This window comes from Notamacropus eugenii, chromosome 3 (assembly GCF_028372415.1).
Source record: "Notamacropus eugenii isolate mMacEug1 chromosome 3, mMacEug1.pri_v2, whole genome shotgun sequence".
Taxonomy (NCBI): domain Eukaryota; kingdom Metazoa; phylum Chordata; class Mammalia; order Diprotodontia; family Macropodidae; genus Notamacropus; species Notamacropus eugenii.
This window is the reverse complement of record NC_092874.1, coordinates 230,863,352-230,935,440: the sequence shown is the minus strand read 5'-3', so window position 1 is coordinate 230,935,440 and position 72,089 is coordinate 230,863,352. Positions and strand designations below refer to the sequence as shown.

Below are 72,089 nucleotides of genomic sequence, written 5' to 3'. Positions count from 1 at the left end.
ACAATGAAAGAAGAGATTTTTTTTCCTGTTTTGAGAATGACAAATATTTCCCCATCATAGTGAAGTTTAAGTACATTTTCCATGTATGAAATAGGGGCAAGGAGTTGAAAGCAGAGGAATCTGATTCTACCCAAGGAGTTAGGAGCTAAAAGTGGATTTCTCTCCAAATGAATTAGTTGTTTCCTCTCGTTGCTTACTGCCATTTCTTGTATGGTATCTATCTATCTATCTATCTATCTATCTATCTATCTATCTATCTATCTATCTATCTATCTACCTATCTCTCTCTCTTTCTATCTTTCTTTCTTTCTTTCTATCCATCCATCCATCCATCCATCCATGCATCTATCTACATGTATGTCCTGGTGGTCGCTAATCCTTGTTGTGTGATCATTGATGGGATTGATAGAGATTTTGGGGAAAGCTTGGATTTTTAGGCTCACTTCAACTCAGAATTCCTGAGCTCAAGTGATGCATCAGCTGGAGCTTCTCTGGTATTACAGGTATTCACTACTATAAAAGTTCTGCCATGGCAGTATTTGAGAGACTGAAAGTTAATGGAGATAGCTAAAAGAAGATGAGAACTTTCTTTCCCCCCAAAACTGTTGTAACCTTTAGCTTGTGAAGAGAATGAGGAGATTTCTTAAGAGAAGACTTTGGCATCTTGAGTTAATTAAACTGATGATCCATATTTTCAGAAGAAAGGAGAATCACCAGAAGTTTCAGTGATGATTTTAGGTGACTCTGTGATATTGCTTACAACTAAAATATTTTAAACAATTATTTGGTCTTTGAAGTATCATTTGTTACCTTGTTAATGTGTTATATAGTTAGCAATTTTAACATTGATTTAATGCTAGGAGAGCAGATATTTTGATATCTATTTTTTTCACTTGGAGGCAATGGAGGTTAAGTGACTTGCCTAACGTCACACAGCTAGTAAGCATCCGAGGTGGGATTTGAACACAGGTTGTCCTAGTTCCAGGGCCAGTGCTCTATACACTGCACCACTTGGCTGTCCCTGAGATTTTGGTATCTAGATATGAGGAACTACTTATGGTCAAAGAGGTTTCTCTAGTTTATGAAATAATATTTGATAAATTGGAGTGGGGTTACTGAGCTTAACTGATTAATTAATACCTAATAAGGAAATACTCAAATATACCTTTGGATTACCCTAGAACTCAAAATGATGGGAATGAATATAATAGTTAAATAGAAAGTGAGGTTTGGTTGACTCTCTGTTTAATTATTTACATAAATAACACATAAATAGAAAACAACACATACAGAACAGGAGCTAGCACACTTGTTTAGTAGGAAGAGGGAAAAGAGGCTTTAGAAGGGATTAAATGAGGCTTCTGGATTACTGAGGTCCCTTGGAATGGCTGTCATTGCCTCAGATCTAGGGATCTCTGTTGAGGTTGCCCTGGCTAGCATAGGATCAGATCATATCTTCTGATAGGTGTTGCACATTGTATCCCTCAACATGTGCTGCTTGCTCTTATACAGATTAACAAATCCTTCTCTGCTTACTTGGTTTGAATCTCCGCTTCCTGCTTGGGAATCAAGGTCAGTCCCTCCCCTAAATGTGCTTCAAGCAAGGCTAGCTACAAATACACATCATTTGATACCTGTAAAAGTTTTTTTTGGTCTTAATATCTTCAGGCTTTCAATGTACCTTCTTGTATTCATTATTTAATATTAAAGAAAATAAAATCAAGGATTTATTTTAGAATAAATGCTAGAATTTATTTTTAGAGTCTAGAAATTCTAGAATTTCCCATGCATATGCACATATTAAGTAAAATGAGAGTAATTACAATAGAATGATAGAGTTTGCCAAATATTCCCATTGACAAGCTTCTCTTAACTTGGGGTATGTGTGCTCTAAATTGGGAACCCCTGGACTAGAAAGGGAAGGGGAACAAGCATTTACAGGATGAGTAACCAAGTTCTTCAGTCTATCCCTAGTGCAAGGTCCCCATCTCCTTTCACAGACCACCTCTCTTTACTCACAGAAGCATTCATTCCTTTCCAAAGCAAGGCTCCCCCCACCCCTTTCCAATCTTTCCACCCTCCTCCTCACCCACTCCCCTACAAAATCCTCTCTTTCTGACTCTACAAGGGTCACCTTCTCCTTATTGCTAGCCTTCAGTTTGACATGGGCACATCACATATTCTTCTCTATCTTCCTGCTTCTCTCCCCATGTATTTCAAAGTTAGATTTACAGGGTATGTCATCCTAGACATCATCTTGAGCTCCAGTGCTCTTCAGAACACATTATTTTATTTCCCCATTTGTTTTCTATTGGGTGCAAAATAGACTGGCTTGATTTGAATTTCTTTTCAACTGTATTTGATGATCTTTTCTCCTGATCACTTTTAGAACTTGTTTCTGAATTGAATTGTCAAATGTAACTGCTATATATGTCTTGGAGTTTGTACCCTTGGGTTTTTTTTTCTTCTGGAGGTGATCTGTGAGTTCTTTCAGTGGATATTTGATTTCTGTGTTAAGAAGTTTTGCACAATTCTATTCTTTCCTGCATTATGTGGTTTTTTTTTTGCATATTCTTCTAGGAGACCTATGATATTTAGATTGTTTCTATGTATGCTGTCTTCAAGATCCGTATGTTTTGTTTGCACAGTGAGCACATTTTTAGTGTTTCTTCTTATAGATTGTTCTTCATTTCTGTGTATTTGTATTCCTAATCAGTTGTTCTCTTTTTTTCTTTGGTGAAACTGACTTTTCCAATTCCAGTTTTCCTATTCTGCCCATTATTTTCTGTGCAGGCCACAAATTCTGCTCTCATAATTCTAATTTCTCTTTTGAATCGCCAAGGAACAGTGTCTTGAAGTTCCTTGTACTCCTCACTTTCTACTGGGTCCTCTATTTCATGAAATGTTTGATTATTTTTCTTTGTTGCAGTATCTATTCATAGATGCCTGAACTCATTGACTAGATTTGGAGGGCATTTTTCCTTCTGTTGTTAATTTTTTTCCTATTGATTTATCTGCTTATGTTCAAGGTCGTTGAGTTTTCTTCTTCCTGAGATATTATACCACTCTTTTTTTCCCCCTTATTTCCCCCTGTTCACTTTTTGACTCCATCCATTCTGATGGTGGCTAGATCTCAAAACATCTCAGTCTCCCCTCAAATGATTTTTTGGAATCAGAACCAGCCTCAACTGGATGCTGTGCTACATAGCACCCCATCCCCTTAGGTATTCTGTCCTGCTCCTTCTGTTCTTTATTTCTCTTTCCTGGCAGCTGCACTTAAGAGCTTTGAAGTGCTAGTGCCACAGGGTTATCCTGCCTGGGAGTGGGTTCCTTTCAGGGTTGTGATCACTAGTAGGCTTTTCCTAGAGGGCTAAGATCAGCACAAACCAGGGCAAACTTCTATAGCTTGGAACCAGGGTCTCCACAGCTCTGGAAAGAGGAAGGGAGATGGGTGTGGGATGTGTTTTGTTATAAGCCTGTGTCCAATGCTAGAGTCTGTTAGTGCAGTCTTGTTGTGGTGGGGGAGGGAAGGGTGCTGAGAGAGCTTTTAGGGTCAGTGAACCTTAGTTCATCAATGTGAGTATGTGTATATGTGCTTTAACCCTTTTTTGGATTCTGGGTGTTCTAAACCATGGAAATAACTGAAGTTGCTTTATCATTGGTGCCTAATTTATTTTTTGGAAGAGATTTGAGAGGTCAGGGAGATCAGAGGAAATGTCTACTCTTCCAACTCATTGATCATAGGACCCAGAAGTCCTTGGAACAAGCATTTATTAAGTGCCGTGGGACCATCTCCAGCCATCCTGATCTATAACTTACTACTGGACCCAGGTGACTCCAGAGGACAGAGTGAGGCTGATGACTTTGCACAGCCTCCCTCACTTAGATCCAATTCACTTGCATGTCACGGCATCACCTTTCTTATGTCATGATCCTCTTTGAGAATGAAGTACAAATAACAACAAACAATATTAGTGCCCACTCTGTGCTAAACTCTTTTGGTTCTATAACAACCCTGCGAGGTAGGTGCTATTATGATACCCATTTTTCTTTTTTCTTTTTTTTTAATTAATTTTTAACATTTATTTTCACACAATTTTGGGTTACAAATTTTCTCCCCTTTTATCCCCCCCCCCAAACCCGAGCTTTCTAATTGCCCCTGTGACCTATCTGCTCTCTCCTCCATCCTCCCTCCCTGCCCTTGTCTCCGTCTTCTCTTTTGTCCTGTAGGACCAGATAGCTTTCTTGACCCCTTAACCTGTATTTCTTGTTACCCAGTGGTAAGAACATTACATTTGGTCCTAACACTTTGAGTTCCAACCTCCTTAGCTCCCTCCCTCTCCACCCCTTCCCCTTGAAAGACAGGCAATTCAATATAGGCCATATCTGTTTAGTTTTGCAAATGATTTCCATACTAGTTGTGTTGTATAGGACTAATTACATTTCCCTCCATCCTATCCTGTCCCCCTTTACTTCTATTTTCTTATGGTCCTTTCCCTCCCCATGAGTGTCGACCTCGTATTGCATTCTCCTCCCCATACCCTCCCCTCCATCCTTCCCCCCACCCTGCTTGTGCCCCTGTCCCCCACTCTCCTGTATTATGAGATAGGTTTTCCTATCAAAATGAGTGTACATTATATTCTTTCCTTTAGTGGAATGTGATGAGAGTAGACCTCATGTTTTTCTCTTGCCTCCCCTCTTTATCCCACCACTAATAAGTCTTTTGCTTGCCTCTTTTATGAGAGATAATTTGCCCCATATAACTTCTCCCTTTCTCCTCCCAATATTTCTCTCTCACTGCTTGATTTCATTTTTTTTTAATATATGATCCCATCCTCTTCAATTCACTCTGTGCACTCTGTCTCTATGTATGTGTGCGTGTGTGCATGTGTGTGTGTGTGTGTACTCCCACCCAGTGCCCAGATACTGAAATGTTTCAAGAGTTATAAATATTGTCTTTCCATGTAGGAATGTAAACAGTTCAACTTTAGTAAGTCCCTTATGATTTCTCTTTGCTGTTCGCCTTTTCATGGTTCTCTTCATTCTTGTGTTAGAAAGTCAAATTTTCTTTCCAGCTCTGGTCTTTTCATCAGGAAAATTTGAAAGTCTTCTATTTCATTGAAAGACCATTTTTTCTCCTGAAGTATTATACTCAGTTTTGCTGGGTAGGTGATTCTTGGCTTCAGTCCTAGTTCCTTTGACTTCTGGAATATCCTATTCCATTCCCCTCTATCCCTCAATGTAGAGGGTGCCAGATCTTGTGCTATCCTGATTGTATTTCCACAATACTTGAATTGTTTCTTTCTAGCTGCTTGCAATATTTTCTCTTTCACCTGGGAATTCTGGAATTTGGCCACAATGCTCCTAGGAGTTTCTCTTTTTGGATCTCTTTCATGCGGTGTTCTGCGGATTCCTTGAATATTTATTTTGCCTTCTGGTTGTAGAATCTCAGGGCAGTTTTCCTTGATAATTTCATGGAAGCTGATGTCTAGGCTCTTCTTTTGATCATGGTTTTCAGGTAGTCCCAGAATTTTTACATTGTCTCTCCTGATTCTATTTTCCAGGTCAGTTGTTTTTCCAATAAGATATTTCACATTATCTTCCATTTTTCGAATCTGCGTGGTATGTTCTGAGATATCTGTCTTTCTCGAAAAGTCCTTAGCGTCCATCCGTACCATTCCAGTTTTGAAAGATCTATTTTCTTCAGTGAGCTTTTGAATCTCCTTTTCCATTTGGTTAATTCTGCTTTTGAAAGCATTCTTCTCCTCACTGGCCCCTTGCACCTCCCTTGCCAGCTGAGTTAGGCTAGTTCTCAAGGTGCCAATTTCTTCAAGATTTTTTTGGTTCTCCTTTAGCAGGGAGCTGATCTGCTTTTCATGCTTCTCCCTCATCCCTCTCATTTCCCTTCCCAGTCTTTCCTCCACCTCTCTAACTTGATTTTCAAAATTCCTCTTGAGCTCTTCCATGGCCCGAGCCCATTGGGTGGGCTGGGACACAGAATCCTCGATTTCTGTGTCTTTGCCTGATGGCAAGCATTGTTCCTCCCCATCAGAAAGGAAGGGAGGAAGTGTCTTTTCTCCGATAAAGTACCCTTCAATAGTTTTATTTCTTTTCCCTTTTCTTGGCATTTTCTCCAACCAGTGGCCTGATCTCTGAATGTTCTCCTCACACCCGATCCCCATTTTTCAGTTAGGTAAATGTTGGGTGTGTAAGCTCAGTTTTCACGTGAAAACTGAGCTTACACCCTCAACAGGTCAACTGAGCCAAACAGTTTAAGTGGCTTGTTCAGGGTCACGCACCTAGTAGGTGTCTGAGATCAAGTTTGAACTCAGGTCTTCCTGGTTCCAGACTCAGTGCTTTGTGCCACCTAGCTGTCTACTAGAGATATAAACAGGTGGGGAAACAGCCTCAGAGAAATTATGATTTATGGGACCGGTAGAGGCTTCCATTGTTTGCTTGGGTCTTGGCCCAGAGACTTCTTGTTTCTATATGGGAGTCAATGGATAAACCTTTAGAACAAAGAGCAGAACTGTCCCAGTAAGCTACTGCCCTCACGCTTAACACGTCCTCTCACCCCCTTCCCCCTCCTGATTCAGGGGTCAGTGCCTTCATCAGAGATCTCACATTACATAAGAGTGACTATTAATATGCTTGCTAAATTTATGTAGTAGTGGTGGTGGTGGGGAGTTGATTTTTTGCCCCACTCCATTGATATAATCACAGAAGTAATGGATAAGTAACAGAAATAGCTGGGTATTAATATGTCAGCAAAGTACAAAGTGTGCAATTCTCAGATAGAATTGGAAGGGAAGTTTGGATTGGGTAGCTGAAAAATGGCCATACCCTTGGAGTGCAGGAAAGGTAAATATTGACACTTTAGGTCTAAAAAAGGTAAAATTTGAAAGGAACTTTGGCCTCCACCCTTATGTGTAGAATAGTTTTCATAAAGTTCCTAGAGGTCAGGGGGGGAATCACATTTCGATCTGCCTATTCTAGAGACTGACCACTGCTAAAACCATAGTAAGTAGCAATAATATATTTAAGAGTGATAATACTTCATTGTGGCAAAGAAATATCTCCAGATAAGATCCTGGGCCATGAGTGTAGGGAGGTGGGCTAGACTGGCTGTTTTGGGTAGGAATCCCCCTCTTTGTCCACAAGATGACGCTGTGGCATAGGGAAAGGGGCAGGGTCTTTTGTGTCTTAAGGTGGAGTAATCTTTTTGAGGTAAAATGGAGTCCAAGTCTAATGGTGTGGTTTTGGTGGTCAGTAAGGTCTGCAACAGACCCTTCCAGTCAAGTCTGGGCATTCTATTGAGGAAGAAACCTCAGTAGACCCAACTTCCTCGTTGGAGGTTGTGTTAGGCACAAATCTGTAAAATGAAGGTGTTAGACCAGATGATCTCTGAGATCTCTTTGAGTTCTCGATTAAGGATCATCATTGCCCTTTTGGAACCTGTTGGTGAATTGACTCAACACATTTCACTGGTGTTTTGCAATAATTTATCTAGAGATTGGTGTTGGAATGGGACAATATGGTGATCTACCTAGAATTTGTTGTGAGAATTTCCTATGATAAATAAGGCCATCCATTCCATTTATAATGTGTCTAATGTACATGAGAAGAATAGGTCATTAGGGTCATTTCAGGTGAATTTAGCACAACCTTTTGGTTGTGTGATTTATTTCAGAATTCTTGCATTCAATAGCTTTGTTGGACTTTGGATAGTGACTACAGAGTAAATGTTGTATGTTAAGGGCTTAACAAATATCTTTAATATCTGATTTGTGAAATGTAGGGTGAAATGTAGTGCACAACACTGTCCTGGCCTTATAACCTGGAAGTTTAAGTCCTGCCTTGGAGGAATACTAACCATGTGACCCTGGTGTAGTGCTCTAGGCAACTCTCTAAGACTATAAATTGCAAATAACATAACAATCTGCATTAGAAAGAGAAGTTCTCTCATCTGGAAATTTCCTATTCCTGTGGACTCACAGGGCTTAGTCCCTATCCCCTATATTGAATATAAGGAATGGCAATGCAAAGATGAGAATGAATTTCTTATGGAGTTTCTTGGTAGCAGTGGGGAAGTCTGTAAGGACAGGCTTCCACTATCCAAAATACATAACAATAATTAGAGCATATTCATAGGAACAACACTTATGCAAATGGATGAAATTTATCTACAAGTATATAAATGGGCCCTATGATGAGGGGGATGGAGAAAATGAAGTTTTTACTTGTTGGCCAGTTTTGTGATTGAGAAAGATGGTTGTCGCAAGGAAGGGAAATTTGTTAGTTTTTTTACAGTATAACAACCCATTTGTTTATGTGAACTAGTGAGCAGATTTGCTGAGCGATGAGATGAAAGAGTTCTCTTTTTGTTGTTGTTCAGTCATTTTTCAATGCTGTCCAACTCTTCGTGACCTCATGTAGTATTTTCTTGGCAGAGCTACTGGAGCAGTTTGCCATTTCTTTCTCCATGTCATTTTACAGATGAAGCAAACAGAGGTTAAATGACTTGTCCAGAGTGACACAGCTAGTAAGTTTCTGAGATCAGATTTGAATTCAGGTCTCCCTGACTCTAGGCCCAGTGCTCTATCTACTGTACCACTTAGCTGTGCCTTACAGTTGAGGAAACTGAGGTAAACAACGATTAAGTGACTTGTCCAGCATCTCACAGCTACTAAGTGTCTGAGACCAGAGTTGAATTCAGGTCTTCCTGAATCCAGGCCCTGTACTCTATCCACTGTACCACCTGGTTACAAATGTGAAGACTCAGGTGCAGCTGGTTTTTGTAGAGAGTTGGATTGAGAGATATGCAGCCTTATTGAAACCCTTAAAGGACCTCAATCATGACATCAGTCCTGAATATTTTTATATTAATAATAATTAGTCCTAGTAAATTAAGGCAGCACTTACCACTTGGAAACAAGCTCTGCTCCTGACCTCAATCTTCCTGACTAAAGAAAACCTTTCATCTTGTTTTGTCATGAAAAGGATGGTGTTGCCCAAGAAGTTCTAACCCAAAGTCCTATTCATCAACTCATTGCCCATCATGGCTGTGTCTTAGAACTTGTGGCAGTCAGTTTCCTTCCCTGTTTCAGATCTGTTGAAGCTACTTCCCTGTTAGTACTTCCTTGATTAAGAAGGACTGAGTTCAAGTTCTGATTAACAGTTGTATGACCCTGGTCAAGTCACTAAAATGCTATCTGCCTCAGTTTCCTCATCTGTAAATGTAGCACCATTGCAATACCCACAGCAGCTGCTATGGATATGCAGGAGTATTTCCAGGGCAAATTTGCAAAATATAAACTCTCTTCCTCAAAGATGAAACCAAAATATTTATTCAGATACCAGAAAGCCAATTCCACCATGGTAACAAGCAAGTTTGTACACATTACCAATAGAGAGAGAACCATCATCCCCAAGTCTTCGCTCCTTCACACCTTCCCACAAACAAGCTCTCTTAGGCAAAATCACTCTCTCTCTCACTCATGTTAGCTGCTCTGCTCTGTTTTGCCTCAGCTCTGCCCCTTCTCTCACTCAGCTCTACCTCACTCTCTCTTCTTGCTCCACTTGTTCAGCAAGCTCTTCCCACCATGGGCTTCATGAGACTCAAGCTGTGGGCTGGACCAAGGCTCCAATCAAGTCACATGGGCCTATTAAGGGTCAGGGAAGATCTTCAAATTCCCTTAACATTATAGTAAAATGAAGGTAAGAGTACCTACCTATCAGGGTTGTTGTGAGGATAAAATGAGATAATATATGTAGAGCGTTTTGTAAAATTCAGTGTTTATTATAAATGCTAGTTATTATTATTATGATTATTGTGATAGAGGGACAGGGAACTTTAAAGACAGACTGAATTCTATTAGAGGGGTGCCTTTCTCCAGTAGACTCTTCATGGTTAAGTAAGTGTTATCGCAGTTCCAAAGCTTTTTGGTATGGGACTCTCTACTTATTTGTGGAGATCAGTGTCTTATGACAGCAGGGAGGAATTGGAGGGAGGAGAGTTAGGAGAGCTCTGCTCCCTCTAGACCTTCTTTGAGCTTGCTTTGAGTCTCTTCTGGTTCTACAGGCACTTCAGGTGTTTGTGGCTTCCAACTTCAAGAGAAAATATGTAAAATGCCAACTCTATTTGAGATTTTTCAGGAAAAGACTTTGGGAAGAAGTCAACATGAGAGGAGACAGCTGTTTCTATTATGTCCGCATTCCAGCTCACTACAATAGAGACTCTGTGGAACTTCCTGTTGGGTGAGGTCTAGAGCTTGGTTGAGTGGAATTGTCTCACTCTCAGTGAGACAGTGCCTTTATTCTGTATTGCCTGGTATATATTCTCTTATGTATACTTTCTCTCATTTCTGTTTTAGTTATGAAATTAGGTAAATGGGTTTCTTTGATAATTGCCATATGTGTATTCATTGTGGAACTGGTACTTGCTGAGAAAGGGGTCAAATCTTGGATATGAAGCTTTGGGTCTCCCCAATTGATAGATGATCAAAGGATATGAACAGGCAGTTTTCAGAGGAAGAAATTAAAGATATCTATAGTCATATGAAAAAATGCTCTAAATCACTACTGATTAGAGAGATACAAATCAAAACAATTCTGAGATACCACATCACACCTATCAGATTGGCTAACATGACAAAACAGGAAGATGGTAAATGTTGGAGAAGATGTGGGAGAGTTGGAACACTAATTCATTGTTGGTGGAGCTATGAGCTGATCCAACCATTCTGGAGAGCTATTTGGAACTATGCCCAAAGAGCAACAAAAATGTGCATACCCTTTGACACAGCAATATCGCTTCTAGGACTATATCCCCAAGAGATCATAAAAATGGGAAAGGGTCCCACATGTACAAAAATATTTATAGCAGCTCTCTTTGAGGTGGCCAAAAACTGGAAATCAAGGGGATGTCCATCAATTGGGGAATCACTGAATAAATTGTTGTATATCAATGTAATGGAATACTATTATACTATTAGAAATGTTGAACAGGGAAACTTCAAAGAATCCTGGAAAGACTTACATGAACTGATGCTGAGTGAAAGGAGCAGAACCAGGAGAACTTTGTACACAGCAACAACCAGAGTGTGTGAGGAATTTTTCTGATAGACTTAGTACTTCAAGGCAATGCAATGACTCAAATAATTCCCAGTGATCTCTTAAGGCAAAATGACTTCCACATTCAGAGAAAGAACTATGGAATTTGATTGCAGAATGAAGCATATAATTTTCTTTTGTATTATATTTTGGTATGTTTTATGATTTCTCTCATTCATTTTAATTCTTCTATGCAAAATGACTAAGGAGAAAATGTATCTAATAGGAATGCATGTGTAGAACCTATATAAAACTATATGCCATCTCAGGGAGGTAGTGGGGAGGTAGGGGAGGGAGAGGGAGGGGAAAAATCTAAGATACATGTAAGTGAAAACAAATAAAATAATAAAAAAATAAAGCTTTGGGTCCTTCTTCCTCTCAGTAATGAAATAGTGATCAGAAGTTAGGTTGAACCTGGAATTCACATTCCTTAGACTAACAATATTTAAGGGAACAGATAGATAGAATTCCCCTTCTCTCTGAGAAAAGTAGAGTGACCTCTGGTCTCAACATCCTGCTTCTCCTCCTGGCTAGAATTAAAGTCTCCCTTAGAGGAGGGTAGGAGAAGAAGAAGCTAAACATTCTGCTTCCCTTTGGACCATACGACACCACCACAATGTTACATGTGAGGGACAGTCTTTCTCATGTTAGAGATATGGGGAAGGCAGAATGATAACTTGTTTTTACACACTTTCTGTCTCTTTACACTTCTTGGGAGGGTCTGAGTATTCTGCTTTTATACTCACAAGGTAGAGGATGCTATCAATGGGTCATCAATGTATTGGACAAGTATGGGCCTACCAGGGAAGGTAATGGAATGAAAGTCTATTTTGAGGACTAGGAAAATAGAATTGGAGATTCTATATAGTCCTGGAGAATCTTAGGTAACCTACATTGGAGTCCTTGGAAGGTAAATGTGAACAGAAATTAGCTCTCAGGCAAAATTGAATGGGAGAAAAAACAGAACAGAAATCAACTACTGTGAAATGAATGGCATGGGAGGAAGAAGAGAATGCTAGTAGTATCAGAGGAAAGGTTTAGGGGCCATTGGGCAAGACAGAAGCATTTATGGCTTTTAAGTCTTGAACAAACTGATAGATATCTTTTCCTGGTTTTGTGGCATTGATGATAAATGTATTGTATTAGAAACCATTGGGAACAAAACCTCTGTGTTTAACAAGGGAAGTCGTTAGACTTGCTGAACATCCCCCTTACCTTCTTTGGAAATAGTATATTTCAGAAGAGAAGGAAGTGATTTGCCTGGGTTCAGTCTGGTGTGAAGTAGGTCAATAGTGAGGATAGAGCCAACCTTGTTTGCATGTGTGATCCAAAACTGAAGAGTCACAGTATCTTCCTACAATGATGAAGGATCAATACTAGTGCCCACACAAGTCAAGGGTGTTAATATTTCCACTTCCTGTGATTTCTGGACATCCAGATAGATCCCATCAGGGCAACAATAAATTATGAATTCCACCTTACACAACAAATCCCTTCTCAGTGAGTTGGCTAGGATACATGGGCTAAATAGAAAGGCATGTTTGTGAAACTGATGTAGGAATAGAAAGAAGATGGGGAGTAGGTTGCTTTCCTATTCCCACAGCATTTATAATATCTGGGGGTGTATGAAAAAGGAAAATTCAGAAGCCTGTAGAGTTGAACGAGAGGCTCTGGTAACAATGAAGAAAAGGATATTTTCTCCTAGCAATGGAGAAAGTTACATAGAGACTAGATGGGTCTACAGTGAGTGTGGGGATGGTGACATCACAATTCTCTAGGTTCTTTAATTGGGGATTTAAGAGAAGGAGTGGCAGCCATCTCCAGTCATTCTGATCTGTATCTATCCATTGAACCCAAATGACTCTGGAGGAGAAAGTGAGGCTGGTGACTTTACACAGCCCTCCTTTACTTAAATCCAATTCACTTGCAAGTCATGGCATCCCCTTCCTGATGTCATGCTCCTCTATGACTACAAAGAACAAGAAACAAGAGTAGGAGGAGGAGGAGGGTGGACAGGGTGGAATGGTCCTAGGATGGTAAAGACACTTGACTCTCCAGTACTCTTATCTGTGATAATGACATTATTTGTTATACCTGCTGTATATAAGGGTTGGCAAGTGCCAGGGAACAGCTATGTATAATAAGGATTGCCTTGGCCTCTATTGTTAGAATGCCAGATGTGTTACATTTCACTCCTTTTTCAGGGTTCTCCAGTACTCTTAAAGGGGTGGGTGGGTTTGGGGGGGATCTAGTTTCTGACATTGGCTCTAGTCCCCGCTGATGGTATTCCCCCAATTGTTGGGGGTCCCCTAAACCCCAGTTCCATTTAACCCTAACAGTTTGATTAACTTTTAAAAAGGAATATTTACTTCAAAGTTATAGTAAGAATAAATATGCAAACATCTTCTCAATTCCTGGATACATAACCCTTCCTGTACTTTCTCATAACTCTGCGGAGGTAGAGAAGATTAGGTTCATAGTTTAGCTCAGTTCCTATATAGCTCAGTCCCAAGTTAGAAATTCAAAGCCTCCTCCTGGATTCTCAGGGCTTTCCTATTGGGCCTGGCAGGCTGCCCATCTGGCCTGGAATCATGCCTCCAAGATTGTCATAGCTTGAACTCTCAGTTTCAGAGGGGGTTCTGCTGCCAGTGCCTAGACCTGAAAAAGACAAATGAAACACACCAAACTAAACCAAAACCTGCAACTCCAAACTTGTTTTTGGGGTCCATGGGGTAATAAAGGGGGAAGAGGAGAAGGTAACTCTTTCCTCCATTCATTGAATTAATGACATCCATGCTGTGGGTGAACTGGGATCTTTCCTTCTGGAGGGAGACAGAGACAGAGAGAGAGAGAGAGAAAGAGACAGAGACAGAGAGAGAGAGAGAGAGAGAGAGAGAGAGAGAGAGAGAGAGAGAGAGAGAGAGAGAAAGAGAGAGAGAGAGAGAGAGGTGTAGAGACCCAGTTTGATAGTTTTTGAAGTCATCTTTTAAGATTCCAGCTACACAAACAATGGAAAGAGGTTACTTTCATTCATGTGGTAGGGGAATTCATAAAGTCTTCTCCCAGAAGCAAGTAGGTTGCTTCTTTGTTAGGTGGTCTGAATATGTACCAAGCCAAGTCCTGGTTGCATATGCACATGGAATGCAGTGCTTCTCCCCTGGCTGCAGAAGTTGTCACTTTTGCATTGTGGTTGCCCTGTAGCTTGGAGGGTCATCATTTTGATCAGTTTCATCAGATGTGATGGGGTACTATTATAGAACTGGACATTTTCACTAGGACCTCGATGAGATTTTTATATTCCCAAACTATTGTTGTGTTCTGGAGTTTATCTGTTATCTTTGGGTTTAATCCTTGTCCAAAGGCAGCAAGGGCTGCATGTGGAGTTTGTCCAACAGGGGGCTGAATATCTGAATGGCATTCAAAAATCTTTTTCAGTCTTTCTAAACAATCCCCAGGGTGTTGTTCATTATGTTGTTTGTAGCTACTTTAGTCCAATCTGTTTTCTTGGGCATATTGGAAGGAGAGCATTCACTAATACTTCTTATCAAAGAACCTTTTTAAAATGAACTGTTGCATTTATTACCATTGCATTAATAATAGGCCAGTCACAGGCTGTGAATACATAATATAAGGTTTCTTTGAGCACAATAAACCTTATTAACTGATTTATATCAGTGTGAGATGGAGCATAACAATTTATAGTAGTCTCTCAACTAAATCTCTAAATTTCCCTGAGCTCTCCTGAACTTAAGGAAATCTTTGGATAAATTAAAAAGGTTCTCGGGGCCCATGAGGCATGAACAGTTTAAGATCACTTCCATTGGGGTTCTAGGTGGACTCTTGGCATAAACAGAGGTTCAAAGGATCAATTGGAAGATCCTGAGAGCAAAGATGGAAAGGTTTAATGGGAGGTTCAGGATGAGGTAGAAGATTAGAAGGAAGAGGAGTAGGAGGAAAATGAGGAGGTACCTCCTGATTGCAAGTCCTGTGGCTGAAGTGGAGGGCAAGGAAGGTGGGGGGAACTGGAGAAAGGGGAAGGAGATGCTTAAGGGAGTGAGGAATATAGTTTACAAGACTCTTTAGAATGAGTAGGGGATACCATGGTTGCTTGGGTTAATAAATAGAGATGTCAGTGTAGCAGGGCTGCAAGGATGATGTGGAAGGGATGAAACATTTACAAAAGGTGAAGAGATTAGGTCTAAAGTTCACGGTAGTTAATCAATGTAGGATGTCTTCTCAGTGAATCCATATTTCTCTGTGGTGTTATAAATGAAGGTCTATTCATAATTTTGGGGATCAGTCAATTTCTCCATATCTTATGGCTGGGTTTTTTTGGGGGCCTTATAAGCATTTATGGCTCTTAGACTTGGATCCGGTTTTATGCTTAAAAGTTTCTGTATACCGATCAGAAGATATTCCATGGGTCCTGATCTACTTTGCCTCTAAAAGATTGGAGAGCTCTTGAGAAATGTATCATTTTATAAAGATCTACCTCAAGGAATTTCTTAGTGGGTTTGTCTCATGTGTGATATAGTAGCCCTTGTCCAGAAACTGGCAAGTCTGGGGAGAAAAAGGGTTATATATGGGTACTAAATCTGTTGTATTGCTTTAGGAGGAGTTAGAATTTGTTTTAACTCACTCTTTCCTATCTCATTCACAGGGGAGATAAAGAAAGGCTTATTAGAGTCTTGGTCAACTACTCAAACTCCACTTCAGACAAAATAAGTAACCTCAGTTGAGGAAGTTGCTTCAGACTTCACAGAAAAAAAAAAAGTGATGGTGTTTCTCTCCCAATGAGGCAGCTCCCGTAATACCTCTTTTTAGCAAAACCCTGAAGTTCCCACCAGACCAAATAATGATCAAGAAATCAAATGAGGAATTATGTTCCTCCCCAAATTTGTACCAGAAGTCAGGAAGAAGCCTTAAAGGTAATAGAAAAAGGGTGGGAAGTAGGGTAACCAGCAAAATCAATGACAGTACAGGCAAACAAATTGGCACAGAGGATCTGAGATTCTCCCTAGCCTGAGAGTATGTCTACAGTTTTCTTGCCAGATTTGACATTCTGTGGGTCTAGGGTCTCTCTGAGTGAATACAGTATCTGGTCCACCTTGGTCTAAGATCTTTGTCAGTGAATCCTGGATCTCTGTCAGTAGGTTAGAAATATCCGTCTGGTTTCTCAGTGAATCCAGAGTTTCTCTCCATTCAACCTCCTATTAGATTGGAGGATACTTATGACTTCCTTATGGGTCTTGGGGTGAGGGGTTGTTTTTCCAGTTAGGTTTTGAAATCTAGAGTCTTCTGGTTTCTTGTTGAAACTCCCCTTGTGTCTAAGGGGTCTCTCTCAAAGAATTTGTCTTTCCCTGTTTGTGTCAGGGGGTTCTCTGGGTATCTAGGATTTCTTCCTAACTGGAAAGGGGATCTGGGGACTCTGTCTGTGAATCTGTCTCTCTTGGTCTGGGTGTTCTGTGAGTCCTACATATCTCCCTATGTGGTCCCTGGGTTTCTGGAGGTCTCTTACCCATCTGAGCTTGAAAACCCTGGGAATCCAAGGTTTCCCTGGGTAGGTCCAGGGTTTCTGCCATCATTATCCTATGAGAGTCTCCCTGTCACATCAGAATATGTTCCATCCTGTCCCCTGAGTCCTGGCCAGGGAATTTCTTTGCTTGAAATTAAGGTCCTCCAGATCTCAGTCGTGATTCACTACAGTTCCTACTTCAGCAGAACTGGCCCAGCTGTTGCGACCAGCAGGGGATCCTTGGCTTTGCGGTCTCCTCCATAGCTTGTGCTTGAATGATGATAGAAGGCTATGGAGTTGTAAATGTTTCTCTTAACCTGTCTATTTTGGGGAGTCTAGGTGCTCTTGATAGAGGCGGGGGAAAGAGAGGCTGGGGAATCAACTGTCATACAATAGGACACTGAATAGTGCAGGGTTGATGCGCAATTTCTTAGCTGAAAAATCAATCAATTAATCAAATTTATTAAGTGACCATGATGTACCAGACACTGTGCTAAATGCTCGGGATACAAAAAGAGGCAAAAGACAGTCCATCATCTCAAGGAGCTTGCAATCTAATGGGGCAACACCATATAAATAAATATATACAAAGCGAGCTATGTGTAGGACAAATAGGAAGCCATTAATGGAGGGAAAGCACTGGAATTCAGAGGTGTTGAAGAAGGCTTCCTGTAGAAGGTGGGATTTAAGTTGGGACTTAAAAAAGCCAGAAAAGTCAGTAGTCAGTGCAGAGGAAGGAGTGTTTGGGAGATGGGGGACAGCCAGAGAGAATTCTGGGAAAAAACTCCTTAACTTTGTCTTTCTAGGGATATATGCCATCACAATATCTGGTTCATACTTCAGGGCTCTTTCTGCTTCTGACAAGGGCAAAAAGGAAGCAAAAAAAATGACCCACAACAGGAGAAAATAGAATTTCCTTTTGCAGTAACAGGTAATATCTGAGGCACAGTATTTGAGACCAATGAAGTTTTGGGAGTTGAATTCAATTGATCAGCACCATTTTCCAGCAAATTTAGTGCGCAAACTAAACCACAGGCATATTTTTTTTTGACATAGGTGAAGTTTGTGTGTGGAGTCCCTGAATCTCATTTTGGACACCCTTGACTGAAGTTTCCTGTCCTCCATCAGTGAACTCTCAGTTTTGCTTCTTCCGGTTTCTTTTCTCAAGTGTCCATTTGAATTTTTGCAGTCTGTATCTTCTCCCTTATGACCCTATCAGGTGATAAGAATTAATATTATAAACTAAGATCTACCCCTTCTCACCCTCCCACATCCTACCCCTTAAAAAAATTTTTTTTAACCCCGTTAGCCTCAGTTTCCTCCTCTGTAAAGTGAGTTTGAGTAGGAAATGGCAAACCACTCCAATATCTTTGCCACGAAAATCCCTCAAATGGTGTCATAAGTCAGACATGACTGAAAAGACTGAACAAAGGGTTTAATGTGTTATTCTTTCTAGGAAACTTATTAGAACTTTGCGGAGGTCTGCAATGCAAAAGAGGGAGGCATATTGGAAAAGCTAGAGGGGGGTTTAGGGACATTGGGCCTTATGGTGCAACTCAACAAACTTAAGTAGCCAGTTATTCTGCCTTTGCATAGACTTGATCCTGAACACACACACACACACACACACACACACACACACACACACACACACACACACACACACACACACACACACAGATAGAGCCAGCCAAAGATGGACATTTATTCAGGCAAATAGATGAGCATATACACACATGCATACACAGAGACACACAGATACACACACCTCCTTTAAGGTAAGTGGACCTCACATCAGAGGAACCAAGTGGGAATGTTCCCCCTGCCCCTTACTACCTGTGTTACCTTGGGCAAGTTTTTAAATATCTCTGGGCCCCATTTTCCTTCTCAGTGAAATTGAGGATATTGGCCTAGAAAAAGGGTTGTTAAATCTTGTAGTGTCCATGAACTTTTTTTATTTAATATTTTGGCATCTGCATTTTGCTGTAATTGGTTTCCTTCATAATCCTATGCTTTCTAATGCATCTAAAAATGTGATTCCAAGAAGGGGTCCATGGGCTTTATCATATTGCCCAGGGGGTCCAGGACATGAAAAAGGCTAAGAACCTTTGGTCTAGAAGTTTTCTAAGATCCTTTCCAGTTCTAAAATTCTATAATCCTATTTACACAGAGATACAGACACATATGTTAGGACATACACACAAGAACACTTACACACTCACAGGTACATAGATACACCCTTCCCAGACAGCACTATCTGCAATTGACCACGATTCTGTAAAGGTCTACCACATGGGGGCACTATGACTGGACTTTATATATTTTGGAGCTAGTGGCCACCCTGTTATGACGTTAAGCATCCACCAGAGCAAGCTTTTGTGGCTCTTTGCAAAAAATATCACATAGCAGTACGCTTCTTGGGGCTTGAAGTTATTATACCTTGTTATTCATGAATTGAACTAAGTGTAGTCAGGACTCTTAAAAATTGTTTTTTTTTTTTATTCATTCTAAATGGATGAGGCTTTATCCTATTCTGAAATTTGAGAGGGAAGACCTTAACCTCTCTGGGGACCTGAGGTGGTTTTGTGTCACCAGGGTAGTTGGAAAAGTCTCCTCCTGGGGCATTGTGGTAACATGCTGGACTGAGGAGAAGGTGCAATTACTCCCTTTTTCTGGCCCCCATCCTTGGATAGGTGGGGGTCATTCTTTACCAGCTCTTCTTCTTTTTTTTTTTATCTTCTTCTTGAAACACACCTAGATCAGTAACTCAATGGTAAACAATTTTATCTTAGGGAAATCAGTTTATCTGAAACACAAAAGCAAACAGAAAGCAAAGAACTCTTTTAAAAAAAGTTACAACACATCTTATTAACTCTAAAATAAAAACAAATCCACACTGCTCAAACATTCTTTTCTTAGTATTCCAATGAAACACAGGAATATTTTGCTTAAATATTTCCAGCTTTCTTATGTATTCATGTTGCTAATCAACTATGGAGTAGTAACAGATTAGCAAAAAAAAAAAAAATCTTATCTCCATTCCTTCTCTTAGAATGGCCTCTGCTAAAGAGCATGACTTTTTAGATGGTCACTCGTGCTGTTCTGATCCACCCCATATACATCACATAGTTTTTAGTGGTGACAGGGTGCAATCTCAGTTGTCAATCTCCATTTCATTTTTCATGTGTTTCCTTGAATTTTTTTGCTTTCTCCTTCTGTTTTCTTCTTTTTTTGTTCTAGATTAACCTGAGAAATGTTCTTACTTCTCTCTGGGACGTATTTTAGCAATGAATTACTCCTCCTGGCCAAGAACTTCAGATCTTCCATGTTAATTGTGCTCCTTTTTGCGTGTCTGGCAAAATTTAAACCCTGTTGAAGGGACAGCTAGGTGATGCAGTGGATAGAGCACCAGTGCAGGAATCAGGAGGAACTGAGTTCAAATCTCACCTCAGACACTTGACACTCACTAGCTGTGTGACCTTGGGCAAGTCACTTAACCCGACTGCCTCATCCTAGGTCATCTCCAGTCATCCTGCTGAGTATCTGGTCACTGGATTCAGATGGCTCTGGAAGAGAAGTGAGACTGGTGACCTGCACAGCCCTCCCTCACTCAAAACAAAGTCAAGTGCAAGTCATGTCATTATTTCTCTGAAGGCATGGTCTTCTTCGGCAATGAAGGACAAACACACAAACCCTGTTGAAAGGTAATCTCAGAAATGGTTGCAAGGGTTTGTTTGCTGATCTCTTTGACAGCTACAACTTCCTGAAAGAGTGAAACGACAGTGCAGTGGACTGCACCTTGAGATCCTGGGTGAATGAAGTGGCTGCTCACCCTCATCCTTCTCCTCCTCCTGCTTCTTCTCCTCTTCTTCCTTTTGCTCAGTACCAGCAGAAGCTGCTGCATATTCCTAAGAAGAACTCAAGAGACAAGAACAGGAAGCCCTGTCTCTTTGAGAGAGAATAGAGTGAGAACGAAGCAAAGAAGTAATTATCAGTTTTGTTCTTAGCAATGGGAATGATTCAGGCTTTCTGGATTTATTCCATGTGGTTTCTGCATTGCCCAGTTACAGTTACTGTTCTTGTCTTAGTATCTTAGATTTTATTCCTCTGCCCATTTGCTGGCAGTGGTAGTGGCTGAAGCTGGCAGCTGCTGTGGCAGGAAGGCTCCAGCACTGCTGCTGCTGCTGCAGCTGGTGGTATGCCAGTCTTCCCTCTTTCCTGGGACTCAGATCCTTTTACTCTCAGTAAACAAAGTAGCCTGTGCTCCATCTTATGGTGGAGTTTTGGCTATGATTGTCTTCAGTTTCCCAGCCTTGCTGCTAAGCTGCTATGCCACCTGTCTGCCAGGCCCCTTGCCAAGTTGTCCTGCATGAATTAAAAAATACTCAGCTCCACATTCTTAATGTGGGGTTGTGGCATCCTCCCTTTACATCAAGAGAGGAAGGCTTGTTTGTCAATCAAATTCTGGCTGCTTCAATCTGTATGAGTATTAACTGCCTAATGGCTGAAGGGGAGGAAAACTAGGTGGATCTAGATCTCCTTAGTGTCTTGCAAAGGCAACTACCTTGGAATCACTGCTTAACAATGGGTGTGTATTTCTGGACCTCCATTTCTCTACAGGATTAAGATATTCCCCCCATTCTCTAATTGTTTTGGTGGAATTGGGGTGAGAGAGATGAGATTAAGGTGTCTTCTGACCCAGATCTCTCTACCTACTTTGTAGGGAACTCAGAGAGTAGAAGGAGCTGGGTAGCTAGTGTTTACTTCTCCTTAGGGAGGTCAGGCCTAAGGGCAAAGTTTCCCTTCCCACTTTTCTTCTTTCCTCTAGACTACAGCCTGATCTCCCTTTCTCATGCTCTTCTCTCTGGGGATCAGACTCCCCATGGGCTTTAGTTCAGGGATAATAAACCACGGAATCACATGGGAATGGCTACTTGCAACTGTTACCTCTAACAGGGGCTCTGGGAGGGACACCCATGGGTGATGGAGATCATATCTGAAGGTTAAAGTTTCCCAATTTCTTTCTCTTTGTCTTCTATGTTTCACTCTCTCTACCTCAGTGTTCCTGTACTCTCTCCATTCTCTCTGTTCTCTCTCTCTCTTTTTCTATTCTCTCTCTTCTCTCCACATACAATTTTCCTGTATCTGCTTATATCTATTCACGTTGTCAGTTACTTTTAAAACTCAAAGACTGAGGTTTCTGCCCGTAAAACCAAGGGCTTTGTGAGACGGAAGGGACCACACTGATGTTATATACAGCAGCCTGCTTCCAGGCTCGATTTTGCATTTTACTTCTGATAAGTTAAAAAAAATTTTAATAGTTTTCTCAGAAAGGACATTCTAATATCCTACTGCTCATCCATCACAATCTCCACCCTTGGGAAGTTATTGTCTTCTCTAATCTGGATCTCTCTTATTGAAGCAGTTTGTTTTTTCCTTTGAGACTATTAACTGCTCTCTCTTGGTTCAGTTCTCAGATGCAGATTAAGGGACATGGATGATGCTAATGGGACAGGAATGACTGAGTTTATTTTGTTGGGATTCTCATATTTGGGGACCTACCAGAGTGCCCTGTTTTGGGAAGTGCTCTTTGTTTACTTGGTCACCTTGCTGGGCAACTCCCTGATCATCACCCTTACCCTACTGGACCCAGCCCTGAGCACTCCTATGTATTTTTTCCTTCGACATCTCTCTGTGATAGAGATCCTTTATACTACAACTATTGTGCCTAGGATGCTGATTGATCTCCTCTTCTCACATCCTGCCATGTCTCCTGCCAGCTGCTTCACTCAGATGTATTTCTTTGCCCTCTTTGGCATTGCTGAATGCTGCCTGCTCACTGCCATGGCCTATGACCGTTATGCTGCCATTTGTCAGCCCCTGCATTATGCCATGTTGATGAATCAGCAGGTATGTGTGGGTATGGTGGGTGCTTCCTATCTAATGGGCATCATTACAGGAACTACTGACTCCATATTTATCTTTATCTTACCCTTTCATGGCACTAACATTGTTCACAACTTCCTATGTGACGATTTGGTTGTTTTGAGACTAGCAAATGGAGATACATTTTGGGGGGAGGTTGGGAATGTTGTTCTCACCCTGCTCTTTATCATGACTCCCTTTGCTCTGATCCTGTTTTCCTATGTTCGAATACTTATTACCATCCTTGGGGTAGCCTCTGCTCAGGGTCGCCAAAAAGTCTTCTCTACCTGCTCTTCCCACTTACTGGTTGTCACACTGTTCTTTGGCACTGCCACCCTTGCTTACATGAAACCTAGATCCAGTGCAACTCAGGACATGGATCTAATCCTCTCCCTTTTCTACACAGTTGTAACCCCCATGTTTAACCCTTTTATATATACCTTGAGGAACAAGGAGGTGATGGGAGCCCTTAGGCGCAAGGTAACAAAACACCTTTGAAGTCCTTGCCTGGTCCAGTGGTTTGCTTGGCTTCCTGTTTGGTGAGTTGAGAGATGCTTCCTTCTCTTTATATTAAAAAATATACTTTTCAAATACCAAACATTTTTATTTGTTCTTCCACCCCATGACCCTGCCTTCCACTAAAGGAAAATGAAATACAGAATCCTTGTTGCAATGTATATAGTTAAGGAAAACAAATTCTTAAGTTAATTTTGCCCCAAAGTGCATCTCGTTCTGCATATTTAGCATTTTTTTTTACCACCATGACCTGATCTTTGTAAGAGAAGGGGGACCTGAACCCCTAGATCTTTTGCACAGTAGGGAGACTCCTGGAGGATTATGATTGAGATGGGCCTGGTCTTTCAGAAGGACTTCTTCATCTTGTGAAGATCCCAGGAATCTGTCAGCTTTCATCTAAAATCCTGATCTGGTAGCTGTTTTCAGGTTTGTGTTTCAAGTGGAGGCTGAATGACCACTTCGGAGAAATATTTAGGTATGGGTTGAACTAGAGGGACTAAGAAGTCCATGTCTGCAGAACATAAATACGTATGTTGAAGTCTCCAAGCAGAAAGACAGGGGCTGGGGTGGAGGATGCTGTGAGCTGGACACTGACCTCTTTAAAGTTACTTTTAACAGAGATTCTGTGATTCGAATTCTGTGGTATTATTTGGGGGTGTTGAGCATATAAGTATGTGTTGAGTTTAGTTCTGCAGTTTGAGAGGGATTCACATGAATTACAGGACAAAATGTGAGTAATTTAGTGTGAGTATGCAATGCCAGCTTTGACATACCTTAGACCCTAGGGCTTGGGACCCCTCTCTACACTAGAATCTTGAAATAGAGGCTTGGTCTTTCTCTGTAGTAAGGCATTCAGTTGCCCACGTCCAGTGCCACTATTTTGATGGTCAGACCTATTGGAGAATAAGTTTTATAAAAGTTTACCAGTGGCAGGGAGTACACACATCAATTCAAGAAGTATTCATTAAGTGCTTAATATGTGTAAGACATTGTACAAGGGGCTGCAGACACAGAGACACAGATGTAATAAGGTCACCTTTAATGAATGTAGATTTTACTAGAGGAAATGCAGAATTTGGCTTGATCTAAATTAGGAGGTAAGTCTTATTTAGATTGCAGTTGTTTATGGCTATTTCTGTCCAGATCCTCTGATTTCCCTCATCACTATGAAATGAATATTCCCTGCCCAGAAATGTCCTTTTGCAATCATTAACTCCATGAGGTTCTGAGTCCTACTCTGAAATGGGATAGATTTACAGCCTGTGTCTAGTTCCCTCAGCAGATCTGCCCTAAACTCTATCTCTACCTCACTTTGTCCTATCTAAATAGATGGCCTTACTGAGATTCTGGTGGTAGTTATTTACTGATGCCTCAGATCATTTGTCAGTCTCACAGACTTCAGTTCTTTTTGGAAGCACTTGGGTTAAGTCAATTGCCCAGGGTCACACAGCTAGTGTCTGAGGACACATCTGAACTCAGGTCCTCTTGCTTCTACGGTCTGTCCTCTATCCACTGTACCACCTAGCTGCCCCTTCTGCATACTTCAATATGCCTGTTTATATCCCTCAATACTCTCGTTTGCTATTTTATTGACTCCTCAAGTACTATGACTTGACCTTCTTTCTGTATCTGTCTCTCCCACTGAGGGTAGTCCCTTGTTCTTTGATTTCATCATCATTCACAAGTTTACCTGTACAAACCAGAAAGCCAAAATTGTCCTATGTGCCATTAACCTTGGACATTTGCATCCCTCCCTGTGTTACACCACTCTTAAATCTATTCTTTTTTTTTCAGGCCAGTTCTGAAGTCATTTCAATCTTCACTGTTGTCACAGTTCATTACTAGTGGCCTATCTTTGGACTGTCCCTTCACAGATAATCTCTCGTTAAGCTGTTCAATTTTATGCTTTCTCTATTCTTAAATCTCTTATACCCCTGTTCTCTCAACATTTATGCCATTCCAATCCCCACCTTTGGATTCATTATTTACCTCTACTCCTTACATACAGCTGACAAAATCAGAGAACCCTGTTGAATGTGTTTACTTTAAATGTAATTTAATGGAACAGTGGATAGAACTCTGGGCCTTGAGTCAGCAATTCATCAAGATCTAAATTCAAGTGTGATCTCAGATACCTGCTTGGGGATGACCTAGACCAAGTCACTATACTTTTGAGTAAACTGTTTGTTTCCTCATGTATAAAAGGGAGATTACCTACCTCTCAGGGTTGTTGTGAGATAATAATTGAAAAGTGATCAGCACTGTTCTTGGCACAATGTAAGCACTATATAAATGTTTATTATCATTATTATATCCTGGCTTGATCCTATGGCTGCCTGGTTACCTTTTTACTCTTCCCTGATTCATTCCCTGGTGCACTTTTTTATTCCAAATCTTTTCTCATTTCTTCAAGTCACTAATGTCACCCTCCCCTCACCTTCTAAACAGAAGATTGTTTCATATTTTACCAGTAGAGGTTATCGTGATGAACTCCCTTTCCCCCTCAATTCCTGATCTCAAATACCCCTTAACATCATCTTTCCTTCTTCCCTTCTTTGCTGCTGTCTCAGGGAAAGGTGATTTTTGCTAATGCTAACTCTGCTCCATGTGCCCTTGATCACATCCCTTCCAATCTCAAATGGGAGCTTGTACTTTTTGATTATACTTTCTCTCTAATCTTTAAATTCTTTTGATCTAGTTTCTTTCCTTGCTGCATTCAAAGATGCTCAGAACTTTTCCCCCTTTAAGAAACTTTCACTTGATTGCGGCATCTTTTCAAACTACAATAGCATGTCTCCTCTGCTTTTGATTAACTCCTAGAAAACACTCTTTACTTACTGCCTTTACTTGCTCACAGTCTCAGTTTTTTTAAAAGAAACTTTTATTTTTGTGATTTTACATTGCACCTTGCCAAAAAAAAAAAAAATCTCTGCAAAAAACCCCTCCCCACTTTTCAGTCACTGAGCTGATATCAATAGCGTCTGTTCATTTTCCTGGACTTCTCATAATGATAATCATCAGTTGCCTTTTCATTGGGGGGGCGCTTTCGATTGGGAGGAGACCTCTCAGCTTCTGGCTTCTCAGCATCTCCCACCCTGAGGGGTCGAGTTTTTGGCTCCTCCTTGTGCCTCCGAACTGGGGCATGGAGCTCCTCATGGTAAAATCGGTTGTGCTGCACGTAGTTCACAGCCATGTTAGTTGGAACAAAAGAGGTCTGACTGTCTTTTTTTTTGTTCTGTTGCTCAGCCAGTAGACGTGCCTTGGCGTCCTCTGTGGAAATGATATTCTTAATTTTGGCCTCAATGCCTAAATCCACCTCGGGGATGCCGCTCAGCATCTGGTTGGACAGCATCTCCTCAGTTTTCTTGGCCGAGGAGACTCGGATGCTCTCGGGGAGCTCATAGAGACAGTCTTCAGCAGTCTTCAGTTTTACCTTTCGCTTCTCCTTCTGCACAATTCCTTTCCTCTTCTTCAGTTCCGTGTCAATGTATTTCATCATGTCAGCATCTCCATCCCTTTGGTTAGTTTCTGCTGAAAACGAGGTGCCCAGGTTGAGGTCCTTCTCTTCATGAATCCTGTTCTTGTTCCTCTCCTGAAGTTTCTTCATGTCCACCATGCCCCCAGTGTGGCACTGAAAGGGATCCTCCTCCAGAGTTATCTTTTCCTCGACTTTTTCCCCAACCAGGAGGGCTACAGCGCTCACTCCCTTCAGTCTTCTCCTCAAGCTTTGAACCTCTTTGGTTTCCTCCAGTTTCACCCGGACATCCTCACTGTCCTGCTCGTCGGACTCCGACTCGGAGTCAGCGCGCCGCCTGCGGAAAGTCTTACCCGGCCTCATGACCCAACCCTCCGCGTCCGGGATTGCCTCAGGGACGAGAGCGGGCAGCCCCTGAGACTGATGCGCAGCCTACCGGCCAGCTTCCGCAGCGGCTCGGGAGTAGTTCCGGCGCTAGCGAGTGAGGTCAGAGGTGCGTGTGTCGGCGCGCTCCCATGGGGCCGCGCGCTCCCATGGGGCCGCCCCGCCCTCGAAGGACAGGGAAGGGGCGGGCTGAGGCGGCGCGCGCGGGCACGCGGGAGCTCGCTCTGCGCGGGCGAGTGTGGTCGTGCAGCCCCAGCGGTGCCCTAACCTTTGGGACAGTCCAAACTCGGTCAGCCCGACTTCTGTCTCCATTACCCCTCTGAAACCGGTTTCTGCAGCGATACCCAGTGCCTCTTGGTGGCTAAAGCCCAGAGTCCGTCTTTCCGTCTTCCTCTTCCGTGTCCTCTCCGCAGCTTTGGATACAGCTGACCACGCCCTCCCGCACACTCGGGTCTCCTGGAGCACCTGGGGCGCTTGTGGATTCTTCTCGGCATCTTTTGTCGTGTCATCATTCACACCTCTGCCCCAGCCATGGGCACGCCTCAGGCGTCTGCCCCAGGCCTGCCCTCTCTGGGGTGATGGTCGTAAACTCCCAAGAGATCAATGATGGTCTCTTATCCCATGGTCTTCCTCCTGCTCTTAGACATCTACATGTGAATGCCTGGGAAGCCCCAGAACGCCAGTGCCAGAGTCCCAAAGAGAGCTCCTTTTGTATTCCTCCAAACGTCCGGGTGTTTTTGAGGGCACCACCATGCTTCTAGGTGTGAGTCATCTGAGTCATCCTTAGCTTTGCTCCATCTTGTGCCTCATGTCCAGTCAGTCACTCAGTCTTGTTGCTGTCTGCACCATATTGCTTGTATCCTTGCCTTTCTCTCCATACTTATATGACTTTACATAACCCTGAGTGGAATAGGTTTAGTGAAGACTTCTCAGATTGTAATTCGTCTCCCAGGGGTGAGGTAAGACCGAGAGGCTCAAGGTTACAGTATTTTTAGAGTGGAATAATTCCGTATAAGGATATAAAACTGTGTAGTACATTAGGGTCTCAGTGATTGGATAAAACTTGCATAATTCTTCAATGTCTTCATTTCAAAAGGGATCGGTTAGATTTTGTGTCTAGAATGTAAAATCATATTCTCAGCTAATGAGGATAATGGTCAGTGGGGCGGGGAGGGACTTGCATTAGGGTCTATATAAATCACTGCCTTTTCTTTGTCTTTGGCTTTCCTACTCCAGGTGAACTGGTATAGGATTGTCCCGCTTCTTGAGAATCGAATAAATAAACTTTCTGTCATCACTCTGAGAGACCTCTGAGTAACTAATTGAAGTAGGGATCCGAGCCATCCCACACAACCCTAATTCAGGCCTGCATCCCCTCTTGCGTGGTTTGTTGCTGTAGTTGTCTAATTAGTTTCTCCTTTTCCAGCCTTCTCCTCATGTGAATACACCCACTATACAGCTGTTGCTAAGTTAATATTTCTGAAGATAGCTTTTTTCTTTTTCTTTTCCTGGCAATTAGAATTAAGTGACTTGCCCAGATTCACAGGGGTATCAAGTATCTGAGGTTCGATTTGAACTGAGGTCTTCCTGACTCTAGGGCTGGTGCTCTATCTACTAGCTGCTCTAGAGATCTAGCTGCACCCAGGTACACTGTTGGATCATGTCACTCCTCTGTCCTTTGGTGTCTCCCTTTTATTTCAAGGATAAAATACAAACACCTGTGTTTGGTATCAAACGTTATTCACAATCTGGCTCAATTTATTTTTCTAGAATCAGTACACATTCCTCCTGTCCATGGACTCTATGTTACAGCCAAACAGGCCCATTTGCTTCTCCCCAAACATGATGGTACAGCCCTGACTTTTCTATATTTTACAGGCTGTTTTCTCTGCCTGGAGTATACTCCTTCTTCACTTCCTTCTCTTAGAATTCTTAGTTCTCTATATTATACTCTCGCTTGAGTTATAATGATGTCCTACATGAAATCTGTACCAATCTCTCCCTACCCCCAGTGATTAACATCATTCCCTTGAAATTATATTCTGTGTACATAGTATTTTCTTATCTGTGTACTTGCTATTTTACCTCAGAAAAAGGGAATATCCTTAAAGATAGAGACTATTTCCTTTTTGTTTTTGTATCTATAATTCTTAACACAGTTGCTGGCACATAGTAACACTAAATGGATAATTTAATTACATTCTTACTTCTTTTGATAATTGTGCTATACCTCCCAACCTGATCTTTGACTTTCGATGCTTTGTTCTGCTTTCCAGAGGGGATCAAGTACTTCTCTGTCTCATCTAGTGTGGCCAGATCTTGTTGAAAATGAACTTGGAACATGTACTTTCAGTTAGCATATGTGCATAGTCATTAATCACAGAGTCAGAAAAGGTAACCAGATGACCAGAGTGATATTGCCCACATGTACAAGCATGTACATGTACTTTGTCACAGTGTGAAAGTCAAGGAAATACATGTGTTGTTTGATGTCAATAACTGTTTGGCTTATTTATTGAAGAGGGAAGGTTATGAGCATTTTGTAAGCATTTACCATGTGCTAGATGCTTTCCAGATATTATGTCGTTACTAAGTGTCTACCATGTGATCTCCTTTTATCTTATTACTCATTTCATTTTTTCCTCCCAACATGTTCCCAGTACAACTGGCTGTTCAATCTCCTACACTTATCTTTTCTCAGGATGTACTCCCATGTTGGAATGCTCTTTTTTTTCATCTCCATCTTTTAGAATTCCTAGTTCTGTATGTGTCTGTATTCTTCTTTTAAACAACCTTTTGGGCTCTGCTTTCTAAACTTTATTTGTACCTTCTATTTTGTGGGTGACTTCATTCCATTCATATTTGTGGTTATCATCATTAATCATATATTCCCTTCCATGCAAACCACTGTAGTATCTCTGCCAAGAAAATCCCAGATAGGGGTCCTAAAGAATTGGGATGTGACTGAAACAACTGAAAAAGAAATAAATATAGAAATTTAAACAGTATAAAGTTAACAAATACATACACTAATATCTTTTTTTGTTTTCTTTACCTCCACCCTCCCTTTACAAAGAAGGTGGTAAAAAGAGGAATTTGCTTAACAGTGATCTCTTTGCACCATGGCTCCTCTTCTCTTCCTCTTATCTAGTCACCATCTCAAATTCTCATTCTTTCTTTCCTCTTAATTTCCCCTTCATGATCGTTGCAGCCACATTAGATTTTGTTTTGCTTAGTCATTCACTACACTGCCTCTAAACCACCCCATTCCCTTTCTATTCCTATATTTCCCTGATGAGGTTAATGTATTTGTACAAAAAAAATCCTCTGTGTGTGTGTGTGTTTGTGTACATGTATGTTTTTGAGTGTGTGTGAGAGAGAAACTGAGTTAAATCCTCTTTTATCCAGTTCAGATGAAAGTGAGGTTCACATCTCATCCCTTCCATATTTATACTCTCTTTATCACATATTCCCTCATTATATGAGATAGTAAGTTCCCTCCCATTTCTCCTAATTTTTTCCCTTATGTATTTTCCTTTCCTTCCCCTTTTTACCCAAATGACAACAATAAAACAACAACATTTTTGGGATGCAGGCAAAGCAAACTTAGTGGAAAATATAAACCTCTCAACTCTTTCTGAATTTCAAGAGGGAAAGATTGAAATAATGACTTGGACATGCCTCTAAAATCATTAGAAAAGCAACAAATCAAAAACCTCCAAGTAAACTCTAAACCAGAAATCCTGAAAAATCATCGAAGATATTAAGAAACAGCTCATCAAAATGAGAAGTAAAACCAGGAGCTGACATTATGAACCAAACAAGTCAAATCACTAGTGAATATGATTAAATGAATGAGAAGAAAATTTAATTGGCAACATCAAAATTAGAAAAAGAAAACTCAGAAGAATTGAAGATAAAATAAAAGGCACTATAAGAAACCTATTTTGGCCAATTATACTGCAACAAAATTGTTAACATTGATGAAATTGATGGCTTTATAAAAAATATTAAAGCTTCAGATTAATTGGAGAAGAAATAGAGAATTTACGTTATCCATTTTCAGCAAAAAGAAAGTAAATTAGCCATAAATGAACACTCAAGGCAAAAAAGACCAGGACAGGATATGGATTTGTTAAGTGGATTCATCAAGTATTCAAAGGACAATTCATTCCAATATTACATAAAGTGTTTACAAAAATAGAAAAGGAATGAATCCTTCCAGATTCTTTCTATGTTGGCTTGATAACCAAACCAAAAATGCAGAAAAGAAAAGAAAAACAATGGACTATTATCCTTAATGATTTTTAGATCAAAAATATTAAGTAATGTAGTAGCAATGAGGTTAAAGCAACAGATTAAAAAGATTATATACTATGTCCAGGTTTTATTTATATTAGAAATGCTGTATCAATATATGTATAATTATAAACATAATAGACTATGTAAATAACAAAAATACAAATGAGATAATTTTATTAATGCAACTGAAATTTTTTTTTAATGGAAGTCAACATTCATTTCTATTAAAAATCCATGGACACTTTTTATGTCAATAATAATACTTGTATTGCCTGACTCACATATTTTCATGAGAAAGGTGCTTTGTTAACCTTAAATTGACATCTGTATCTGTCTCTACATATGTATATTATATATATATATACATATCCCCACATGTATATGAAATATATGATATATATTAGTAGGTATAATTAGTAGGTATATAATTAGTAGGTATGCTGTGGGGAGGAGATTGACTAGGACACTGCTGATCAGAAGTCTCCCCCAACCCACCAGATGAGATTTTAGAATGTAAGGAGCAGATAACCAAGACAGTGAAGAATTAAAGTATGTTCCATTTGGATTTTGGAAGGATTACATTTATAATTTGAGTGGCTCACACCCAGATCAATGTATTCACTGATTGTAAGGGGTATGAAACTGGAAGTGACCTCTTTTTCATGCTCTTCAGACTTTGTTGAGCCTCTTCAAAGGAAGTCTGAAGTGGCATTCATATCTCTTTCTTCTTTTAGGAGGTGGAAAGAAATGCCTCAGTCAACTTAAGGGAAGGCTGTGTCCCTGGTCATAAAAGACCATGGAAGAGTGATCTGTCTGCTAATCCAGATGAGAACTAGAGGGAAGAACCTACCTCATGAGAGGGCATCAAAGCTCTCTATGGTGTCTGCATTACCCAGTCATAAATACTGTTTTTGTCTTAGTATCTAAGCTTTTACTGCCCTATAAATTTTTTTTTTTATCAGTGGTTGTAGCTGCACTTGACAGCTATTTTGGCAGGAAATATATCAATACTTCTGATTCTGGTAACATCCCCATCTTCCCTCTTCCCTCTTGCTCAGTATTCTGCTTCTTTTACTCTCAGGTTACTTGTACTCCAGCTTATAGTGGCAATGATTATCTCCAGGTTCCCAGCATAGTTGCTAAGCTTCCATACCATCCATGTGTCAGGCTGCTTGCCAGCTTGCCGTGCATGAAAATTGTTTTTTTTTTTTTTTAACTCAGCTTCACATTCTTAAGAGCAATGTGGAATTGTGGCTTCCTTCCTTTGCATCAAGATAGGGAAGGCTTGCTTGTTAATCAAATTCTAGCTGCTCCAGTCTGAGTGAATGTTAACTGCCTGAAAGCTGAGGAGGGAAGAAAATTAGGTGATTTCAATCTTGACCAGCAGGCATGCATCCTGTGACTCCACATCTCCCTAGCATTCTGCAAGGGCATCTACCATAGACTCACTGGGTAAACTGATTGTCTATTTGTCTTTTTATGAACCTCCATTTCTCCCCAGACTTGAGATATTTTCTCCATCTCTAATTATTTTGGTGGAGTTGGGGTAACAGAGATGAGACTGAGGTGTCTCCTGACCCAGATCTCTGTACCTACATTGCAGGGAGCTCAGGGAGTAGAAGGAGCTGGGTAGCCACTGTTTACTTCTCCTTAGGAAAGTCAGTGCCTAAGGGCAAAGCTTCGCTTCTCACTTCCTTCTTTCTTTTAGATTACAGTCTGATCTCCCTTTTTCTTGCTTCTCACTCTGGGGATCATAGGTCCCCATGGGCTTTGGTTCAAGGACAGTAAACCAGAGAACCATATGGGAATGGCTGCTAGAAGCTATTATGTCTAATAGGGGCTCTGGGAGGGACACCCCTGAGTGATGTGGATCATATCTAAAGCTGAAAGCTTCCCCTCTTGTTTCTCTTTTTCTTCTGTGTTTCACTCTGCCTCAAAATGTTACTCTGCTCTCTCTGTTCTTTTTTGTTCTCTCTCTTTCTCCTTTTCCTTTCTTCCCTCCCCTCCCCCCATAATACTTTTCTATGTCTGCCTATCTCTGTTGACACTGCCAGGTACCTTTAATACTCAAAGAGTAAGGTTTCTGCCCATGGAACTGAAGACTTTGTGAGGTGGCAGGGACCACGCTGATGTTTTATACTTCAACTTCCTTCCTGGCCAGATCGCATTGTACTTCTAATTAAATAAAATGTTATCGTTTTCTCAGTAAGGACATTCTATAATCTCCCATGCTTATCCATCACGATCTCCACACTTGGGAAATTCTTGTCTTCTCTAACCTGGTCTCTCTTACTGTAGCAGTTTGTCTGTTTCTTTCTTTTCTTTGGGCTTATGATCAACTCTTTTTTGGTCCTGACCCTAGATGCAGATTAAGGGACATGGATGATGCTAATGGGACAGGAGTGACTGAGTTTATTTTGTTGGGATTCTCATATTTGGGGGCCTACCAGAGTGCCCTGTTTTGGGGAGTGCTCTTTGTTTACTTGGTCACCTTGCTGGGCAACTCCCTGATCATCACCCTTACCCTACTGGACCCAGCCCTGAGCACTCCCATGTACTTTTTCCTTCGACATCTCTCTATGATAGAGATCCTCTACACCACAACTATTGTGCCTAGGATGCTGACTGACCTCCTCTGCTCTCATCCTGCCATGTCTCCTGCCAGCTGCTTCACCCAGATGTATTTTTTCATCCTCTTTGGCATTGCTGAATGCTGCCTGCTCACTGCCATGGCCTATGACCGTTATGCTGCCATTTATCAGCCCCTGCATTATGCCATGTTGATGAATCGACAGGCATGTGTGAGTATGGTAGGTGCTTCCTATCTAATGGGCATCATCACAGGTACCACTGACTCCATCTTCATCTTTACCTTGCCCTTTCAAGGCACCAACATTGTTCATCACTTCCTATGTGACAATTTGGCAGTTTTGAGACTGACAAGTGGAGACACATTCTGGGGGGAGGTTGCGAATCTTGCTTTCACCATACTGTTTATCGTGACTCCCTTTGCTCTGATCCTGTTTTCCTATGTTCAAATTCTCATTACCATCCTTGGGGTAGCCTCTGCTCAGGGCCGCCAAAAAGTCTTCTCTACTTGCTCTTCCCACCTGATGGTTGTCACACTTTTCTTTGGGACTGGGACCATTGCCTACATGAAACTGGGAGCCAGTGCTACTCAGGACACGGACCAAATCGTCTCCCTTTTCTACACAGTTGTAACCCCCATGCTCAACCCTTTTATCTATACCCTGAGGAACAAGGAGGTGATGGGAGCCTTGAGATGCAAGGTAATAAAACACCTTTGAAGCCCTTCCTTGTTCCATGGTTTGCTTGGCTTCCTTTTTGGTAAGTTGAGAGATGCTTCCTGATCTTTATTAAAAAAAATTATTTTTCAACTACCAAATATTTTTTTTGTTCTTCCACCCCCTGACCCCACCCCTGTCTTCCAGTAAAGGGAAAAGAAATGCAAAATCCTTGTTGCAATCTATATATTCAAGGAAAACAAACTCCTAAATCAATTTTGCTCCATAGTGCACCTCATTCTGCATATTTAGTGTTTGTTACCACCATGACCTGATCTTTGTAAAGGGAGGAGGGTCTTTACCCTTAGGTTTTTTGCACAGTAGGGGGCTTCCTGGAGGATTAGATCCTAGTGCTAGGGGTCCCTCTCTGCACTAGAACCTACCCTCCCCTTCCTCTGTGGTAAGGCATTCCATTGGCTATGTTCAGTGACAAAAACTACTTTGGTGGTCAGAACTATCAGAGAATAAACTTTATAAAAGTTTACCCCTGGCAGGGAGTACTCAGATAAGTTCAACAAGTATTCATTAAGTGCTTACTATGAATAAGACATTGTACAAGGAAGGGGCTGAGGACACTGAGACACAGATGTAACAAGATCTCTTTAAGGAATTTAGATTTTGCTGAAGGAGATGCAGAGTTTGTCTTGATCTAAATTCAGGAGGTAAGTCTTGTTTAGATTGCCCTTGTTTATGGCTGCTTCTGTCCAACTCCTCTGATTTCTACCAACACTATGAAATGACTTTTCCCTGTCCAGAAATGTCCTTTTGCAATCATTAACTCCATGAGGTTCTGAGTCCTACTCTGAATGGGATAGATTTACAGCCTATGTCTAGTTTCCTTGGTTTTGGCATCAGCAGATCTGATCTAAACTCTATCTCTACCTCACTTTGCCCTATCTAAATAGATCACCTTATTGAGATGCTGGTGGTAGTTATTTACTTACCCCTCAGATCATATGTCAGTCTCACAGACTTCATTTCTTTTTGGAAGCACTTGGGGGTTAAGTCAATTGCCCAGGGTCACACAGTTAGTGTCTGAGGACACATCTGAACTCAGGTCCTCCTGCTTCTATGGTTTGTTCTCTATCCATTGTACCACCTTGCTGCTCCTTCTTGGGACTTCATCATGCCTGTTAATCTCCCTCAACACTCTGGTTTGCTATTTTATTGACTTCTCAAGTACCAGGACTTGACCTTCTTTCCATATCTCTTTCTGTGTCTCCCACAAACAGATGATAGTCACTTGTCCTTTGATATCTTTGATGTCGTCATCATTTGCAAGTTGTGAAATAATTGAAAAGTGATCAGCATTGTTCTTGGCACAATGTAAGCACTATATAAATGTTTATTATCATTATTATATCCTGGCTTGATCCTATGGCTGCCTGGTTATCTTTTTACTCTTCCCTGATTCATTCTCTGGTGCACTTTTTTATTCCAAGTCTTTATTTCTTCAAGTCATTAATGTCACCCTCCCCTCTCCTTCTAAACACATTTTGTTTCATATTTTACCAGTAGAGGTTATTATGATGAACTCACTTTCTTCCTCAATTCCTGATGTCAAATACCCTTAATAACAGCTTTCATTCTTGCCTTCTTTGCTGCTGTCTCAGGGAAAGGTGATTTTTGCTAATGCTAACTCTGCTCGGTGTGCCCTTGATCACATTCCCTCCAATCCCAAATGGGAGCTTGTACTTTTTGATTATACTTTCTCTCTAATCTTTAAATTCTTTGGATCTAGTTTCTTTCCTTGCTGCATTCAACGGTGCTTAGGACTCCTCCCCCTTTAAAAAACTTTCACTTGATTGTGGCATGTTTTCAAACTACAATAGCACACACAGTCTCTTCTGTCTTTGATGAACTCGTAAAAACACTCTTGTTGCCTTTACTTCCTCACAGACTCATTTTTTTTTTTTAAAAAGAAACTTTTGTTTTTGTGATTTTACATTTTTTGTGATTGTGCTTGACAAAAATACAAAAACAAAATCCTTGCAAAAAACCCCTCCTCTCTTTTCGGCTGTTGACTTGATATGTCTAGCGTCTGTTCACTTTCCTGAACTTCTCGTAATGATAATCATGTTGCCTTTTCGTTGGGGGGGCGCTTTCGATTGGGAGGAGCCCTCTCGGCTTCTGGCTTCTCAGTATCTCCCACCCTGAGGGGTCGAGTTTTTGGCTCCTCCTTGTGCCTCCGAACTGGGGCATGGAGCTCCTCATGATAAAATCGGTTGTGCTGCACATAGTTCACAGCCATGTTAGTTGGAACAAAAGAGGTCTGGCTGTCTTTCTTTTTGTTCTGTTGCTCAGCCAGTAGACGTGCCTTGGCGTCCTCTGTGGAAATGATATTTTTAATTTTGGCCTCAATGCCTAAGTCCACCTCGGGGATGCCGCTCAGCATCTGGTTGGACAGCATCTCCTCAGTTTGGTGTTCTAGCGATCTAGTTTAACCCAGGCACACATTTGATCATGTCACTCCTCTGTTTAAGAACCTTTGGCCTCTCTCTTTTATTTCTAGGATAAAATACAAACACCTGTGTTTGGAATTAAAAGTCATTCACAATCTGACTCAATTCATTTTTCTAGAATCAATACATATAGCTCCTGACCATGGACTCTATGTTACAGTCAGCCAAGCCTATTTGCTTCTCCCCAAACATGATAGTACAGCTACTACCTTTCTGCCTCTTTACAAGCTGTTTTCTTTGCCTGGGGTGTACTCCTTCCTCACTTTCTTCTCTTAGAATCCTTAGCTCTCTACATTACACTCTAGGTTGAGTGTAATGATGTCTTACATGAAATCTGTACCAATCTCTCCCTCCCCTTAGTCATTGATATCATTCCCTTGAAATTGCCTTCTATATACATTGTATTTCCCTATCTGTATACATGCTCTTTACCTCAGAAGAATATAAAATCCTTAAAGGCAGAGACTGTTTCCTTTCTGTTTTTATATCTATAATTCTTAACACAGTTGCTGGCACATAGTAACACTAAATGGATACTTAAATTAATTACATTCTTTCTTCTTTGCATAAGTGTGCTATGCCTACCAACCTGATCCTTGACTTGGGATGCCCTTTGATCTGCTGTCCAGAGAGAACTGAGTACAACTCTGTCTCTTCTAGTATGGCCAGGTATTGTTGAAGATGAACTTGGAACATGTAGTTCCAGTTAGTATATGTTCATAGACATTAATCACTGAGTTAGAAAAGGTAACCAGATGAGCAGATGATACTGCCCACATGAAGAAGCTCTGGGCACCTTTGTCAGAAGCTTTTGTCACATCATGAAAGTCATGGAAATAAATATATTGTTTGATGTCAATAACTGTTATGAGCATTTTGTAAGCATCTACCTTGTGCTGGGTGCTTTCCAGATATTACTGGGGGAATCCTGAATTGTGAATAGTTTTCAAGGCTCAGAAAGGAGATCATATGGAAGATAAGGACCCTTTGCATTTCTTTGTGCTTTGGATTGAGTACAGTGGATGTACCTTTTGTGTGCTGATCAGGAAAAGCCAACCACAGCCTAAAATCAAGGAAGAGTTTTGTGATAAGAAGATTAATTCCTTCCACAAGCTGGCTGCAATTCCCCTTTCTATACTTATTACTCATTTCATTTTTTTCCTCCCAACATGTTCCAGTAAAACTGGCTTTTCTCAAGATGTACTCTCATGTTGGAATGCCCTTTGTTCTCATCTTCATCTTTTAGAATTCCTGGTTTCCTTCCAAACTCAGTTCAAGTCCCATTTCTTACGTCATCTATTTCCTGATCTTTCCAGCTGCTAGTGCCTTTACCTTGGCTCTCTAAATTAACTTCTGTTTATTTCATGTACACATACATTCCATCTCCCTATAGCAATATTCTTATTGACAGGGATTGTGTCATATTTTGTTTTTGTATCCCCAGCAACTGCTACATGTCTGGCATGTAGTAAGTGCTTAATAATTTCTTGCTATTTCATGTAAACACAACCTCATGAAAAGTGCAGAGAACCCAACTCACATACCTTTAGTTCAGTGATGATTTAACAAAAGCACCAGATCAAGCTATAACCCCCAATCACAAGTGATCCTTCAGTAAACTGAGTCATCCAGTCCAGGGTTAAACAAAAAGATGAGCAGAAGCTAAGAGCCCTGGAAGAGGAAACAGTTCAAAAGTTCTCAGTTCAGGCAAGTTCCAGAAGTGTCCTGACTGGGAAAACTCCAGCAGTTGAATGAATCAGTAGTAGGAGCAGAGTTGCCCCCATGGGGCACTGAAGAGGCAGCATACTGACCTTGGAAGTCTGAGAGGGGACCCAGCACCCAGTGTGCTGATCAGGAAAAGCCAGCCACAGAGCTTTGACCTCATGTTGTGACTGAAGGAGGAAGTGGCCTAAGGAGATGAAAAAAAAGGAAGGAAAGGAAAATATATTAGGGAAAAAATGAGGACATGGGGAGGGAACTTACTATCTCAGACTGAGGGAATGTGTGATAAAGAGTTTATAAATGTGAAGGAAGGGATGAAGGAATGTGTGATGTGAACCTTACTTTCATCTGAACTGGATAAAAGAGAGTTTAACTCAGTTTCTCTGTCTCTGACTTGGTCTCATTCACTCACTCACCCCCCGCCCAGGTTTTTCTTTTTTCTTTTTCTTTTTTTGCACAAATACATTAACTTCAGCAGTGAAATATGGGGATAATAAGAGAATGGGGTGGTTTAGAGGCAGTGTAGTGAATCTCTAAACAAAATAAAATCTAGTGTGGTGGTGATGGATCATGAAGTGGAAATTAAGAGGAAAGAAAGAATGAGAATTTGAGATGGTGACTAGATAAGAGGAAGAGAAGAGGAGCCATGGGGCAAAGGGATCACTAAGTGTTAAGCAAGCTTTTTTTTTTTTTTTTACCACCTTCTTTGTAAAGAGAGGATGGGGGCAAAGAAAACCAAAAAAGACAAAGAGGACCGGATGGAAGAAAATGCATAATTAATGATGATAACCACACATATGAAAGGGATGACATCACCCATAAAATTTAAGAAGGTGCAAATATAGTTTAGAAAGCAGAGCCCAACAAGTTGTTTACAAGAAGCACGTAGATTCATGAAGAATTATACTAAGAGACTGTGTGAAAATTTAATTCTGATTCAGGTCAATTTAATTTAATTCTTTCAGATGTATTTTAAAAAGCAAGGATAGTAATCCTGATTTCAGACAAAGTCAAAGTGAAAAATAGACAGGATTAAAAGAGATAAACAGGGAAACATCATTTACTTCAGCATGAATAATGAATCAATATCACTACTTAACATAAAAAGAGGCACATAATGGTAGCTTAGTGGTGCCTCTGGATAGAATGCTAGTTCTGCAGTGAGGAAGGCTAGAGCCCAAATGTGACTGTAGAGACACCCACTAGCTATTTTCTGCTGCCTGTGCCAATTTTGGCCTAATAACACCCAGAAAACACAGGTGCTCTATCAGCCACCACCATACCATCCATACATGGAACCATCGGTTATAACAAATGGAGTTTTGAATGCTGTGGATAAGTTCACTTACTTTGGTAGTGGACTTTCCAGGGATGTACACACTGACAATGAGATTGATGCATGCACTGCCAGAGCTAGCTCAGTGTTTAGGAAGCTCTGAAGAAAAGTTTGAGAGAGAAGAGGTATTAGACTGACTACCAGACTGAAGGTCTACAGAGCTGTTGTGTTGTCCTCATTGTTATATGCTTGTGAAACATGGACAGTCTACCAGCGCCATGCCAGGAAACTGAATCACTTCCATTTGAACTGTCTTAGGAAGATTCTGAGGATCACCTGACATGATAAGGTACCAGACACTGAAGTCCTTGCTCGAGCTGAAATGTCAAGTATTCAAACTATGCTTCAGAGAGCGCAACTCCTGTGGGCTGGCCACATTGTTTGAATGCAAAATGTGTGCTTGCCAAAAAGACTATTTTATGGAGAATTCGCAAAGGGCAGGCTATCTCATGGTGGCCAGAAGAAATGATACAAGGACACTCTCAAGGTCTCTCTCACAAACTTTGGATCTGACTGTGCAACATGGGGGACACTGGCCCAGGACCCCTCAGCATGGTGTGCCCACATCAGAAAGAGTGCTGTGCTCTGTGAACAAAGAAGAATTGAGACGGCACAAAGTAAAGGCAGGATGTGCAAATTTGGAATATCTACCCCAAATATTCACATGAATTATCAATGCCCAACCTGTGGTAGAGCATTCCAATCTCGTATTGGTCTGATTAGCCACTGTTGGACACACTGAAATTTCACTTAAATCATGGTGATGTCATTTTGGTCCTCTTTGAAGACAAAGGACAACAACCAATCAGCCAACCTTGTGACCCTGAGTAAGTTTCTTAATGTCTGCTTGCCTCTGTTTCATCATTTATGAAATTGAGATAATAATGTCATGTACCTTTCTGGGTTGTTATGAGAGTCCAAAGAGATAATATCTGTGAAGGGCTTAGCACAGTTCTTGATTTATAAGTGGTGCTTAATCAGTGCTTATTTCCTCCCTTCCTATCTGTCTAGCGGCACTGAATGGCATAGCATCTGAATACTTCTGGGCAGGTAGTTGTTAGGTATCTAGGTAGTGCAGTGAGTAGAGTGTTGGAGTCAGGAAGACATCATTTCAAATCCAGCCTTAGGCATTTATTTGCTGTGTGACCTTAGGCTAGTCACTTTACCTCCCTCTTCTTTAATTTCCTTATTTTAAAAGTAGGAATAATATTAATACAGCCCTACGTCAGAGACATTTGTGGTTAGCTTCTGGATCACTGCAATAAAGCAGCATTGCAATAAAGTCAGTCACACCAATTATTTTGTTTTCCAGTGTTTATAAAATTATATTTATACTATACTATTGTCCATTATGTGTGCAGTGGTATTATGTCTAAAAAAATCCACACAAATACTTTAATTAAAAAATATTTCATTGATAAAAAAATACTAATCTTTATCTGAGGCTTCAGGGAGGTGATAGATATCTTCTCTCCTCCCCCTTCCCCCCTCCCTTTTCCTCCCTCCCCTCCCTTCCCCTCCCCTCTCCTCCTCTCCTCTCCCTTCTCCTTTCCTCCCTTCCCCTCTCCTGTCCTCCCCTGTCCTCCTCTCTTCTCCTCTGGTGTTCTACCAAGGGGAAGGTACATTCCATCGCCAAAAGCTGCCTTTTTACTTTGGGTTTACTGGCTACATTCTTGCTCAAAGATGAAGCCTTAAACCCAATTCACTCTGGAGCTCATAGACTGGGCAACAAGTCCTTACCCACCTAACAGAGTGAATGTAATTACTAAATAGTAATTATTTCTCTTTTACCCAGGAAGGGTCTTCCCCTCCTAGTTTGTTTTTTTCTTTCTTTTTTTGGATTAAAAGGGCCTTTCCTTGAGTAACTACTTAAACAAGCCTATTTATTGAATGGGTGTATCTCACTTAAAGTAAGATTGTGATAAGAACTAAATCTGAAAGGACCAGGGATTTATATTGCATCCCGGACCATCTCCAGTTGTCCTGATGAATATCAGGACACTGGACCCAGATGGCTCTGGAGAAGTAAGTCAGGCTGGTGATGTTGCACAGCGCTCCCTCACTCAAATCAAAGTGAACTACAAGTTATGTCATCATCTTGATGTCACGGTCCTCTTTAAGAACGAAGGACAAACACAACAATATAGAGGTCTTTGTAGAGTTCTCAATTAGTCTAATTTTAATATTAATATGTCTCATAATAAGAAGACTAGAGGTGAATGAGTGATAGGTGGAAGAGGTGGTCTGTGGAATAGTCAGAACAAAGAACATTTATCACTGAATTTCAGTGTCTTACATGGGTGTGGTTTATGGCACCCAAAATAATTACAATAACAACATCAAAGATCACTCATCACAGATCATCAAAACAAATATAATAATAATAAAAAAGTTTGAAATATTATGAGAATTATCAAAAGATGACACAGAGACATGATGTGAGTTCATGGTGTTGGAAAAATGATGATAGACTTGTAATGCATGGTTGCTGGAAACCTTCAATTTATAAAAAATGCAATATTTGAAAAGTATAATTAAAAATAATTACAATAAAATGAGGAATAGCTGATATGATCATTGATCAAATAAAGTAAAATTTGTAAAATGCCATACTAACTTTTAAGTTTATATAAATGCTAATTATTATTGATTATACTTTCAAGGAGAAAGATGTGGTAAAAATATAATAGTGGGAATTCTCATTGTACCCCTTTATATCTAGACAAACCAAATGATAAATAGTGACAAATAAAGACCTTACTAGAATTTTAGAAAAGTTAAATATGAAAGTTCTCTTTTGATTTCTGAATTTGAATAGAAAAATTTCTCTTTCTGGGCAGTTAGTGCCATGGCAGCTAGAGTGGTGGACCTAAAAACTACAAGACTGAAGTTCAAATGCTATCTCAGCCATAAACTGGCTGTGTGGCTCTATCCAAATCATTAAATTTCTCAGCACCAGGTCTCTGATCTGTACAGTTTGGATAATAAAAATGACAGGTATATCACACAGTAATTTTGCAGATTAAATGAATAAAACCTGTAAATTGCTTTTCAAACCTTAAAGCACTCTATGTATGCTCTTGCATGTTTTCCAGCTATACACAGTACCTTTATAAAAACTGACCAAGTGTTAGGGCATTTAAACCTCACCAACAGATTCAGAAAAGGCAGAAATATTAAACGCTCCCTGTACTGAAGGTGATGCAATAAAAGTATCTGCAATGAAGGGAATTTCAAGAAAGGATTAAAAATCACTTCAAGACTAATTCCAAAGAATTCACAGGTCAAAGAACAAATCATAGAACAACAGATAATTTCATCAAGGCAAATGGCAACAATGAGATCACAACATTTTTGTGATGCAGGCAAAGCACACCCTAAACTCTTAATCTGGAGACTGAAAGACTAGAATAATGACTTGGGCATGCCTCTAAAATAATTAGAAAAGCAACAAATCAAAAAGTTCCCAGTAAACACTAAATCAGAAATCCTGAAAAATCAAAGAAGATATTGAGAAATTTGAAATGAAAACAACAGCAACAGCTCATCAAATTGAGAAGTAGAAACAGAAACTGATATTATGAACAAACCAAACCAAATAGCTAATGGATTTGATTGAATGAAAAAGAGGAAAATCTAATTGCCAACATCAAAACTAGAAAAGAGAACTCAGAAGAAATGAAGATAAAATAAAAGACAGTATTTGAAACCTATTTTGTCCAATTGTATGGCAACAAAACTGTTATCATAGGCGAAATTGATGGATTTATGAAAAAATACAAAAGCTTCAGATTTGTTGGAGAATAAGTAGAGAGTTTATGTTATCTATTTTTAGAAAAAAAGAAAGTGAATTAGCCATAAATGAACTCTAAAGGCAAAAAAGACCAGGACAGGATGTGAATTTGTCAAGTGGGTTTGTCAAGTATTTGTAAAGAACAATTCATTCTAATATTTCATAAAGTGTTTACAAAAATAGAAAAGGAATGAATCTTTTCAGATTCTTTCTATGATATAAATGTTGGCTTAATAACCAAACCAAAAATACAGCAAAGAGAAAGAAAACAATGGACCATTATCCTTAATGATTATTAAATCAAAAATATTAAGTAATGTATTAGCAATGAGGTTACAGTAACAGATGAAAAAGATTATACACTATGTCCAGGTTTTATTTGTATTTGAAATACTGTGTTCATATATGTAAAATTATAAACAAAGACTATGTAAATAACAAAAATAAAAAAGATAATCTTATTCATATAGCTGAAAATTTTTTAAAATAAAAGTCAATATTCATTTCTATAAAAAATCCATGGATAATTTTCATGTCAATAATAATACTTGCACTGCTTGACTCACAGGCTGACATGAGAAAAGTGCTTTGTTAACATTAAAGTGACATCTCCATCTCTCTCTACATGTGTATATATCCCCACATGTGTATAAAAAATATAATGTATATAGTGGATATGCTCTGGGGAGGAGGCTGATTAGATCACCGCTGATCAATTAAGTCTCCCCTACCCACAAGATGAGATTTCAAAACGTAAGGAGCAGTAAGAGAGACAGTGAAGCATTAAAATGTGTCCCCTTCAGATTTTGGAAGGGTTCCAGAGTGATGTATTCACTGATTATAAAGGGTATGAAACTGAGGATGACCTATTTTTCATCCCCTTCAGACTTAGTTGGGTATCTTCAAAGGAAGTCTGAAAAGGCATTCAGATTTCTTTGTTCTTTTAGGAGGTGGGAAGAAATGTTTCAGTCAACTTAAGGGAAGGTTATGTCCCTGGTCATAGAAGAATAACCAAGCCCATGGAAGGGAGATCTCTTTGTTAATGCAGATGAAAACTAGGTGGGAGAACCTAATTCCTGAGACAGTATCAGAACTCTCAGTGGTGCCTGCATTGCCCAGTTTTAGTCACTCTCCTTGTCTCAGTATCTTAGCTTTGACTCTCCTGCCAATTTGCTGACAGTAGTAATGGCTTAAGCTGGCAGCTGCTGTGGCAGGAAAGCCCTAGTACTGCTGCTGCTAGTGGCATCCCCCACTTTTCTCTTGCCTGGTATTCTTTTTACTCTAAGTTTCCAGGTTATGGTGGTGTGGTAGCTGTGGTTATCTCTAGTTTCCCATCACAGTTGCTATGCTGTATGCCATCTGTCTGCCAGTCTTCTTGCCAGCTTACTCTGAATTGATTTTTCAAAAAAATTTTACTCAGCTCCACATTCTTAAGAGCCATGTGGGCTTGTGGCTTCCTCCTTTTGTATCAAGAGAAGAAGACTTGCTTGTCAATGAAGTCTGTGTTGAGTGTTAACTGCCTAAAGGCTGAGGGGAGGAAAACTAGGTGGTTTCCATCCTGACCAGCTGGCATGTATCTTGAGAATTCACATTTCCCAACATCCTGCAAGGGCATCTACCTCAGACTCAATGGGTCACACTGAGTGTGTGTATTTGCCTCTTTCCGGACTTCCATTTCTCCATAGGCTTGAGATATATTCTCCATCTCTAACCTTTTTGAGGGAGTATGGGTGACAGAGATGAGCCTGACGTATCTCCTGACCCAGGCCTCTGTACCTATACTGCATGTAACTAAGGGAGTAAAGGAGTTGGGTAGCTACTTTTATTTCTCCTTGGGAAGGTCAGGGCCTAAGGGCAAAGCTTCCCTTCTCACTTCCTTCTTTCTTGTAGATTATAATCTGATCTCCCTTTCTCCTGCTTCCCCCTCTGGGGATCATGGGTCCCCATGGCCTTTGACTCAAGGACAATAAACCAGAAAACCACATGGGAATGGCTGATAGCAGCTATTACTCTAATAGGGTCTCTGGGGAAAGACCCATGGGTGATGGGGATCATACCTAAAGCTTAAAGGTTCCCGCATTCTTTCTCTTTATTTTATGTCTCACTCTGCCTCAAAGTGTTCCTCTGTTTTTTTTTGTTCTCTCCTCACTTTTCTCTCTTTTTCTCTCTTTCCTCCTTTCTTCTCTCCACTCTCTTCCCTTTTTTCTTTCTGTTTTTTCTCCCCCTCGCATATTTCTCTATTCCTTCCTTTATCTGTTCACATCTTCAATTACCTTTAATACCGAAAGACTGAGGTTTTTGCCCATAAAAAAAGAGAGCTTTGTGAGGTGGAAGGACCACTTTGATGTTACAAACCACAAACTGCTTCAAGGTTAGATCCTATTTTCCTTTTGATAGGTTAAAATATAATTTCTATTTTAGCTTTTTCAGAAAGGATATTCTAATACCCCACTGCTCATCCATCACAATCTCCACACTTGTGAAATTCTTGTCTTCTCTAACCTGGTCTCTCTTACTGCAGCAGTTTGTCTATTTCTTTCTCTTCTTTGGGCTTATGAACAACTCTTTTGGTCCTGTCCCAAACGTAGATTTAGGGACATGGATGATGCTAATGACACAGCAGTGACTGAGTTTATTTTGTTGGGATTCTCATATTTGGGGGCCTACCAGAATGCCCTGTTTTGGGGAGTGCTCTTTGTTTACTTGGTTACCTTGCTGGGCAACTCCCTGATCATCACCCTTACCCTACTGGACCCATCCCTGAGCACTCCCATGTACTTTTTCCTTTGACATTTTTCTATGATAGAGATCCTCTACACCACAGTCATTGTGCCTAGGTTGTTGAATGACCTCATCTCCTCTCATCCTGCCATGTCTCCTGCCAGCTGCTTCACCCAGACGTATTTTTTTATCCTCTTTGCCATTGCTGAATGTTGTTTGCTCACTGCCATGGCCTATGACCGTTATGCTGCCATTTATCAGCCCCTGCATTATGCCATGTTGATGAAGTGGCAGGTATGTGTGGGAATGGTGGGTTCTTCCTATCTAATGGGCATCATCACAGGTACCACTGACTCCATCTTCATCTTTACCTTGCCCTTTCAAGGCACCAACATTGTTCACCACTTCCTATGTGACAATTTGGCAGTTTTGAAACTGACAAGTGGAGATACATTCCAGCGGGAGGTTGCGAATCTTGCTTTCACCATACTGCTTATCATGACTCCCTTTGCTCTGATCCTGTTTTCCTATGTTCGAATTCTCATTACCATCCTTGGGGTAGCCTCTGCTCAGGGCCGCCAAAAAGTCTTCTCTACTTGCTCTTCCCACTTGATGGTTGTCACACTTTTCTTTGGGACTGGGACCATTGCCTACATGAAACTGGGAGCCAGTGCTACTCAGGACATGGACCAAATCGTCTCCCTTTTCTACACCGTTGTAACCCCCATGCTCAACCCTTTTATCTATACCCTGAGGAACAAGGAGGTGATGGGTGCCCTGAGGCGCAGGGTAACAAAACATCTTTGAAGTCCTGCCTGGTCCAGATCTTTGCATGGCTTCCTTTTGGGTGAGTTGAAAGATGCTTCCTGAACTTTGTTTTTTCTTTTAATTTTGTATTTTTCAATGATCAAACATTTATTTGTTCTTCCAGTCCCCCTGCCTCTGCCCCCACCTTACATGAAAGGAAAAAGAAATTCCTCATTGCAATATAGTCACAGATAACAAATTCCTAAATCAATTTTGCCCCAGTGTTCCTCATTCTGTATACTTGGTGTTCTTTACCACTATGACCTGATCTTTGTAAATGGTGGGGGACTGAACCCCTAGATCTTTTGCACAGTAGGGAGATTCCTGGAGGAGTATGATTGAGATGGGTCCAATCTTTCAGAAGGACATCTTTCCTTTTCTAAAGATCCCAGAAATCTCTGTCAGTTTTCATCCAAGATTCTGACCTGGTAGCTGTTTTCAGGTTTGTGCTTCAAGTGGAGACTGAATGACCACTTTTGGAGGGATATTCAGCATGGGTTGAACTAGAGGGAAGCCTATGTCTGGAAGACATAAACATGTATATTGACATCTTCAAGTAAATGGGCAGTGGTTGGGGTGGAGGCAGCAGTCAGCTGCCCACTGACCTCTTTAAGATTACTTAAAATCTTAAGTAATAAGAGATTCTGTGATTTGGATTTTGGATGTGATTTGATATTATTTGGACCAGGGTGTTGATTATATAAGGGTGTGCTGAGTTCAGTGTTGCACTTTGAGAGGGATTCACATGCATTAAGGAACACACTGTGAATGCTTTGGTGTATGATATACTATTTCTAACACACTCCAGACACCACTTCCTGAGGGCTTTGTACCTGTCTCTGCACTAGAACTTTAAAATGTAGACCTTCCCTTCCTGTATGGTAAGGTATTCCACTGGCTATCTTCTGTGCCTGCAACTACTTTGGTCATCAGAACGATCAGAGAATAAGCTCTATGAAAGTTTTCCAGTGGCAGGAAGTATTCACATCAGTTGAACAAGCATTTATTAAGTCCTTACTATCTGGAAGTCATTGTACAAAGTGCTGAGGACACCAAGAAACAAATGCAAGTACTTTTTTAAGGAACTTGGATTTTATTGGAGGAGATGCAGAATTTGGCTTGATCTAAATTAGTAGGTAAGTCTTGTTTAGATTGCTTCTGTCAAACTCCTCTGATCTCCATCATTATGAAATGAGTATTCCTTGCCCAGATCTGTCCTTTTGTAATTTTTAACTCCATGAAGTTCTGAATTCTACTCTGAAGTTGGATGGATCTACAGCCTGTGTCTAGCTCCCTTGTTTCTGGGTTCAGCAGATTTGACCTATCTCTATCTCTAACTCACTTTGCCCTATCTAAATACATTACCCTATTGAGATCCTGGTGATAGATATTTTCTGATTCCTCAGATCATTTATCAGGCTCGCAGACTTCATTTCTTTTTGAAAGCACTTGGGGTTAAGTTCCTTGCCCAAAGTCACACAGCTAGTGTCTGAGGACACATTTGAACTCAGGTCCTCCTGCTTCTAAGGTCAGTCCTCTATCCTCTGTACCAACTAGCTGCCCCTTCTTGGGACTTCAATATGCCTGTTAATCTCCCTCAACACTCTAGTATGCTATTTTATTGACTCCTCAAGTACCATGACTCAATCTTCTTTCCCTATCTCTGTCTTTCTCACAGAGAGGGTAATCATTTGTCCTTTACTATCATCATTCAGAAGTTCTACCTGTACAAACCAGGAAGCCAAAACTCTTCTATGTGCCATTAATCTTTTACATTTGTGTCTCTCCCTGTCTTGCACCTCTCTTAAATCTATTCTTTGTTTTCAGGCCAGATCTCAAGTCATTCCAACCTTCACTGCTTTTATAGTCCATTACTAGTAGGCTGGCTTTAGACTGTTCCTTAAAAGACTTGATGCTTTAGTTAAGCAGTTCAATTTTATGCTCTCCTCTACCCTTAAATTCCTTGTACTCCTATCCTATCAACATTTATGCCATTCTAATCCCCTTGTTTGGCAATTCCCTCTCCCCCCCCCCCCCCCCCCCATCTACCACCACTCCTTGTTATATATAGTCATGGAAATCATGGAACCCTACTGGATGGATTTACTACATATGTGGCAGGTAGGTGGAACACTGCATAGAACTCTGGACCTGGAGTCAGCAAGATCTGAATTCAAATATGACCTCAGACACTTGCTAGGGGATGACCCAGATCAAGTAACTCTAGTTCTCTCACTTTTGGTTTCCTCATGTGTGAAATGGAGATGACATTAGCACCTACCTCTTAGGGTTGTTGTGAGATAATAATTGTAAAGAGATCACCTCAGTTCCTGGAATAAAGTAAGTACTATATAAATGTTTATTACCATCAGTATATCCTGGGTGAATCCTATGGCTGCCTGTTTTTTATTCTTCCCTCATTCATTCCCTAGTGCAATATTTTTATTTTAAGCCTTTTCTTATTTCTTCCAGCTACTAATGCTAACCTCCCCTCTCCAAACGTTTTATTTCATATTTTACCAATAAAATAGAGGTTACTATCATAAGCATCCTTTCCCCCTCAATTTCTGATCTCAAATACCCTTAACAACATCTTTCATCCTTCCCTTCTTTGCTGCTGTCTCAGGGAAAGGTGATTTTTTTGCTAATGCTAACTCTGCTCCGTGTGCCCCTGATCACATCCGCTCCAATCTCAAATGGGAGCTTGTACTTTTTGATTATACTTTCTCTCTAATCTTTAAATTCTTTTGATCTAGTTTCTTTCCTTGCTGCATTCAAAGGTGCTCAGAACTTCTCCCCCTTTACGAAACTTTCACTTGATTGTGGCATCTTTTCAAACTACACAATAGCACGTCTCTTCTGCCTTTGATGAACTCCTAGAAAACACTCTTTACTTATTGCCTTTACTTGCTCACAGCATCATTTTTTTAAAAAGAAACTTTTATTTTTGTGAATTTACATTGCACCTTGACAAAAATAAAATCTCTGCAAAAAACCCCTCCCCACTTTTCATTCACTGAGCTGATATCAATAGCGTCTGTTCATTTTCCGGAACTTTTCATAATGATAATCATCAGTTGCCTTTTCGTTGGGGGGGCGCTTTCGATTGGGAGGAGACCTCTCAGCTTCTGGCTTCTCAGTATCTCCCACCCTGAGGGGTCGAGTTTTTGGCTCCTCCTTGTGCCTCCGAACTGGGGCATGGAGCTCCTCATGATAAAATCGGTTGTGCTGCACATAGTTCACAGCCATGTTAGTTGGAACAAAAGAGGTCTGGCTGTCTTTCTTTTTGTTCTGTTGCTCAGCCAGTAGACGTGCCTTGGCATCCTCTGTGGAAATGATATTCTTAATTTTGGCCTCAATGCCTAAATCCACCTCGGGGATGCCGCTCAGCATCTGGTTGGATAGCATCTCCTCAGTTTTCTTGGCCGAGGAGACTCGGATGCTCTCGGGGAGCTCATAGAGACAGTCTTCAGCAGTCTTCAGTTTTACCTTTCGCTCCTCATTTTGCACAATTCCTTTCCTCTTCTTCAGTTCCGTGTCAATGTATTTCATCATGTCAGCATCTTCATCCCTTCGGTTAGTTTCTGCTGAAAACGAGGTGCCCAGGTTGAGGTCCTTCTCTTCATGAATCCTGTCCTTGTTCCTCTCCTGAAGTTTCTTCATGTCCACCATGCCCCCAGTCTGGCGCTGAAAGGGATTCTCCTCCAGAGTTGTCTTTTCCTCGACTTTCTCCCCAACCAGAAGGGCTACAGCGCTCACTCCATTCGGTCGTCTCCTCAAGTTCTGAACCTCTTTGGTTTCCTCCAGTTTCACCCGGACATCCTCACTGTCCTGCTCGTCGGACTCCGACTCGGAGTCAGCGCGCCGCCTGCGGAAAGTCTTACCGGGCCGCATAACCCAACCCCTCCGCGTCCGGGATTGCCTCAGGGACGACAGCGGGGAGCCCCTGAGACTGATGCGCGGCCTGCGCGTCAGGACCCGCAGCGGCTCGGGAGTAGTTCCGGCGCTAGAGAGTGAAGTCAGAGGTGCGTGGGTCGCCCCGCTCCCGACTTGCCCTCCGCCCCGCCCTCGAAGGACAGGGAAGGGGCGGGCTGAGGCGGCGCGCGGGCATGCGGGAGCTCGGTCTGTAGAGGCGAGTGTGGTCGCGCGGCCCCAGCGGTGACCTAACCTTTGGGACAGTCCAAACTCGGTCAGCCCGACCTCTGTCTCCATTACCCCTCTGAAACCGGTTTCTGCAGCGATACCCAGTGCCTCTTGGTGGCTAAAGCCCAGAGTCCGTGTTCCTCTTCCGTGTCCTCTCCGCCCCTTTGGATACAGCTGACCACGCCCTCCCGCACACTCGGGTCTCCTGGAGCACCTAGGGCGCTTGTGGATTCTTCTCAGCGTCTTTTGTCGTGTCATCATTCACATCTCTGCCCTAGCCATGGGCACGCCTCAGGCGTCTGTCCCAGGCCTTCCCTCTCTGGGGTGATGTCATAAATCCCATGAGATTAATGATCGTCGCCTGTCTGATGGCTCTTCCTCCTGCTCTTAGATATCTGCATGTGAATGCCTTGGAAGCCCCAGAACACCAGTGCCAGAGTCCCAAATAGAGCTCGTTTTGTGTTCCTCTAAGCCCCTGTGTTTTTGTTGAGGGCACCACCATGATGACTCATCTGAGTCATCCTTAGCTTTGCTCCACCTTGTACCTCATGTCCAATCAGTCACTCAGTGTTGTTGCTGTCTCCATATTGCTTGTATCCATGCCTTTCTCTCCTCATTTACCATTACCCTAATTCAGGTCAGTATCTCCTCTTGTGTGTAGTTGTCTAATTAATTTCCCTGTCACAGTAGTTGTCTAATTAATTTCTGTGTTTCCAGTCTCTCCTCAGGTGAATACACCCTCTCTCCAGCAGTTGCTAAGTTAATATCTCTGAAGACAGCCTTTTTTCTTTTTCATTTCCTGTTAATTAGGGTGTAGTGATTTTCCCAGGTTCAGAGTTGTTAAGTGTCTCAGCAGGATTTGAACTCAGGTCTTTCTGACTCCAAGGTCAGTTCTCTCTCCAGTAGCTGCTCTAGCCATCTTGCTGCCCCAAAATTCAGGTTTGATTATGTCACTTCTCTGCTTAAGAATGACTCTCTTTTATTTCTAGGATAAAATATTAAGTCCTTCCTATGGTATTTAATGCCATTCACAATCTGGCTCCCACATAGTTTTTCTAAAGTAAATAAAGATTACTCCTGACTATAGACTCTATGTTACAGCCAAACAAGCCTATTTGCTTCTCCTCAAGCATGATAATACAGCCCCTAGTTTTCTGTTTCTGTTCAGGCTGTTTCTTCTGTCTGGAATGTCCTTCCTCATGTCTATGTTTTAGAATCCTTAGTTCTCTACAAGGATTAGCTTGAGTGTAATGATGTCCTACATGAAATCTTTACCAATCTCTTCCTACCCCCAGTCATTGATATCATTCTCCTTGAGATTACTTTTTAGATACATTGTATTTCCTTATCTGTGTACATACTCTTTTGCCTCAGAAGAATGTAAGATCCTTAAAGCCAGAGACTGTTTCACTTTTGTTTTTATATTTGTAATTCTTAACACAGTTCCTGGTACATAGTAGCACTAAATAGATACTTAATTACATTCTTTCTTTGGATAATTGTACTATGCCTCCCACCTTGATGCTTGACTTGGGATGCCTTTCATTTACTGTCTAGAGGGGACCCAGTACAACTCTGTCTCTTCTAGTATGGCCAGGTCTTGGTTGAAGGTGAACTTGGATCATGTAGTTCAAGTTGTTAGCATATGTACATAGTCATTAATCACAGAGCCAGAGAAGGCAACCGGATGACCAGAGTGATCCTGCCCACATGTACAAGCTCTGGACAGCCTTTGTCAGACCATAAAGGTCAAGGAAATATATTGTTTGATGTCAATAACTGTTTGGCTTATTTATTTGATAGAGATGTGTCTGAGCATTTTCTAAGCATCTATCATGTGCTTGGTGCTTTCCAGATATTATCTTGGGGAAATACTGAATTGTCAATAATTCTTGAGGCTCAGAAAGGAGATCCTAGGGAAGACACGGACCCATAATAACTCCTCTCTGCTTTGAATTGAATGCTATGGGTGTAGAAGGAAGTATGAGGCTAAAATCAAGGAAGCACTTTATGATAAGAAGGTTAGTTCCCTCCACAAGCTAACTGCCATTCACCTTTCCAAACTTATTACTCATTTCATTTTCACCCCTCCCACCATGTTCCAGTTAAATTGACTGTTCAGTCTTCTGTTTTTGTCTTTTCTTAGGATATACTACCATGTTGGAATGCACTTTATTCTCATCTCCCTATTTTAGAATTCCTAGTTTCCTTCAAAACTCAGTTGAAGTTGCATCTCCTACAACTACATCATCCTTTTCCTGACTTTTACAGCAACTTGTGTCTTCACCCTGGCCCATCAAATTATTTATTTTGTATACACATACATTCTATCTCCCTATAGAAATATATAACCTCCTATAGGCTGGGATTGTGTCATTTTTTTTATCTTTGTATCCCCAGCATCTGGCACAGTGTCTGGAATATAGTAATAATTAATAATTCCTTGAAATTCCAGGTAAAGATGGCCATGTGAAAGGTGCAGAGGACCCAACTTTCCCATCTTTACTCCAGCAATGATTTAACAAGAGCACCAGATCAATCAATAACCATAAATCCAAAGTGATCCTTCAGCTAGCTGATTCATCTAGTCCAGGGTAAAAGAAAAAGATGAGCAGAAGCTAAGAGCCCTGGAAGAGGAAACAGCTCAGGGAGGTCACCATAGTGCCTTTACTGGGAAAACTCCAGCAGTCGAGTGAATCAGTAGTATGAGCAGAGTTGTCCTCAGAGGGGACAGAAGAGGCAACATCCTGACCTTGGAAGCTGCAGAGATGAGAGAAGACCACCCAGTGTCCTGATCAGGGACAGCCACCCACTGAACTTTGACCTCTTAGTGGGAATGAGAGAAGAAGTAACCTAAGGAGGTGATTTAAAAAAGAATAGTCTTAAGGAAAAGAAAGGAAAGGAAAATATATTAGGGAAAAAATGAGGAGATAGGGAAGGGAACTTAGGGAGTTAATTGAAGTGTGATAAAGAGTCTATAAATATACAGGAAGGGAGGGGTAATGTGTGATGTGCCTCACTTTCATCTGAACTAGGGAAAAGAGGGTTTAACTCTCTCTCTCTCTCTCTCTCTGTCTCTCTGTCTCTCTCTCTCTGTCTGTCTGTCTGTCTCTCTCTCCCCCTCTCCCCCCCCTTCCTTCTCTGTTTCTGTCTTTGTCTCTCTGTCTCTCTCTCTCACACACACATTAAGAGGTTTTTTTTTTTTTTTTTTTTTTTTTGCACAGCTACATTAACCTCAGCAAGGAAATATTGGGATAGTAGGAGAAGGGAGTGGTTGAGAGGCAGGGTAGGTATGGTACAAGCAAAACAAAATCTATTGTGGCTGTGGTGGATCATGAAGGGAAGATTAAGAGGAAAGAAAGAATGAGAATTTGAGATGTAGATTAGATAAGAGGAAGAGGAGTAGTAGGGCAAAGAGATCCCTTCAGTTATCTATCACTGTGTTAAACAAACTCCTCTTTTTATTACCTTCTTTGTAAGGAGAGGGTGTGGGGTAAAGAAAAGAGAAAAAAAAAGACTAAAACAACATGTGGAGGGAAATATGTAATTGATGATAACCATCAATATGAATGGGAGGTCACCTACAAAGTGGAAGAAGGTAAGAATATAGTTTACAAAGCAGAACCCAACAAATTGTTTACAAGAAACACAGAATCATATAGAATTATACTAAGGGGCTGGGTGAAAATTTAATTCTCTTTCAGATGAATTAGCTTAATTTTTTCACATATATTTTAAAAAGAAAGGGTAGTAATCATGGTTTCAGACAAAACAACAGTAAAAATAGATAGGATTAAAAGAGAGAAACAGGGAAATTTCATTCTACTTCAATTCACCATGAATAATGAATCAATATCATTGAATGAAGAGGCACCTACAGGTAGCTTGGTGGTGCCTCTGGATAGAACAGTAGACCTGTAGTTAGGAAGACTAGAGTCCAAATCTGGCCTTAGAAACACCTAGTAGTTATGTGAGCCTGGGTAAGTTTCTTGATGTCTGCTTTCCTCTATTTCCTCATTTATAATATTGGGATAATAATATCACTTACCTTTCAAGGTTGTTATGAGAGTGGAAAAAGACAATATTTGTAAATTGCTTAGCACAATTCTTGACTTGTAATTGGTGCTTAATCAATGTTTATTTCCTCCCTTCCTATCTAACTAGCTGCACTGAATGATATAGCAGTAGCTAGGTGGTGCAGTGAGTAGAGTGTTAGATTCAGGAAGACCTCAGTTCAAATCCAACCTTAGGCATTTATTTGCTATGTGACCTTAGGCTAGTCACTTAACTTCCATTTCCTTAATTTCCTTATTTTAAAAGTAGGAATAATAATAGTACAGCCCTACATCACAGATATTTGGCGTTCACTTCTAGATCACTGTGATAAAGCCAATATTGCAATAAAGTGAGTCACCCAAATTATTTGGTTTTTCTGTGTGTATAAAATTATATTTATACTATACTACATTTATACTCTATTAAGTGTGCAGTGGTATTATGTCTAAAGTAATCAACTCACATAGCTAAATTAAAAATACTTTATTGCTAAAAAAAACTCTAACCTTCACCTGAGGCTTCAGGGAGTTGTAACCTTTTTGCTGGTAGATGTCTTGTCTAGATGTTGATGGCTGCTAACTGATTAGGTTGGTGGTTGCTAGACATTTAGGTGACTGTGACAATTTCTTAAAATAAGACAATAATGAAGTTTGTTCCATAAGTTGACTCTTCCTTTCACTTGAACATTTAGAGGTCTTTGTAGAGTTCTTAGTCTAATTTCAATATTGTGTCTCAGGGAATAGGGAGGCCAGAGAAGAATGAAAGAGAGGGGGAATAGCTGGTTTGTGGAGCATTTAGAACAAAGAACATTTAATTAAGTTCAGTGACTTACATGGGCATGCTTTATGACACCTTGAGACAATTACAGTAGTAACATCAAAGATCACTGATCATAGACCATCATAACAAATATAGTAGTAATGAAAAAATTTGAAATATTACGAGAATTACCAAAAGATGCCATAGAGACTTAATGTGAGCCCACGGTATTAGAAAAATGGCAATAACAGTCTTGTAACAGAGGGTTGTCAGAAACCTTCAATTTATAAAAAAAATGCAATATTTACAAAGTGCAATAAAGCTAAGAGCAATCAAGTGAGGTATGCCTGTACATATCTCATGTCATAAAATAAGGTAAAATTTGCACAATGCCTAATTTTAAAGTTCTATATAAATGCTAGTTAGTATTAATGATTATTTCAAGGAGAAAGATATGGTAAAACAGTAATAATGGGAAGTCTCCTTGTACCTCTGTACACCTTGAAAAATCTAACCAAAAGATAAATAAGAACAAAGGTAAAGACCTGAATAGAATTTTAGATAAGTTCAATATGAAAGTTTTGATATGTAATTGATGATAACCATCAATATGAATGGGTATTTTGATTTCTGCATTTGAAGAGAAAAGTTTCTCCTTCTGGGCAGTTGGTACCGCAGCAGCTAGAGTAGAAGACTGAAGACTGAAGTTCAAATGCTATCTCAGCCATGAAATGGCTGTATGGCTCTATCAAAATCACTTAATTTCTCAGCACCAGGTCCCTGATCTGTAAAATTTGGATAATAAAAATAGCAGTTATGTTATACAGTAATTTTGCAGATTAAATGAAATAAAATTTATAAATTGCTTTTCAAGTCTCAAAACACTCTGGAGATGCTATTGCATGTTTTTCAGCTATACATAATACCTTTACAAAACTTCATAAAGTATTAGGGCATTAAAAACCTCACCAACAGATTCAGAAAAGCAGAAATATTAAACACATCCTCTATGGAAGATGATGCTATAAATGTGTATTCAATGAAGGAAATTTGGAGAAAGGATTAAAAATCACTTCAAGACTAATTCCAAAGAATTCATAGGTCAAAGAATAAATCATAGAACACTAGATCATTTAATGAAAGTAAATGGTCACAATGAGACAACAACATTTTTGTGATGCAGGCAAAGCTACCTTAGTGGAAAATATCAGTCTCTCAACTCTTTCTTAATCTGGTGACTGAAAGACTGGAATAATTATTTGGGCATTTCTTTAAAATAATTAGAAAAGCAACACATCAAAAGAGCTCCAAGTAAACACTAAACTAGAAATCCTGAAAAATCCAAGGAGGTATTAAAAAATTTGAAATTAAAACAAGAGCAGCAGCTCTTCAAAATGAGATGGAAAACCAGGAGCTGCAATTATGAACAAAACAAACCAAATAGCTAGTGGATTTGATTAAATGAGCAAGAGGAAAACTAATTGCCAACATCAAAACTAGAAAAAGGGAACTCAGAAGAAATGAAGATAAAATAAAAGACAGTATAAAAAACCTATTTTAGTCAATTTGTATGGCAACAAAACTGTTAAGATTCAGGAAATTGCTGGATCTGTAAAACAAATACAAAAGGTTCAAATTAATTGGAAAAGAAACAGAAAATTTACATTATCCAGTTTCAGAAAAATGAAATTAAATTAGCCACAAATGAACTCTCAAGGCAAAAAAAGATCAGGACAAGATGGATTTACAACTGGATTTGTCAAGCACCCAAAGAATAGTTCTTTCCAATATTACTTGAACTATTTGCAAAAATAGAAAAGGAATGAATCCTATTAAACTATTTCTATGATGCAGATGTTGGCTTGATAACCAAACCAAAAATGTAGAAAAGAAAAAGAAAACAGTGGACCATTATCCTTAATGGTTATCAAACCAAAAATATTAAGTAATGTATTAGCAATAAGGTTACAGCAACAGATTAAAAAGATTATACACTATGTCCAGGTTGTATTTATCTTAGACATACTGGATTCAATATATGTAAAATTATAAACATAATAGACTATGTCACTAGCAAAAATAATAAAAATGGGATAATTTTATTAATGTAGCTCAAATTTTTGAAAACAAAAGTCAACATCCATTTCTATTGAAAATCCATGGACATGTTTTATGTCAATAATAATACTTTCAGTGCTTGACTCCCAGGTTGTGGTGATAAAGGTGAGAAAAGTGACATCTATATCTTTTTTTACATATGCATATATCCACACATGTATATAACATATATAAAATATGTTATGGGTATGCTGAGGAGGTTGACTAGGTCACTTCTGATCAGTTAAGTTTTTCCAACCCACATGATGATATTTCAGAATGTAAGGATCAGATAACCAAGACAATGAAGTATTAAAATATGTCCCATTCTGTAACGGTAATTTAAATGGGAAGATCTTTTCCATTCATTAATAGGTCCATGTGACCTGCTTGAGTTACATGGAAGCCTAAGTCACATGAGTTTGAGTCACATGAAGCTAGTGGTGAGAAGAATTTGCTGAATAGATGAAACAGTAAGGATGGAGCAGGAAGGGTAGAGGCAGAGCTGAGAGGAAATTTGGTCATGACAGCAATCAGAGCTAGGAAAGACGAAGGCAAGCAAGCTGCTGGCTAGTGTGAGTTAAAGAGTTTATTTCTGATTTTGTTTAAGGGAACCTGCTTGTGATTTATTTAATGGTGTTGGTTTGTGGAAAGCTAATTTGGGGGAAGGCTTGGGGATAGTATTGTTGTCTGCATTGTTATTGTGTATAGATTTTTGTTACTATGGTAGATTTGGTTTTCTGGTGTCTGAATAAATGTTTTGCTTTTGTCTTCCATGTGGAGAGTCTATTGTATTTCAAGATTCAGAATTGTGCCTGGATATTCATGGCTTCCATAGGCACTGTGAATATTGTGTTGGCCCTGCACATTCAGATTTTGGAAGATTGTATTTATAGTTTGAGTGGCTCATACCCAGAGTGATGTATTCACTGATTATAAGGGGTATGAAACTGGGAGTGACTTTTTGACTCATCTCCTTGGATTTTGTTGGGCCTCTTCAAAGGAAATCTGAAGTGGCATTCATATTTCTTTCCTTTTTAGGAGGTGGGAAAAAATGCTTTTGTCACCTTAAGGTAAGACTGTGTTCCTGGTCATAGAAGAATAACCAAGTCCGTGGAAGGGAGTTCTCTCTGCTAATCCAGAAGAGAACTAGATGGAAGAACCTAGCTCATGAGAGAGCATCAAAGCTTTCTGTGGTGCTTGCATTGCCAAGTTATGGTTACTGTCTCTGTCTCACTATCTTAGCTTTTACGCACCTGCAGTGGTGCTAGCTGTAGCTGGCAACTGTTGTGGCATGAAATACATCAGTACTACTGCTTCTGGTGGCATCCCCATATTCCCTCTTCCCTCTTTCCTGGTATTCTGCTTAGTTTACTCTTAGGTTACCTGTGTACCAGCTTATAGTGGCTAGGGTTATTTCCAGGTTCCCAGCATAGTCGCTAAACTGCCATACCATTCATCTGCCAGCCCCCTTGTCAGCGTGCCATGCATGAAAAAAAAATTTTAAACTCAGCTTCACATTTTTTTTGAAAAGTCAGTGCTACATTTATTCTCCCTCCATCCTTTTCTCCTTTAGAATAAATTCTTAGAAGATTTGATGGTGCAGCCAAGACAATGAATCATTTCTATTTTATTACCAGGAAGGCACTGACTGGAGGGTGCAGCAAAGCCTAATAAGATTAAACAGGATACACTTGGGAAGAAAAGGGGGAATCTTGCTCTATACATCATGGTATTCTCTAATTTAGTGAGGTACATGAGTATCAGAGAAAAAAATGTATGCTGTCTAAAGATGGTCTCCATTTATTTCATTTAGTTCCAGTTGGGATTGGCACCACAGAACGAGCTCACTCATTTTCTGGGAGAGAGAGGAACAAGGAGGTGACTGATAAAATCTTTCTTCTCTCCAGTATATTCCTCTTCCCTGCTCACCTCTATCCCTTTCCTAATTTTGATTTCATTCTGAGATTTGGAAGGGCTAAAAAACTTAAGAGCAAAGGTCAGGCTGAAATGGTTGAATCAGCTTCACATTCTTAAGAGCAATGTGGGGTTATGGCTTCCTCCTTTGCTTGTCAATCCAATTATGGCTGCTGTTGAGTGTTAACTGCAAAGGTTGAGGGGAGGAAAACTAGGTGATTTCCATCTTGACTAGCAGATATGCATCTTGAGAATCCACATCTCCTTAACATCCTGTAAGGGCATCTACCTTAGACTCACTGGGTAACATTGGTTGTGTATTTGTCCTTTTCTGGACCTCCATTTCTCCCCAGACTTGAAATATTCTCTCCATCACTAATTATTTTGGTGGAGTTGGGCTGACAGAGATGAGGCTGAGGTATCTCCTGACCCAGATCTCTGTACCTACATTGTAGAGAGCTCAGGGAGTAGAAGGAAAAGGGTAACTACTGTTTACTTCTCCTTGGGAAGCTAAGGGACTAAGGGCAAAGCTTCAGTTCTCACTTCCTTCTTTCTTCTACATTTCAGTCTGATCTCCCTTTTCTCTGCTCCCCACTCTGGGGATCATGGGTCCCAATGGGATTTGCCTCAAGGACATTAAACCTGAGAACCACATGGGAATGACTACTTGCAGCTTTAACCTCTAACAAGGGCCCTGGGAGGGACACCCATGGGTGAAGTGGATCATATCTAAAGCTTAAAGCTTCCCTATTTTTCTTCTCTGTTTCACTCTTTCTACCTCAGTCTTCCTTTGTTCTCTCATTCTCTCTGTTTTCTTTCTCTCCTTTTCTTTTCTCTTTTTTAACTCCTCCCCCTCATAATATTTCTCTATTCCTGCCTATATTTGTTCACATTGTCAGTTACCTTTAATACTCAAAAGACTGAGGTTTCTGCCCATAGAACTGAGGGCTTTGTGAGGTGGAAGGGATGACACTGACGTTCTAGACAGCAACTTGTTTCCTGTCTAGATCCCATTTCACTTCTGATAAGTAAAGAAAAAAATACATTTTATAGTTTTCTCAGAAAGGACATTCTAATATTCCACTGCTCATCCATCACAATCTCCACACTTAGGAAGTTCTTGTCTCCTCTAGGCTGAATCTTAATGTAGGAGTTTGTCTACTACTTTCTTTTCTTTGGGACTATTAATAACTCTCCCTTGGTCCTGTCCCCAAATACAGATTTTGTGACATGGATGATGCTAATGAGACAGGAGTGACTGAGTTTATTTTGTTGGGATTCTCATATTTGGGGGCCTACCAGAGTGCCCTGTTTTGGGGAGTGCTCTTTGTCTACTTGGTCACCTTGCTGGGCAACTCCCTGATCATCACCCTTACCCTGCTGGACCCAGCCCTGAGCACTCCTATGTATTTTTTCCTTCGACATCTCTCTGTGATAGAGATCCTTTATACTACAACTATTGTGCCTAGGATGCTGATTGATCTCCTCTTCTCACATCCTGCCATATCTCCTGCCAGCTGCTTCACTCAGATGTATTTCTTTGCCCTCTTTGGCATTGCTGAATGCTGCTTGCTCACTGCCATGGCCTATGACCGTTATGCTGCCATTTGTCAGCCCCTGCATTATGCCATGTTGATGAAGTGGCAGGTATGTGTGGGTATGGTGGGTGCTTCCTATCTAATGGGCATCATCACAGGTATCACCCACTCCATATTCATCTTTACCTTGCCCTTTCATGGTACCAACATTGTTCACCATTTCCTATGTGACAATTTGCCTATTTTGAGACTGACAAGTGGAGACACATTCTGGGGGGAGGTTGGGAATCTTGCTGTCACCCTGCTCTTTATTATGACTCCCTTTGCTCTGATCCTGTTTTCCTATGTTCGAATACTTATTACCATCCTTGGGGTAGCCTCTGCTCAGGGTCGCCAAAAAGTCTTCTCTACCTGCTCTTCCCACTTACTGGTTGTCACACTGTTCTTTGGCACTGCCACACTTGCCTACATGAAACCTGGATCCAGTGCAACTCAGGACATGGATCTAATCCTCTCTCTTTTCTACACAGTTGTAACCCCCATGTTTAACCCTTTTATATATACCTTGAGGAACAAGGAGGTGATGGGAGCTCTTAGGCGCAAGGTAACAAAACACCTTTGAAGTCCTTGCCTGGTCCAGTGGTTTGCTTGGCTTCCTTTTTGGTGAGTTGAAAGATACTTTCTGATCTTTGTTTTTTCTTTAAATTAAATTTTATATTTTCAACTACCAAACATTTATTTGTTCTTCTACTCTCCCTGCCTTCTACCAAAGGCAAAACAAAACTCTTATTGCAGTAGATACACACACACACACACATATGTATAGTCAAGGGAAACAAATTCCTTTATTGGTGTTGCACAAAAGTGAGTATCATTTTGCATGTTATGTGTTCTTCACACTCATGCCTCATCTTTGTGAAGATAGGGGGCTGGAGCTCCAAATCTTTTGCACAGTGGAGGAATTCCTGGAAGAATATAGTTAAGATGGTCCTGGTCTTTCAGAAGGACATTCTTCTTTTTCTGAAGGTCCCAGGAACCTCTGTCAATTTTCATCTAAAATCATGATTTGGTAGCTGTTTTCAGATTGGTGCTTCAAGTGGAGGCTGAATGACCATTTTGGAGGGATATTTAGGTATGGTTTGGACTACAGGGACTAGGAAGCCCATGTCTGAAGGACATAAATATGCATATTGAGCTCTCCAAGTAGAGGGGCAGTGGTTAGGGTGGAGGAGGTTGTGATCTGGAAACTGACCTCCTTATGGTTACTTCTAACACAGATTCTGTGATATTATTAGGGGTACTAAGTATCTAAGTGTGTGCTGAGTCTAGTGCTGCAGTTTAAGAGAGATTCACATGGATTAAGAGGCACAATGTGAATGATTTAGTGTGAGTATGATATGCCAGCTTTGACACATCTTAGACCCTAGGGCTTGGATCCTCTCTGTCTTCCTCTGTAGTAAGGCATTCAATTGGATATGTTCAGTGCCACTAACTACTTTGGTGGTCAGACCTATCATAGAATAAACTCTAAAAGTTTACCAGTGGCAGGAAGTATTCACATCAGTTTAACAAGCATTCATTAAGTGCTTACTATGTGGAAGACATTGTACAAGGTGCTGAGGATACAGGGACACAGATGTAACAATGTCTCCTTTAAGGAACTTAGATTTTACTGGAGGAGATGCAGAATTTGTCTTGATCTAAACTAGAAAGTAAGTCTTGTTTAGATTACTTCTCTCCAACTCCTCTGATTTCATTATCACTGTGAAATGAATATTCCTTCCCTAGATCTGTCCTGTTGCAGTCATTAGCTCCATGAGGTTCTGAGTCCTGCTCTGAACTTGAATGGATCTACAGCCAGTGTCTAGTTTCCTTGGTTCTGGGATCAGTAGATCTGATCTAAACTCTATCTCTAACTCACTTTACCCTATCTAAATAGACCTCCCCAATGAGATCCTGGTGGTAGTTATTTATGACCTCTCAGATCATTTTCAGTCTCACAGACTTCATTTCTTTATGGAAGCAATTAAAGTTGAGTGACTTCCCAGGGTCATACAGCTAGTAATCTTCTGAGGTTGTATTTGAACTTAGGTCTTCCCAAATCCAGGGCTAGTACTCTATTCAGTGTGCCATGTAACTGATTTTAGCCATCTACCTGTCCCCAGGTACAGGTTTGATCATGTCACTCCTCTGTTTAAGAACCTTTAGTGGTTTCCTTTTATTTCTTGGAATAAAATATAAACTCCTGTGTTTGGTATTTAAGGCCATTCACAATCTGTCTCTGACATATTTTTTTCTAGAATAAATACGCATTGCTCCCCGCCATGGACTCTACATTCTAGCCAAACTGATCTATTTGCTTCTGCCCACACATGATAGTACAGCCCCTACTTTTCTTCTCCTCCTCCTCCTTCTTCTCAGTTCCATCACCCTTTCGTCACTCAGTTTCATTCATTCAGCAATAAAGGAGAGGAAAGCTGAATGGTTCCCCTTTCCCTATACTCCTCCAGCCCCAATTAAGGCCTTCTGTGTCCTTTTCTCCTCTTAACCCCCCACCCACAACCCAGTTTACTCCTCAGAGCCAAGGCTGCTTCCGACATTTAAGGACAGGGAAAGCTTGTGTCAGGCCTTTGCTGATACGACCTGGGTTTAAGGCCCTCTGGGAGGATGAAGAAAATCTTTGGGTTGTGAGGCCCTCTGTGCTGGGTTTGTTGTGGGCAGGAGTGGTCTCCTGTTTAAGGACGTTTGGTTAGAGACTTGGGGGTTAGGATTTCAGGCAGGGCAGGAGGCTCTTAGTGAGGGTTTTAGGTTCTATTGACTCCTAGAGCTAGAAGGGACCTCAGAGGTCATTTAGTCCAACCCCTAACTGAGCAGGAAGATTGTTCTACAACATCCTGAACAAATGATCATCTAGCCTCTGCTTGAACACTTCTTGTGACGGGGAACTTATTATCTTATGAACTGGGATTGGAGAGCTGGGAGTACTGGGGCATCCTGAGTTTGGGATGGGACAACCAAGGGGAGGTTTGGGTTTATAGGAGACCCCAGTTTTGAGGTGGGATTATACTGGGAGGTCCCCAGTCAGGGAGGCTCCCTCAGAGATCAGCTTGGCTGCATCCTTGGCAGAGGAGTTGATTTCCATTGGGTATGAATCCCTGACTCACAAGTGAGGTGGAGCAGCAGGCACAGGAGAAGCAGCTGTGGTGTCAAATGACACATACTTGTCCCTGCCAAGTCCTGCTGTGATGGGTTGCTTGCAGCTGCTACATTTCAGTGCATAGAGTTCCCCAAGCAATTCATGCAATGAGGGTCATTGTCCTGGGATGTGAACTGCTGATGAGCTAGGGGAGTTTGACACCCAGTGCAGACCAGGCACTCTTGGTGCCAGGGCTTATCACGATAAGTCACTCCACCTTGTGGAGTGTTGGTGACTTGCTGCAGCAGGCACATTGAGGGGCAAACTTGTTTTTGTAGCAAGGCACACAGTAATGAGCACCCTTGTCAGGCACAAAGGAGCAGGAGCCTTGGGATTGCTCACAGCCACTGCAGAGCAAGCAGTGTTCATGCCAGGTCTCTAGCTTCTGAGACTCTAGTTTCTGAGATCCAGGCATGATGGTCTCCCCACAGACTGAACACTGAAAAGAAAAGGCACTGTAGTAACACTCATTCCACAAGAGCTCATTGTCCTGGCAAGTAAAAGGCTCGTCTGTCAGGGACTTCTCGTAGTGGCAGCAGAGGAAGCAACTTTCATGTTAGTGGTGATTTTCCTAGAACAGTTCCTAAGAGTCAATAAGTTCCTTGCACTTGGTACATGTGTTGGAGAAAGTGCCATCATAGCAGTGGGGGACCATCCTCTGGCTGGATGGTGCAGGAGGAGAAAGTGAGGCTGGTGACCTGCACAGCCCTCCCTCACTCAAAACAAAGTCAAATGCAAGTCATGTCATCATTTGTCTGATGTCATGGTCCTCTTCAAAAATGAAGCATGAACACAACAAAATTTCCAGCCACATAGGGACTCCCCACACTTGGCACAGTTGAAGGCCTCTCTCATGGTGGTATCAAGGGCCCTGGGAGGCCAGGACAGACTCATGGCTCAGGTGACTCCTGTGTGGGTGACTCTTACTTGTTTGCTTCCTTATAGGCTATTTCCTATGCCTGGAGTGTACTCCTACCTCACTTCTGTCTCTTAGAATCCTTAGCTCTCAATGAGGATTAGTTTGAGTGTAATGATGTCCTACATGAAATATTTACCAATCTCTCTCTACTCCCAGTCATTAATATCGTCCCCTTGAAATTGCATTCTACATACATTGCATTTCCTTATGTGTGTACGTGCTGTTTTACCTCAGAAGAATGCAAGATCCTTAAAGATAGAGCCTGTTTCCGTTTAGTTTTCATATCTATAGCTCTTAACACAGTTGCTGGCACATAGTAGCACTAAATAGATACTTAATTTAATTACATTCTTTCTTCTTTGGATAAGTGTGCTATGCCTCCCACCTTGATGCTTGACTTGAGTTGCCTTTGATTTGCTGTCCAGAGTAGACCGAGTAGAACTTTGTCTCTTCTAGTATGGCCAAGTCTTGCTGAAGTTGAACTTGGAACATGTAGTTCCAGTTGTTAGCATATGTGCATAGTCATTAATCACAGAGCCAGAGAAGGCAACCAGATGACCAGAGTGACACTGCCCACATTTACAAGCACTGGGCAGCTTTTGTCACACCATGAAGGTCAAGGAAATATGTTGTTTGATGTCAATAACTGTTTGGCTTATTTATTGCAAAAGGAAGGATATGAACATTTTATAAGCATCTACGATGTGCTAGTTGCTTTCCAGATATTATATGAGGGAATTCTGTGTTGTGAATATTTCTCAAGGCTCAGAAAGCAGATCATATGGAAGACAAGGACCCTCAGTCATTTCTCTCCACTTTGGATTGAATACTGTGTGTGTAGAAGGAGACATGAGGCTAAAATCAAGGAAGAGCTTTATGATAAGAAGGTTTGTTCCCTCCACAAGATGATTGCCATTCACCTTTCCAGATTCACTTCAATTTTTCCTCCCACCATGCTCCAGTTAAATTGACTGTTCCACCCCCTATCTTTGTTTTTTCTCAGGATTTATTCCTATGTTAGAATGTACTTTGTTTTCATCTTTATCTTTTAGAATTCCTAGTTTCCTTCCAAACTCAGTTGAAATCTCATTTTCTACATTATCTATTTTCCTCTTCTTTCCAGCTGCTGGTGCCTTTGCCCTGGACCAACAAAGTAACTTCTATTTATTTTGTATAGACATATATTCTATCTCCCTATAGAAATATAACCTCCTTATTGGCAAGGATTGTGTCATTTTTTTGTCTTTGTATCTCCAACATCTGGTACAGTGTCTGGCATATAGTAAATGCTTAATATTTTCTTGCTATTCCAGGCAAAGATGGCCATGGGAAAGGTACAGAGGACTCAACTCTCCCAGTTTTACTCCAATGATAATTTAATAAGATACCAGATCAAACAATAACCCCTAAATCCAAAGTGATCCTTCAGCAAACTGATTCATCCAGTCCAGGGTAAAAGAAAAAGATGAGCAGAAGCTAAGAGTCTTGGAAGAAGAAACAATCCAAAAGTTTTCAACTCAGGGGAGTTCCAAAAGTGCCCTTACTGGGAAAGCTCCAGCATTAGACTGAATCTGTAGTAGGAGCAGAGTTTTACTGAGAAGGCACAGAAGAGACAGGATCCTGACTTTGGAAGCCTCAGAGGGGAGAGAAGACCACTCGGTGTCCTGATCAGGGACAACCACCCACAGAGCTTTGACCTGGTAGTGGGAATGAAAGAGGAATTGGCCTAAGGAGGTGATTTAAACAAAGGAGCATGCCTTGGTGGAGGGGACTGAATCACTGACACCTGTGGTGGTTTCCAGACTTTTTGACACCAAATGACAAAGGACAAATTGGAAAGTCAGTGGAAAAAAACCTGTGTGAGAGAGTAGAGTGGTCTCCAGTTCCAGGGCATCAAAAGGAGTCAGAGGAGCCCATGGCAACAGTGAAAGCATCAGCAGGGGCAGTCTCAATAGCTGTTTCTAGAGCTCTAGGCTCACAGATTGTGGCGGGATCCAGTGACTAACAGTACACCCCCACCTCTACTGGAAGCTAGAACTATCTTGACAAAGAGCTCAAAAATCAAGTAATTTACTGGGGAAATGAGCAAAAACAGGAAAAGAGATAAAACTATAAAATTTTACCTTTGTGGCAAGGAATATCAATACATATAACCACAAGGAGAAGAAAAAGTCAAAGCTCCTCTCATCTGAAATTTTCATTTTCCAAGAAAAATATGAATTGGTCTCAGGCCATGGAAGAGCTCAAAAAGGATTTTTATAATCAAATGAGAGAAATAGAGGAAAAATTGGGAAGAGAAATGAGAGTGATGCAAGAAAATCATGAAAAAATGAGTCAAGTGCTTGCTAAAGGGGACCCAAAATGCTGAAAGAACAACACCTTAAAAAATGGAAAATGGAAACAGAGACTACATTTTTGTGATATAGGCAAAGCAAACTTAGTGTAAAATATAAATCTCTAAACTCTTATTCTGAAGCCTGAAAGATTGGAATAGTGACTTGACCATGACTCTAAAATAATCAGAAAAGCAACAAATCAAATAACTCCAAGTAAATAATAAACTAGAAATCCTGAAAAATCAAACAAGATTCTAAAAAATTTGAAATGAAAACAGCAGCCACAGCTCATCAAATTGGAAAGTAAAATGAGGTGCTGACATTATGAACAAAACAAACCAAATAGGTAGAAAGATGCATGTATACTAGCTCTACCCCTGCAGTCCATAAAATACCTGTAAAGAAAGACTCTCAACAAATGCTGGAGCAGCAGAAGCCACAGAACAACAGAATGGAGGAGATTTCCTGCCCAGGGTAACCTGGAAGGCCAACGGGAAACATCTGTCACATGGAACATGGAGAGGAGCCCAGTCCAGGCTTGGCCACATGGTGCTGGTCTGGGAGGAGGACACGAGCAGGCCACTGGGGTGGAATCCCCAGTCTCAGTAGCAGCAGTTCTCAGATCCCTCAACACACAGGCACCAAAGATCAGTGACAGGGTTTCTTCAGCTGCCAGAGAAGAGAAAAGGGCCTTTCCATGCCTCCAGCCTCAGGAGGTGGCCACATTGGACAGGCAGCAGCAGCTTCCACAGCAGCCCCTACAGCAGCCTGCATCCTTTGTTGGACTGTAAAACCCCTTGCAGCACTGAGCTGCTGATTCTTACCTTGGCCCTGTGTAGAGGCCCTGCCCCCATCTAATACTCCTGAGGGCTTTGAGCAGTTGATCTTTATCTTACACTGAATGGCAGCCCTGCCCCTGCAGCTTATCTGAATCTCAGCCCCCAGTGATGTCTTTGTGGAACTGGAGGTGAGGTGGTTGTGAAGAGGAAACTCTATTACTCAGATTCTGGGCACAAAAATTTCTACTTGATCCCAGACCAGTGTACATGCTTGATTGTGCCACCTTGGAGGAAGTGAGATATTACAGACACCCAGAGTATACCCTACTCTTGACAAAGGACCCAAAAGTCAAGTAACTGGTTGAAAAATGCTCAAAAAAGGGGGAAAAAATAAGACTATAGAAGGTTATTTTCTTGGTGAACAGATAACTTCTCCCATCCTTTCAGATGAGGAAGAACAATGCTTACCTTCAAGGAAAGACATAAAAGTCAAGGTTTCTGTATCCCAAACATCCAAAATAAATATTCAGTGGTCTCAGACCATGGAAGAGCTCAAAAAGGATTTTGAAAATCAAGTAAGAAAGGTGGAGGAAAAATTGGGTAGAGAAGTGAGAGAGAGGCAAGAAAATCATGAAAAGCAGGTCAACAACTTCCTAAAGGAGACCAAAAAAAAAAATGCTGAAGAAAATAATACCTTTAAAAATAAGCTAATTCAACTGGCAAAAGAGGTTCAAAAAGCCAGAGGAGAAGAATGCTTTAAAAAGCAGAATTAGCCATATAGAAAAGGAGGTTAAAAAGCTCACTGAAGAAAATAGTTCTTTAAAAATTAGAATGGAACAGATGGAGGCTAATGATTTTATGAGAAACCAAGAAATCACAAAACAAAACCAAAAGAGTGAAAAAATGGAAGATAATGTGAAATATCTCATTGGAAAAACAACTGACCTGGAAAATAGATCCAGGAGAGACAATTTAAAAATTATGGGACTACCTGAAAGCCATGATCATAAAAAGAGGCTAGACATCATCTTTCATGAAATTATCAAGGAAAACTGCCTTGAGATTCTAGAACCAGGGGGCAAAATAATCTACCGATCACCTTCTGAAAAAGATCCAAAAAGGGTAACTCCTAGGAACATTGTAGCCAAATTCCAGAGTTCCTAGGTCAAGGAGAAAATATTGCAAGCAGCTAGAAAGAAACAATTCAGGTATTGTGGAAATACAATCAGGATAACACAAGATCTAGCAGCTTCTACATTAAGGGATCGAAGGGCATGAAATATGATATTCCAGAAGCTAAAGGAACTAGGACTAAAACCAAGAACCACTTACCCAGAAAAACTGAGTATAATACTTCAGGGGTAAAATGGTCATTCAATGAAAGAGAGGACTTTCAAGTATTCTTGATGAAAAGACCAGGACTGAAAAGAAAATTTGACTTTCAAACACAAGAATCAAGAGAAGCATGAAAATGTAAACAGGAAAGAGAAATCATAAGGGACTAACTAAAGTTGAACTGTTTACATTCCTACATGAAAAGACAATATTTGTAACTCTTGAAAATTTTTTTTTCAGTATCTGGGTACTGGGTGGGATTACACACACACACACACACACACACACACACACAGACAGAGAGCACAGGGTGAGTTGAATAGGATGGGATAATATCTAAAAAAATGAAATTAAGGGGTGAGAGAGGAATATATTGGGAGGAGAAAGGGAGAAATGGAATGGGGCAAATTATCTCTCATAAAAGAGACAAGTAAAAGACTTGTCAGTAGAGGGAAAATGGGGGGAGGTGAGAGAGAAAACATGAAACTTACTCTCATCACATTCGACTCAAGGAAGTAATAAAATGCACACTCATTTTGGTACGAAAGCTTATCTTACAAAACAGGAAAGTGGGGGAAAAGGGGATAAGCAGGGTGGGGGGGATGCTGGAAGGGAGGGTAATGGGAGGAGGGAGCAATTAGAAGTCAACACTCTTGGGGAGTAACTAGGTCAAAAGAGAGAAGAAAAAGAGAATTTCTTCATAGAAGGAGTGGGGGGGCAGGGTAGGATGGAGGGAAATATAGTTAGTCTTGCACAACACGACTATTACGGAAATCATTTGCAAAGCTACACAGATATGGCCTATATTGAATTGCTTGCCTTCCCAATGGGGATGGGTGGGGAGGGAGGAAGGAAGAGAAGTTGGAACTCAAAGTTTTAGGAACAACTGTTGAGAATTGTTCTTGCATACGACTAGAAATAAGAAATACAGGTAATGGGGTATAGAAATTTATCTTGCACTACAGGACAAAAGAGAAGATGGGGATAAGGAAAGAGAGGAATGTTAGAAGGGAGGACAGATTGCTGATAGGGGCAATTAGAATGCTTGGCGTTTTGGGGTGGGGGAGGGGAGAAATGGGGAGAAAATTTGGAACCCAAAATTTTGTGGAAATGAATGTCGAAAACTTAAATTAATAAAAAAAAGACATGCACAAAAAACAACAAAAAAACCAAACCAAAACCAAAACAAACCAAATAGCTAGTGGATATGATTAAATGAAGAAGAGGAAAATCTAACTGCTGGCATCAAAACTGGAAAAAGAGAACTCAGAAGAAAGAAAGATAAAATAAAAGAATTTACAAAAACCTATTTTGTCCAGTTGCATACTAACAAAACTGTTAATGTTAATGAAATTCATGGATTTGTGCAAAAATGCAAAAGTTTCAGATTAATTGGAGAAGAAATAAAGAGTTTGCATTATCTACTAAAAAAAAAGTAAATTACTCATAAATGAACTCTCAAGGTGAAACCTGATGGATTTACAAGTGGATTCATCAAACATTCGAAGGACTATTCATTCCAATTTACTTAAAATGTTTACAAAAATAGGAGATGAATTAATTCTACCAGACTCTTTCTATGATACAAATATTTGCTTGATATCCAAATCAAACAGAGAAAAAAAAGAGAGCAATGTAT

At 40.6% G+C, this 72,089-nt stretch overlaps 3 protein-coding genes and 4 pseudogenes across 3 annotated transcripts; 4 read left to right on the top strand and 3 right to left on the bottom strand.

Annotated features, from left to right (window-relative positions):
• Positions 1-22,120: 22,120 nt before the first annotated feature.
• Positions 22,121-23,050, top strand: LOC140531477 (olfactory receptor 10P22-like). Its single transcript, XM_072650411.1, has one exon. It carries the CDS (start codon positions 22,121-22,123, stop codon positions 23,048-23,050), a length of 930 nt encoding a protein of 309 aa, XP_072506512.1.
• A 2,875-nt stretch (positions 23,051-25,925) lies between these two features.
• On the bottom strand, positions 25,926-27,042 carry LOC140531476 (splicing factor C9orf78 homolog pseudogene; annotated as a pseudogene).
• A 6,291-nt stretch (positions 27,043-33,333) lies between these two features.
• On the top strand, positions 33,334-34,625 carry LOC140531475 (olfactory receptor 10P22-like). The gene has a single exon (XM_072650410.1). The coding sequence runs from the start codon at positions 33,458-33,460 to the stop codon at positions 34,535-34,537; it is 1,080 nt and encodes a 359-aa protein (XP_072506511.1). The 5' UTR covers positions 33,334-33,457; the 3' UTR covers positions 34,538-34,625.
• An 11,820-nt stretch (positions 34,626-46,445) lies between these two features.
• Positions 46,446-47,375, top strand: LOC140531474 (olfactory receptor 10P22-like; annotated as a pseudogene).
• A 2,922-nt stretch (positions 47,376-50,297) lies between these two features.
• On the bottom strand, positions 50,298-51,809 carry LOC140531473 (splicing factor C9orf78 homolog pseudogene; annotated as a pseudogene).
• A 9,768-nt stretch (positions 51,810-61,577) lies between these two features.
• On the top strand, positions 61,578-62,507 carry LOC140531472 (olfactory receptor 10P22-like). Its single transcript, XM_072650409.1, has one exon. The coding sequence runs from the start codon at positions 61,578-61,580 to the stop codon at positions 62,505-62,507; it is 930 nt and encodes a 309-aa protein (XP_072506510.1).
• Positions 62,508-64,980: 2,473 nt separating this feature from the next.
• Positions 64,981-65,936, bottom strand: LOC140531471 (four and a half LIM domains protein 3-like; annotated as a pseudogene).
• Positions 65,937-72,089: the final 6,153 nt, after the last annotated feature.

Coding starts and splice junctions, on each gene's coding strand:
- LOC140531475 (XM_072650410.1), top strand. CDS start 33,458: ATGCTTATCCATCACGATCTCCACACTTGGGAAATTCTTGTCTTCTCT.
- LOC140531472 (XM_072650409.1), top strand. CDS start 61,578: ATGGATGATGCTAATGAGACAGGAGTGACTGAGTTTATTTTGTTGGGA.
- LOC140531477 (XM_072650411.1), top strand. CDS start 22,121: ATGGATGATGCTAATGGGACAGGAATGACTGAGTTTATTTTGTTGGGA.